Consider the following 58071-nt stretch of genomic DNA (forward strand, 5'->3'; position numbering starts at 1 on the left):
TGTCCTCGATATGGCTGGTTTGGCCACCACCGTCCATGAAGGGGATTGTCTTCCACAGTTCAAAGGCTTGACGCAGATATTGCTCATGGAGACCTTCCTTCACGCGAATCAGCGCCCGACGCTTTTTCGAGTTCCTGGGCATGGAGTCGAAGTTGGCGATCAGGTAAAGCTTCTCGACGAAGATGAAGGATGTTGATACTGACACCCAGCAGTGACGAGTGGTTGCGGGTAAGTTGATGGGATCTGACTGTACTGCCAGAAACTTGACATTAGTGCGGTCAGTAAGGCAAAATTGCCTCCTCACGCAATGATATGCTCGGCATCCATTGCAACATGGCTCCAAGATGACCACATCGAAGTCAGGATTGACTAACTGCTGGTTGGTGAGATCGTACTCGTGATCATGATCCAGGTGGTTATTCGTGAAGGGCTTCTTTGGCAGATGGGCCACTGACGGGCCCATTCGCAGATGATCGTCCGGAGTTAGCACTGCATTTGCGATCTCGTTTGCAACTGTATGCAACGTTGGGGTGGGAGGTAGAATGCGCGCAAACATCAGGTCGTAGTCTATCAGCATCGCGTCTCGCGACGCTCCACAAGCGTCCCACAGAGAAGGCATCTTATTCAAAACACCATCCTCGAAGACGCCGCTGCTTGGACGCAGCGCTCGATTCCTGATGTAAACACATCTACTCTCCTTATATGTCATTGCCGCGGCATATCCCCTGGAGATTGAAGTCAGCAATTTGCTTGTCAAAACTAGGAGCTGTGACTCCGGGATCTTGATGTGTGCTACAAGAATCACTCGCCCATTGTGACCCGAGATTCTTGTCTCCAAAGAATTAAAGATGGCTTTGGAGGGGAGGTTATATGCTTACTAAATTGCCTTTTGCAACTCCAAAGGGAGTCTCCTGAAGAAACGATTGAACTCTTTCGCGGGACCCGCAATACGCTTCGACCATCGACGAATCTCGAGAGGAACTTCAACTCGAACTTTCTTCTGTCGTGTCTGCTTTACAGTGATATCAGGGACCCGGTGTCTATTCTCAACACCAGCGAGAAGAATGGGAACACGAGAAGCGAGGCTCGAGTGTTCATCGGCGGGGCTCTTAACAAGGTGAAAGGGACGAAAATCATCGATCTCTTCGGATTTGAAGCCTCGGTGGGAAATGAGAGAATCGTGAGTTCCCACAGAGATGCCAACTCCCGCCTCAACTTTTCGGTTGTGGGGGCGATTGGTGTTGAGATCCGTAGTTGTCTTCACCTCATCACCTTTCACTAATTCAAAGTCAGCACCAGCAACCCAACTATGGCGGCGATAAATCTCAGAGGACTTTACCTTCGTAATGAATGTCCGAAGTATCCTCAAGCTCAGTCGAAGCACCTTCTACTTTGATCCGGAACGGAACAGCAACGCTGGCATGGTCAGGGAATGTCACCTCGTCCGAACTGGGAGTTCTGAGGTCATCATCGCCGTCATCTTGGTAGTCGACGTGCTCCTCCTTGCATGAACCCTTCGGCGTGGAAGGGGCCATCGTGGAACGGGAAATAGAGTCGAAGATGTGATGGAGAGGGAGGACGGAAGATCACGCTCAGACGGAGAGGGCGCTTTAGAGGTGTTGGTGATGATAGAAAGCAGGTTGACTGGTAGTGAGGCAGTAAGGTGATGGAGAAGGGCTCCAAACAAGTGGCTAGAATGGGTGGTGGGTGGAAGCTTCTAGTGCGGAAAGCACTTTAGCGACTAAAGTCGGCAACTTCATCCCATCTTCAGTGTTTAAGCTTGTGCAGGGCTTTCCGCTGCTGCTTGATTTCCTGGAAAGTCAGGACGTAGAGTTTCAGGCAGCAGACTTCGGAATGTTGCGCTTGTCATAAGTTCGAAGCCTAAAGCCACAAGCATTCTTGAAACCTAAGCCCTCTCATGTTAAGCATTTTTTAGAATTTGATTATCGTCCCTCACCAAGAGGCTTCTGTTCCCGGAAAGAGTTTCGGTGAAATCAAAGCTGAATAGAAGCTCTTGTTGGCCGCCCTGATCATCCTTCCTTTGCTCGCTGATTCTTCCGAGCTCAAGTCTCGGTTCAATGTGTGCTCAATGGCACGTTCATGCAGCTTTCGGAAATCCTCGATTCATTTATCAATGCCTATCATCAGGTCATCGGGCCGGGGTCCATGAATTGATGTCTTGAATGTAGGGCATCCAGGGGCCACTAGTTGGGTCCCAATCCATCCATTGATAGTCGACATTGGCATCGACATCAGAATACAACTCAGGCTGTACTAATATGGGATCCATCGGAGTAGAAGGTATAGCAATAGTGGTCTTTTCTGGCGTCAGGCCCTGTAAGCTTTCGCTAGATTGACAAGGCGTGCCCTCAGAGCTGGTGAGAGACGGCGGAGTAGTCCCTGAGCTAGCTAGACCAGAACAGAAACGATTGAAGACCATCTCGGATGATTTCAACAACTGTCGAATATCCGCAGCAGCCTGCTGCGCCGGTAGATGGTTCTTGCCATATGTTTCGAAAGCTTCAATTGAGGTGGTTGCCGCTTTGCGGGCAGATGGTGTAGGTGGGCACACGGGATACGCACACGCAAACCCGATGATAGCTAAAGACGCGGTCTTCAGCCAGTAAAACGATGGATACCATCCATTCAGAAGATCGGTGTCGGAGAGGACTTGATGCATTATACTGACGATTGACATGGCATGCTTGAGGCATGTAATTGCATTGCAGCCGCACAAAGGTGTCCCTAGAGGTGGGTTTGAGGAGAAGGATATGAAAGAACGACAAAGATTGACACAGTAGTAATGGTACTGGAGCTCGAGAAGAATTCTTTGACGTTGAAACCACATAGGAATTGTAGTTTCAAGGTTAAGTCGTGTGCGATCTGTTGAAAGAGACTCTCCTGACTGTCGTGGCAGCCTAAGGGCATCGGGCACACTCTGTTTCCAATCATCGAGTGCCTTCATCTGTTCAATCAACACATTCGCACAACTTTCCCGGGCAGGGCTATCGGCATAGAAGTCGGATGCATCTAATGGCCTGATTGCCGAGTCACATACGGAAAAGAAATTCGAGTATATCTTTCTCACCGTTTCCGTGAGATTCAAAGTGCTAGCCTGGAAAGCTAGCCATGATGTTCCGCATTCGAATCGAGCAAAACTCGACAATTGCGTCGATGTAAGACTAGGGGTGTCGGATGGTAGGTTGCATGTTATCAATGACGGACAGACGAGCCACTGGCGACCGAGATCAATGCCAAGCTGTACATCAATCGTGTAGAGAAACCACCATACCCTGCGAGCTATCTCCTTCTGCGCATCGGTCTCATCTGCGTCTCTTTCGTCGTTGAGTCCAAGTATGGTAGCCATTCTGAGAGCTTGCGCAACAAGAATCTGGGCTTGGTTGGAAAGCCCAGCATTGATAAGGTATAGGATGCTCAAGGCGTAGCACTGTACGGCAGTGAGACTCGGGATCTCTAGTTGGCGATTGAGCATCGCATGACACCGCTGATAAAAGAAGAGACCGTCAAAGGAACCTTGACTCTCAGCACCACGCTGATTATATGTTGCACTGTACCTTTAGACCTTTAGCATCCAGTGGATCATGCTCGAAAAGGGTCTACAATATACTTACTGGATGCAGAGAGCAATAACAATATCAATCAATGGAGAAGGCCGGCGGGACGTCGCTGCGGGCTCGGGCCAGAGTGCTTGGTAAACCTTTCCAAACTCATTCTCATCAATGATTGGGTAGATTGGGTGGTACCACATCCAATATAGGTCGATGAGGAAGTCTTGTTGCGATCTGGTGAGAGTGTCGGGAGCAATGACGTCGCTTTCTGGTCTGACAGCAGAAGGTGCGATGTTCATCGAGAATTCAACGTAAGGTGCATGTCCAACGGCTTGTAGAAAAGAATACATGCGATTAAGGTAGTAGTGCAGCGAAGACGGTCCATAGTAAAGCGAGTCCACCCACATGCCCTTCCATTCTGAAGGCTTTGGTTTGAGACCACACTCGAGCCGGTCGATAACCGCACTGGGATTCTCTTCTTTTCCCTCCAGAGCCTGCAATTTGGCTCGCAGTCGATCAATCTCCCTGTAAATCGTCAACCAAATGTTCGCCGAGAAATACATTGAAGGGGCAGGATATACTCTAACGCAGCCGGCAAGCTGCGGATGTCATGTTGGCCGTCAATGCATCGCCGGCCATGCTCCTTGCAATTGCGACATGGCCGCGAGACATCGCATTTGACGCGATTCAATCGACAAAATTGACATGCTCGCTGAACCTGACTTCGTTTTGCACGTGGTTTAGGCTCTGGTGAAGCCGGGTGTTCTTCCAGAGATTTAGGCGTGAGACTCTGGAAAGTGGTAAACATGACGACTCCAAGAGACGCCGAGATCTCACGTAATGCCCTCGCTACTAGCAGGTCGAAAGAAAAAAGAAATCATGTTTACAATTCGCATGTGAGTCTGAAGACCTACATCATTGTCGAAGGATCGCGAGTCACGCTACTACTTTGGCCTTACTAATTTTGAGGTTATCCGGAGTGCAGAAGGAGTTTTCGGAGTCTGCCCAAAGCGGCTAGCGTATCATCTTTAGTGAGATACTTACACGAACTCGCTGACTAACGAAAAAAGCCAGGTTCTCCCCCTTTTGCATCCCATAACGCGAACTGTACTTACTCGAGAAAGTCGTTGAATCTCTAGTATAAGCCGTTGAGTCATATTTCAATGGCAGGCCGTCTATCTGTCCTTCGCACTGAGCACTACCCAATTGTAAACCATCGGTACACCTCCTTCGAATAAAACGGATATTCAGCAGCAATCCGTGGGTGATCATCGAGCCAGTGGGCCGATGTGCCCGTCAAGAGGTTGCTTCCCACCAGCCCTGATAGCATGAAGGAATGTCTTGTACCTGCCATATTATGCTACTGCAATTATATAAGTTCTTGATAACGATCGTGGAGTCTGAGGTGCTGTGATCCACAGCAGCAGGTCGCTTGGCTTTCCGGATAACAGTCGACGGCAGTCCCATCTTATATTCAAGGATTGGACAAACCGTCTGTACTCACACAACCTCATGCTCTGATGATTTTCCATCCCCCTATGCACCGGCTGCGTTTGGATGATATACTCGTTTCCCAGCAGCTCATCTAGCTATTGACCTAGTTCCTATCTGCACAAGGTCTTCGGACTTTTGGCCAGCATGTATTCAAGCGAAACAACATGGGGTAATCATGGATTCAATGACTGTTTATTATGCAGTCTGTGCGAAAGCTTTATATCAACGGTCTATGTTCCAAAGTTTGCTGAAACCTATGCCTACTATGAAGGTGTAGGAAAGCCGCGAGAGTGCCTATGAGCGCCTCTCAGAAAGTGGATGTCTCGATCAATATAGAAACAAGTAGGCCCAGCCTCTTTGGGGTATCTTTTGTAGTCAGGATGTTGTAGCTCTTCTCTCCGCGTGGCCATCTATGATGACGCCTCTTCGGACCAATCAACTTGCCAATTTTCCACGATTGATTGAGAATCAAACTTGACCTTTTTATCCGCTTTGACAACAGAGCTTATCTTCTTTGAATGCTTGTGTGGCTTCTGATGCGAATGCTTATGCCCCTTTCGTGTCTTTGACGGTGGTGCATCTTGAGTTGGCACCGGTTCGACAGTGGACGCGTCCATACTCGTGGCAGAGACAACTGTTTCTGCACTCACCACGTCTACTGTTGGAAGAATACGAGCGTTCCCAGGAGCAGGAGCTTGCTGTCTTAGAGTCAACGGTGTAATCCCCTCAGTAGGCTGTGGGTAGGAGTTGCCGACAACAACGTTGGTAACGGGCAACATGGACATGCGATAAGAAATCGGTTGCGCCCTTGGCTGCTCTTCCTGGTAAATTGTAGAGAAGTCCTTAGTGAATTGGTATTCCCATTTACCTGGTAGACCTTGTTAGTTATCTATCGGCAACGTCTGATTGAGAAGACTACACACCATTCGCTCCTTGCCTAGCTTGCCAGAACCATGACCTTTCCGCATCTCCGGGAAGCCATTTGGACCACAGCCGCATCTGAGGCATCGGTGTGGGCTTCTGTGGTCCAGTCATAACTTTAGATTCCATTTCGACTTTTCCCGACCAACCGTCCGGCTGATCTCTATTCTTATCTTTTGGCCTATGGTGCTTTTGACCATGATGGCAATGTTTCGAAGTCGGATAGTGATGATCGCTGTGAGGCATGGGGGCAAGTATCACGAGTATGTGAACGGATCAATTCGAGATGCCAGATTGTGTGGGTTAAATGCGAAACAGCACGATGTCAAAGTGGAGGATTGTTTTGATCATCTCCGATGGGCGGCGACGTACCTTGTGCGCCTCTTTAAACTAACGCAGGACAGTTCGCGGAGTCACATCTCGGGAACCACAGGGACATCCTTGCCGCACTAGGCAGCCTCGCTGGTCGTTGAAACCACTCAATGTTCCCCCGCGCATTGTGGCAGCGTAGGCAAATGCAAGACAATTCGCCTCCGCAGTGCTAGCTGACGTAGAATGGTCGAGTTGAGTCTATCAGGCAGCAAAGCGCAGTGCCTGGCCATGCGGAGTGATGTGATGTGTAAGTCGAGCGCAACGTGGGCAGTGGACGAGATTTCAACCATCTGCAGGCTTTTAGAATGCTGCAGTAGTCCCCTGCAAGAAGAGATATTCGAATGGCTCTCCGTTCAGTGCCGAATGAGCAGCCGAATGGCAGCAAATGAGAAGCGGTGTTGTTCAAGTAAAAAGCGTCCTTTGCATCTGCAAGTTGTTTACGGTGAGCTGAGACAGGCTGTGTACATATGCGGACTACACCTCTTCAACCACTTACATAGGGGTCTAATGACGCATGTCGATCAGGCATGGAAGCCATTGAAACGCCAGATTATGCGGCAATAACTGTGCGGAAATCGTGCCATAAGTTCAAATTCAATGCCTTTCACTATACATCAATTAATTGCCTTGTTCGAGGTTACACTGGGCAGTGCGCAACTGGGCCGCAAAACGCAGTGCTGCCCAATCGTGAACCGTTCCGTCAACAACATTAGCATATGTTGGGGACAACAATTGCGGCTCTACAAATTAAACATTCAAGATGGTGTGGAGATGTCAGTCGGTTTCTCATTGATGAGGGTGACCATCTTGCATGTGGAGGATAGCACGTGCTTGCACTTACAAGGCTCTCATTGACGGAGCCTTTCTACATATTGCCTCTTGTCGCCGATATTTATTCGTCGCGGGCAACAAAGACTATGACTGATCACCTTGATGAGGCCCGGTGAGTCTCGTGTTCAGGTCTTATCAAGTTGACAGCCCACCCTAACAAGCCACAAATCGTCAATATCCCCAAACTATGATCCTTTCGACCACAGTCTACGAGTTCCATCGCGCCACCACTATCAACCCAATTTCAGCCTCGAATGTCTGGTCTGTCGGTAAATCTACCTCATAGATTCTCTTATGAAGCCTCAAAAAAGTGCTGCATTGATGAGAACGCGGCCTCGCGTCATAACACATGGTCAATGGTATAGTAAGGGGGTTCCCAAAATGGCAGTGACTAAATTAAGAGAGATAAATTGAGAAATTCAATGAGGTGTATTTGCATTCGATTGTTGTGTCTGATCGAGATTTCTCGTAATCATACCTGACTAGCTCGCAATGGGAAAGAATCAGCTGGGAGTTCCGCTGGGATGACCGATGCAAAAGAATTCGCATCCAATTCAGCAGAGCCCCAGCCTTCCTGTAATACATGTTTTGGAGGATTGGCTTGTACTATGCGATGCTTACTACTACTCGTTCTAAGGAGTCTACTCCACCGTTTCCGCCTATCAGTTCTCGCATTTCCTTTTATCAGGTATACGATAGCAATAGCACATATGCACAAGAGTGCAAGACCCCCAATAACGCCACCAACAATAATACCGATATTAGTCGTAGTGGAAGAGCTAGCTGAGCGTTCAGATGTAGTCGACGATGAAGGTGCAATACCTTCTTGGGTCGAGGATTGTGATGTGTCTGTTGACGTCACTCGTGTGCTCTGTTCTGGTGACGAAGATACGGAAAACGCAGTCGATTCTAATGTAGTTGGCGAGGGCAGACGAGAGGAGATGGTTTCCACTAGGTCGGTTGTTGGACTGACCATCAAATGATCCGTTCTAGGGGTCGGTCCACAAGCAATGTATGAATAGGTTTGATCGACTCCGAATGTCAAAAGAGCAGTCGAGCAGAAGTCTCCGTTCGTACTATTAGCCGAATGTTAAACGTCTCGTGGATGATACGAAGTAACAGCTGCAATTCATTTCATGCTTACCAAATGAATGTAATTATTCCAGGAGTTCCAACAATCCCACAACCATTAGAGCAGGTGTTGGAATCGACACAATTCCCTGCAAGGCCACAATCCGTCGCAGAAATGACAGTCGTGGGACAGAAACCCCAAAGGCCATGTTGTGTATCGATGCGGCAAACAAAACCTAAGTTCGCCGTGCGAGGCTTTGACGGATCTCCGTTAGCAAATCCACAGGTTGTCAACGAATGTTGTCTTCTTTGGGGATTTGGTGACACTAATTGTGGTGTTGCGGATATAATTGGCAAATGGACGAGGTTGTTTGCCGTTGACTGAGTGACTGTCTCGAAGATGAAGGCAGAGATGGCCTTATACCAATAGATGTAGGGAAACAAGGCTCTGACAATGTGCATCTTGAAAGCGATGGGAGAGCTCATGACAAGTCGAACAGCAATTGTTGTTGGAAATATGAAAGTATTTAGAGATAATTCTAGGTACTAAACAACTCAAAGATTTGGAAAGAAATGAAACCATCGCAGACGGAAGGAGAGCAGAAATGGAATTCATAGACGACGGCTCGGGAGGGTGAACCAACAGCACAGGGCCAAGCATGCTCGCAATGGGATGCTCTTCATTCACTCTGGCCAACCTATGGCTTCTGTGCCAACTCATAGTATACGGAGAGCCCTGCAAGTCGCAGCTTTTCTCTTATCAGTCTTTGTCTACTAAAGCCGGTAACGGGAATTGGTCGGCCTCTTCGGCGCGAAAGCATTGGCTGTCCAAGAACACCATTCTGTCGGGTTTGTCTACGACACAGCCTTAACCTTTTCCCAATCTCTTGCGCAGGTCTTCCCCCTCCAGTTTCCGAAGGCAGAATCTCAAGCGAGTTTTGTTGGTTTACTGAACAGTACCCCTGGCACTTATAAGACCAATAGAATATCGCCTTACCCCATGAAACCGTCACCCAGTTGTTGCTACCTTGCAGATAACCTTTAAGCCGGCAGCGTTCCCAAAACTTCTCCTGCATCATTGTTATCCTCAACATGGCAGAGCAGTTCACACTGTCCATGTAACAGAACCAGCGATGTTCATGTAAATATTTGGCTTTCATTCATGGCGCCGCGAAAGGTCGTCATTGCTGTGCAACTGGCCATCTTGTCGGTCGTGATCACCATTCTCATCTTCTATCATGATTTGATAGCGGAGCGATTTACCAACGTCACTAAACCGTTGCATCATATCGGTGAGCCACCTGATGCTCGGGTGTTCCATATTCTAATCAAGAACAGAGGTCCTGGGGAGTGAAGATGGCAGCCACCCAACATCCACAATTGAGGATCACTTCAAAGAAGGGACATCCGGAAAAAATAGCAACAAAACGGCTCCCGAGCCTACAATGCAGGTTCATCAAGGTTTGAACAGCACAGTACCTTTTGTGAAAGCCATCATGAATCCGGCAGATGATGAATTTCCACGACTCGAGTGTCCAATTACAGATTTGTCCCGGTATGCAGTCTTGAATGCCGAATCGACAACAGTCGAGTACTTCTTTGCCCTGGATCTTCGGCAATGTGTCGACTTACTACCGCGATTACTTGGAAGTATAGTTGATGCGATGAAATTCCTAGGCCCTCAGTCCTGCTCGTTATCAATAGTTGAAGGTAATTCTAATGACGGCACGCCCGAGGTTCTCGAAGCTATCCGCACCGAGATCGAGGCAATTGGGGCGACTTACTCGCTCCAAATTAGTGATATTGACCCATCCAAGAATGAGCGAATTCCAAAATTGGCCAAGCTGAGAAACCTAGCTCTTCAACCAATTCTTGACCAAGCCTCTCGGTATTCACTTCATACAACGGTGATTTTCCTCAACGATGTGGCCATCTGCTTGGAAGACATCTTGGAGCTAATTTATCAGCGACAACTTCTCGGTGCCGATATGACCTGCGCCATGGATTGGACTTATGTTGGACAAAATCCTACATTTTACGATATATGGATCGCGCGAACGCTAAACGGAGATTCCTTCTTCGAGATTCCCGCTGACGGGAACTGGGATTCGGCTTGGAATCTCTTTTGGAACAACCCCGAGACTAAGAGCAGATACAACCAACACCTCCCATTTCAGGTATTCTCATGTTGGAATGGAGCCGCGGTCTTTACGGCAGCCCCAATCTTTAAGAAAGCAGTTGCTTTTCGTGGTCCTGGGAAGGGCGAATGTTTTCAGGGAGAACCAGAACTCTTTTGCAAAGACATGTGGTACAATGGATATGGACGAATCGCAGTGGTACCCAGTGTCAATCTAGAATACTCGGATGAGCGTGCAAAGGATATCAAAGCATTGAAGGGGTACACATCGCACTGGCTTGGCTCGGAACAGACTGAGCAGTCCAATCCGATAATATGGCAGCCAAACCCACCCCCACAAGTGAAGTGCATGACATCTTACGATTCGCAGGAGTGGAGGCCATGGAATGAGACTTTAGCTAGAGAATAAGCACAAACTGAGTCCCTCCCACTCGCCTTCCGTGAAGTCCATCAGAACACATCAAATCGTGGCTTTCTACCTGTAACAGCTCGCTGTCTCGGGATGTCTAATACATTCGAGACAGTCGCCAGGACAGCTAGTGCTGAATTTGTCTGTAGCTTAGAAAAGGCCGCTGGTGTCTGTCTTTTCTGCTTCCCGCAACAAAAACTTCGCCGTGTATCATGTCAAAGCGACGAGTGAGATTGATCTCCGTATCCTGTCGGACAGGGGTAAACACCAATAAAGCATGTTTGCTAACCCCTACGACAATCACTTTTCACCATGATAATGTAAACTACAGACATTATTGCACTTTCTTCAGGCCGTGACTATTTCTTAGAGCTGAATGGGGGGTCTGTCTGGCTGGGCTCTTTTCATACCACAGCGCTCGCTGCAAGGGGCCTACGTCTACCATGCCGTACACCATGCGGCACAGGCGCAATCCTCCTCAACAAATGCAAAAGTCCCTGGATATACACGTGTAGAATGTCTATGCGTAAGGCTGTGCAAGATGGCTGTCTGAAGAGACATGCAGTCCAATGAAGTGAAGACCTCTCCTCAGCTTCAATTTCTCTTTCCCTCCGAAACCACCTTCTTTCGTTTCTTGTAAACCCTTTGATAGACGTTAGATCATTTGAGAAAATGAGCTCGACAAGGAACAAGAAGATACTCTTCATCACCAATGCGGAATTGGGGGAGGCCCAGGTACACTTGGCGACATGTCACACAGTCGTACAAGAGGACTCAAGTGTCGAAATTCACTTTGCAAGCTACAGAGGGATCGAAGAGGCCGTGGAACGTGCGAGCCAGTACTCTCAGAAGTGCACACTCCAATCGAAGCCTTTTAATTTCCACCAAATCCGCCCTCCGGCGTCCCCACTGTAACGGCGGAGGGGCGTGACGGAGCAGAGTGCCGGCAGTGGGGCCGGCCACCAGCTGTCGGAGAATTGACGGACCGTTCGAGAAATTTGGGTGGTACCAACCTTCCCACTACGCGACGAGGGCCTTGCGAAGAAGCTCAACAGTCGACCTACACTCCAGCTTCCTCCGCAGCCAGACTCCACCATGACGTCCACAATTGGCATCCCGATCAAGCTGCTGAACGAGGCTCAGGTGAGCATTGGATCTATCGGAACTTTGGGGCGCTCTATCGTGTACTAACATTGTTTGTAGGGCCACATTGTGACCCTGGAGATCACCTCTGGCCAGACCTACCGCGGCAAGCTCATCGAAGGTGCGTGAGACAGTTTATTCCTATATTTCTGCTTGGGCTAATTGATTGAATAGCCGAAGACAACATGAACGTGCAGCTCAAGGACATTACGGTGACGGCGCGCGATGGAAGAGTCAGCCATCTGGAGCAGGTCTACATTCGAGGCAGTCACGTTCGGTTCTTCATTGTCCCAGACATGTTGAGGTAGGTGTTTACGGTGTCGCAAATCGAAGGGCGACTGCTTGGGTACGCGGGCGACTTTGCTGACGAGATGAATAGGAATGCGCCCATGTTCCGAAGCCGCAACGTCCGTGGTCGTGGTGTGGGTTTGGCAAGAGGCAGGGCGACCGTTAGCAGGGCAAGGGCTGGTGGACGGGGAGGCAGATAGGAGATATGATTTCTGTTCTAAGCGTGACAGACGACAGGCGACATGGCAATTGTGTTTGGCGTTCGGATCAAAAGCCACGGGAAATGATGGCGGATATAGCATGATATTGGCAGGCGGCACATCGATATAGATGCTACCCGATTTTGAGGCCAGGCAGACATGCCGCTTGAGCAAGAATCGAGCGCGGCTCTAAAATAGAGTACGTATGGTCATACTCGGAAGAACCAATAGCAAACGATTGCTAACCATTTGCGCACCTTGAAGTGATAAATATTTACAATGGGAGAGCAGTGGTTTCCCTGGTATACGTTACAGGAAATGTACAAATATTATCCTCCGAGTGGATCTGTGATTACTTGAGCTTCGATAGCGCTTCCTCGGCTTTTTGAACAAGCTCTCTTGCCTTTCTCAGTTCCGTCACGCCTTCAGGTCCCTTAAGAGCACCCTTTGTAGATCTGTCAAGAACCTCGGCAACGCTAACTTCGACGGCTCTCACGGCCTTGCGGCCTTCTTCTTGTACTTCTCCCTGCCAATACTCCCGCGCTGTTTCCCATTTTGTCTGCAGCCGTCGAAGACTCCAGACAATACCCAGCGCAGCTACCGCACCGGCTTCAAAGGGACTGAAAGCAGACAAGTAGGCAAGGGCTGCTAGAGCCGTAGACAATGCAGAAGTGCTGAGCGATTGGATCATGAGCTTTTGAGCCAAAGCCTGGAGGGCTGGAATTGTTTTGTCCAGGAGGTAAGCCCGCGTAAAGCCGATATGTGTCGGCCACTTTGATTCAGCTTCCACTACGGCGGATTTTGGCGGTTCGAGACTGAGAGACTCTTCGGCTGTTGAAGCATCAGGCGCTTGCAGAATAGGTGCAGAATAAGATGGTTTGCCTGAATCTGCGAACAAGCCAGCTTCTTCAAGACGGCCGGCGAGATATATGATGTTGCGTTCCGCAAGAGGGAGAAAGCGCTGGCTGAGCATCTCTGAAGAAAGCAGCGCAACGTCATCAACACGCCAAAATAGCTTCCACCAGTTTAGTTTCCGCCAACGGCGGCTTGTGAATGCCAGATCCAGCTGATCTTGAAGCTCAGCATGTGCAGATTCGGCCCAATCTGCTAGGCCCTGATTCAAGGCTGTAAGGTCAGATGCAGAAGTTGCAGATAGAACAGAGGATAACCGATGCGCCTCTGATTCTTGGATTGATGCAAGAGCATTCTGCAAGATTGACGCAACGAGGGCCTTAACCGGCCCCTTAGTGGCACCATCACTGGTTGGAGACGTGCCGGTTTTAAGCCACTCCAGAAGCGTCGGCACGTTACTCTGGAACCACAATTGCTCATAAGTGAAAGCATTGCTCAGGCTTTCGCGGAAAGCAGCAAGCCCTTTGCTAGCAGTCTTAATGTCGACCTGTGTAAAAGGGTAGCCAGCTGCGTCTTCAGAGGGAAAGCCTGGCAGGTTGACAGCCGCAGCTATCGTGTCTCGGTACTGTAATAGTGGCATTGTTACAATGGAGGCCGCTCCCATTATGCCTTCAGTAACAATTAAAGCTTTGTGGATCGGAGTCGTGATCGGGGCGTATCTTCCCGTACTCGAGGTGGGAATGTCTACCGTAGGCACGAGAACGGCTTCCTCGAAGGCCTGAAATGCTGCATCGTTGTCTGCGTCTGCAAGCGGATTGGACTCAGTGACCAAAATCTCAAGGTTGTGTCCATTGAGAGTTGGCGACGAGATGCGGATTTCGCGCAGGAGGCTGCTGTCTTTCGCGAATGCCACTGATCCGTCTCCATCACGGATTTGCTCTGGGCCAACCCTAATAATCAGAGGCTGACCGGCGTCATGATTGCCCAATTGCTGCTCCCAGTCCTGCTCGGGCTTCAACGGGTCTGCTAACAGCAGCCTGAGCACTTCCTTTGCTATACGGCCCGAATCTGCGCCGTTCGTCAAGCCTAATATCGCGATGCGTATTGACTCGTTTCCTGCCTCCTGCTTCAAGCCGCTGAGGGCCAATTGAATTCTTGACAGATTCACATAATTTGCGGCATGCTTTTGCAGGTCTTTCAGGGCGTCTTCAAGATCTCGGCGGGGATTTGTATGTGCCAGAGCCGAAGTAGATTCGAGTCTTCGCGACACGAGATTTCTGCGCCTGGTCTTTGGTGTCGCGCTAGTCGGTCGCGAACATAGCGAACAGAAGAGGCATAGTTGTGGTTGAGGATTCGATATGAGACTCGCAAATGCCTTGGTGCGGCCGGCAGCTGGCCGCAAAGTGAGTCGTGGTGACATGGCTGCCGTTGAGTCTATGAGGAGGACCTGAGCAGGATATCACAGGAAGCTTTGAGTGTCGCTAAGAGAGCTGTAATTCAGAGCTTGGTTTTGCCGGCAAAGAGCCGGCAGCTTTAGTGGGTGAGCCCTGGGACGTCACTACCTAACTACATCGCTCAGTCTGCCCCACGCTATTCCGGATACATCCGCTCCCGGAACCAACCCACCATACCTACGTCTACTGAACACTCGTATACCCTTTCTCGTGAATCCGATACTTGAGACTTTGAAGACTCTGGCCTGCAAGCTCTAGATCCTCCGAAATGTCGCAGTCGACTGCACACCGCCGGCTCCTCCAGGAGTATCGGGCGTTGACGAACAATCCGCCTGAGGGCATCACCGCCGGTCCCGTCTCCGAAGATGATCTGCTACACTGGGAGGCGCTGATCCAGGGCCCCGAGGGCACCCCGTTCGAGGGCGGCGTTTTCCCTGCCGAGTTACGCTTCCCCAAAGACTACCCGCTCGCTCCACCAACAATGAAGTTTCTGGGGGAGATTTGGCATCCCAATGGTATGTTCACACATCCAGGCATCCAAAAGCAACAGCTCGACTGACGTTCACATGCAGTGTACCCCAGTGGCCTGGTCTGCATCTCTATTCTACATCCACCCGGCGACGACCCGAACCACTACGAGCACGCATCCGAGCGTTGGTCGCCGATTCAGTCAGTGGAGAAGATCTTGATCTCGGTGATGAGTATGCTTGCGGAGCCGAACGACGAAAGTCCTGCGAATGTCGAAGCGGCGAAGATGTGGCGCGAGCGGAGGGGCGAGTACGAGCAGAAGGTCCGAGATGGCGTCAGGCATATGTTGGGACTCTAGAATCCCGAAATATGAAGTCCATTCTGGCGAGCAACATATGATGCTCCAACTGCAGGTTCAATAGGTACATCAGAGCAGACGAGATTCGTGATCGCTCACATATGCATAGCGTGGAGTTTTAGGTAATACACTTTAGCAACGCTTCTCTATGGGTTGGGTATTCATTGTGTCTACATGCTTCTTCTACGCTCATTCTTCGTGACTTCATAGACCGAATGGCCAGGCTACAGACCGTTCTCAGCTTTAAACTTATCCCAGCTCTCATTCAATGTCGCAAATACAGTCCCTGCAATCATTCGGATCTCTGTGTTTGCGTCTTGTGGAAGCTGAGTGAAACAGTTAGCAAAAGAGTCTGCGTCTTCTCGGTTTAAGTGACAAGCTTACCTTATCTGGGTGTGTCTTGCTGATGGCCTTCATGTAGACGATCTTCACTTTGTTGGCCATCACAAGTTCATGTAACCCGACTTTCTTCCATCCGCTGTTCTCCCACAAGACCTGGTCCAGGCTGCCCAACAGGGCTCGAAGATTATCCCTCTTGCCATCGCGCCATGCAGCAATGCGGGCATCAACCTTGTCGACCAGCGCAAACTTCTCATCGTCTGCCTTTGCAGCCGCTTGATTCGCAGCACGGAGCCTCTCGACAGCTTCAGAGTCCTTCTGAAGAAGCGACGGAGCTGTACGTCTTGTAGCGGGCCGAGCAGTCGGTGTAGTTGTCCTTGATCTGGCAGCCGGCGTCGGCGGTTTAGAGGCAGGCTTTGGAGCAAGTGCCTTTTGACATCGCTGACGGCCTGCGAGAGCTGTAGGACCGCCAACACCACTCTCAATGCAAATTGTCCAGACGGCGCCAGCATCTGCCCACTTCTCCATCTGCTCCAATGCCTCGGCTTTTCGGGTCAACGCTTTCCCAAAGAGATCCTTCATATCTCGCTTCTCGCCGCTCTCATCTTGCAGCTGAACGTGTTCGCCCTCGCCCTTGCCAGGCCCAATAAGCGTGATCGCCGCGTCTGCATCCTCGACAGCTTGGCGCGGCTCACCAGTCTTGAGAGCTGTCAAGGCTCTATTGCAGAGCAGAAGAATCGCCAAGGGATGCTCGCGAGGTATAGCCGCGAGGGATGAAGAATAGGAGCTGTGCGCTGCTGCATAATCTCCACGTTTGAAATGTGCTGTACCATCCAACCGGTGGCGAGTCGAAGTCTGCAGAGCCGCGGGCTGGATTGATGGTATTTGACGAACTGGGCGGGGTGTTGGAGTCTTTCTGGGAGGCGGTGGGTGCGAGGCTACCTTGTTTGAAGCCGGCGATGGTTGGAACTGTCTTTGTGGATTAGTAGACTTAGAGGGAGCTTGAGAGTTGAACAGAAGATCAGGTTCTTCTGAGGGCTGAGGCCTTGAATCGACCGGTGGCTGTGCAGCAGGTTTCTTCCTTCGAGCCGGACTGACATAGGCCTGGGGCTCTTCAGCCGAGAGTTTACTCAGTCGAACTCTAGGGTCTAATAGTGAGGGTTGTGGCTGTTGTTGCTGCCATCTAGGGGCGGAACTGCTCCGAGTAGATGATCCTGTTGACAGGGCTGGAGACTGGTCACGCGTAGCCGCCCTTTGCTCACTACGAGACTGCGGAGCGAGATGACTTCTGACGGGGCGAGAGTTTGCCTCAAGCGCCATGGCCTCATCTGTTACATCAATGTGGCGTTTTTCTCCTTCGCCTGGTGTTCTCTCTTGCTGTATCGACCTCATCCATTTCGGCTGGCTAGGATCACCTTCTGGCTGTTGAAACTCAGCGACCGCCTTTTGCATCCTTTTCTGCCCAGTTTTCCACAGTGAATTCGCGGTCTTGAGAAAACTTGTCCCCACAGCCGCCGCTGTCTTTGCAAAGTCAGGCTCTCCGCTAGCAGGTGAACCGTTATCCCGCCTGTTCGGAGGCCCTTCACTCATCCAGGCCGGGCTGGCGTTCCTATCTCTTTCAGATGGAACCTCGGTCCGGGTTGAAGCTTCTCTGCTCGCGCCCCTGCCCCCCTTTGCCTTCTCTTTCGACTGCCGGTGTGCATCATCAAGTAACCAGTTCACTGCAGCCTGTACATTCAAGCCGGCGCCGCTTTCTGTTAGACCCCGTCTGGCGTTCTCTGGCGTGAATCCATAATCCACAAGCTGTGCTACCGCTTTGTCAAAGGGGTCCTGACTCCCAGCTGGGACAGCATCCTCGTCGGCTGAATCCGAATCTGATCCTTCGATGGGCTTTCCTGGCTCTGGTTCTTGCGGCCGCCGCTGTGGCGGTTGCTGCTTCCGCTTGATCTGGTCGACTGGCTTTCCTAGGTCGCCCAGGAGGTCATCGTCCTCCTCGTCACCCTCTGAGGTTTGTGGAGCTGGGCGACTGCTAGTAGGCTTCATCTGGTTGAGACCAAATGGGTCATCGTCGTCGTCACCAAGGCCTCCGCCGTTAGGAGCAGAAGGTTTTGTCCAGGCGCTTGGATCATTGAGATTCAGCGCTGGCGTAGACTTCCCAGAGGCAAGCTGCGGCGGGGGGTAGTGACTCGCGTTGTCTACCTTGGTGTCGGCATTGAACGCAGCGAATAGGTCGTCATCGGATCCCGGCTTAGCATTCTGTGCATTAGGCGTGGAAACCGGAGGAGGGATAGCGGGGGACGCTGTCCTCGAACCCGTCCCTGATCGCTGGCCCAGAGTGTCCCAGAACTGCCCATCGCCAAAATTTGCTTGCGCCTGTTTGCGCTTTTCTTCTTCTTTCCTCCTCTTTTCGGCCTCGAGCTGTTCTTGACGTTCTCGCAAGCTCAGGTTTGCAGTGTTCTTGTGAGAGCCAATGTTCATAAGGTTGCTGAAGGCATCTTGGGACGGTTTGGCTGGCGGCGGCTTGGAGCCAATGTTGCCTGAGGCTTGAGAGGACAAGGGCGTGTTACGCCCCGAGGTGAGGGGTGACGGTGTCGGCCGGAGCGAAGGGTAGGAGAAGGCACTCGAAGAGTTCATCGGCGGCGGTTTCGATGTTTTGCTGGTAGACGACCAGTCCAACCCGGAAAGGTCGTCCATCGTTGCAGATGACGAGAAGCAGAAATCTTTATCTTTTTGAAAGAAAATACAGTGCCATCAATTCTCGAATCCAGAGTTCATCCACTACCACATATCCAGGGTTGCTCAGTATTGCATAACAGATTAATACTCCTTTCCTAGTCGATAGCTTCCCCAAGCACGTTGTCGTAACATGTGGCTTAAGATTCTGTGGCTGAAGTGGCATATGTGGCGTCGCCTCTCCACGTGCTTAGCTGCTAAACACAGACCCGGCTACTGATCTCTTTCAGGAAGAAGTGTCTCGGTGAACGAGCCTGTCACTGTTCAATGATCCATTATTTGAACCATTATTTGAAATTACAGGCCTCAAGTGAAGACGCTCAGGATCATGTCTAACTGTATAGATTTCTTCCCCCGATCTTGTAAAAACAAAACTCTGTAAACAAGTTCATATTCAATAACCCGCGTGGTTCACTTGACAGATAACTATGCAGGATGTTTTGTACAGTAGTCTAAGTGGTTCCCGTGGTGCAGAGAATAGTTCATGACCTGTCCGACAAAATCTGTATGTAATGCTGGAAATTAACGCTGAAATAGACTTATTTCGAAAAGTTCATCTAGCTTCAAGGCCTGATCATAAATACCTGTACAAATGGCCTATTAGTGTGTAAGGACTTGACATGTTGGTTTACCATAAGTTCCCTCTAACACTCATCATTCCTGTGGTCGGATTCTGAAGGAAGCTTGTTCGATGATCAAACAGGAGAAGCTCATCTCCCCTTGCCTATCCCATAGGGGCGGTCTCCTCCACATTGAATACGTAATGACAAACGGTTGTTCCCGAACCAGCCACTACTTCTGTCATTTCGGGCAGTTTACACAGCTCTCAGCTCGATTGTCTCTTCAACGTCATCACACTCAAAAAGTGCAGGTGGTGACGAAGGTCTCCTCCATGCAGCAGATAAGTCGTTCAGCAAACGGCGATGATCTTTTCGTTGAACAGGAATTTCACATCCCGTCCAGCCGCCGAATTGTTTGCTTTTGGGGCCCCATCACACAGGAGTCAGGAGTCAGGAGTCTGTCCCTGACTCGACGCAGCTGAGAAGGAATGTTATTGACACCTGCTCAACATTTCGCTGCCCAGCAACATCGATAATTGACAAACTAAATGAGTAGTGCTCATATAGACAGTAGCCGACAACAATTTCAACCGGTAAGCTTCATACAATCTCGCTCGTTATGCTGCTCTCGAGAATAGCATCACTTGTTGCCCAGAATAGGGAGGCGAGTGCTCTGACGAGGTGAGACTGTGGCACAAGCCACGCTGTACCGTCAAGCACACTTTTAGAAGCGTGGGATTTAACCCTTCGGTTCGGGCGCTCCAGCCATTCATTCCTAAGGGTGTTGGAGGGGCACAAGAATAGCTGGGGGTTAGGCGCAGGCCATGCATGTTGGTCGAGGGTAAAGGGGGCGATTGTGTAAGGTGATTGGCCAGATGAAGTGCCTGAAACACGTTTCAAGACCTTCCATTGGGGATCGAGCCCCTGCGCTATCCCTGGCGTGCCTTGCAGCTTAACAGCCGCCCCTGGCTTTAATTGGGCTTGCAGCTTTTGTGGTCTTTCCCCTTTGTCAAAATCTTTGGCAGCAAACGCAGATTCACGGCCAGACAGCTTGTCAGCTGGCGTCTTTTCGCAGCCAATCGACCAAGATAGCACGACCGGTTTGTATGACAGGCATAAGAGACACGTTCTGCTTGCCGCGCATGTCTGTCTGCACTCATCGGGCCAGAACGAACGTGCAAGCCACGATGTGTGACGCTAATGGTGCCACGAAGGACAACTGGCCGGCCACAGAGGGTGAGGGTGATGAGGAAGGGAGCACCATTTCTTCTCGTCGTGATCAGGAGACCCCCCATCCTGGGCACTTCACTGGCGGCGTGTCAAGGAGTTCCGCATCCTTCAGCGCGGCGGGTGAATTGGAGCTCTCGCCGTGTCTGTGGCGTTCTCTGCGCGACTGGAATGCGAGCGTCGTGCCGAGTAACGGCATGTGCCCTTAATAGCCTCTCTTGCCTATTGTCCATTGCGTTGCCGAAGGACTGCACTGACGGGCCCCCAAGCGGCGGTGCAGGCTTTTGGAATTCATAAACTGGTATGGGATATCCTCTTTGTGCTTCCAAATAGCGTCTGCCGTTCTGCAGATCTCCCCTGTAGATTCTGCTTATCCCTATTCGCCCTCCGGCAATTGCTCCAATGAGGGCGGCAACGTGCGTGCCCAAGCCTCTGTGCCCCCAGCTCCTTCTCCATAACACACCGCTGCGACGGCTGAGGATGACGAGTGTGTCTGCCAGGGCCCGAGAGAGGTGCAGATTTTCGGATGGAAAAAGGCGACAAGTCGTCTGCGATCGTTGCCGGTAGGCGTGTCCCGACGAGGTAGATGAGGGCCGAGGAGTTGCTGTACCTGTACTCTATCTGTACCTGCAGGACATGATCGCCCACTAAGATGCGCACAGCCAACAGATCCCCGGTCTGGCAACCCAGTTTCTGTGCCACCTCCCACCTTTTCCAAACGGCTCTAGTGAGCCTTGGACTGCACCCTTAATCTACCTCGTGTACACCAGCTTTCCCCGTTGGCTGTGGCTGACAAGGTGCTCCCTTGCCCCTGTATGAGTTGCACAGAAGTCCAGGTGAGTACAGCATGGGGATCTGGCCTGGTAAAGTGATCGCTTGGCAGCGTGCCTCCGCTCCGCTCGGGTCCCCGGCCACCCCCCTCCCCCAAGTGTGAGTGAGTCTGCAATGGAATGAATATCTTCAGCCCATGTCTCTCCTTCGCTATCCTTTGACGTGTTTCGTTCGTTCTCCCTCCCTTGGCGAGATTCACTCAACGCGCCTCCGCGGTGTTCGCTTCGTCACTTCCCACATTCATTTTCTCTGTTCGTCGTCGTGGTCTCCTGGATCTGGCCTGACTTGACCTTTGGTGAACTCTTGCGACTTTCGTTACCTCCAGGTTCCAGTCTCCCAGTTTCCCTTCGACATTCACACTCCTTTTCGTGAACGCAACCATTTTTTTGACACATTGATCATTCATTCTCATCTGTGTTGATCGCATTCGTTTCTGGAGAACTTCAGAGATCTCGGCTTGTCCAGGTCTTAACTGCCGGTCTTGGCTTATCAACCTGAGCTGGACATTGGTTTTCGACTCTTTTATTCAACAGGGGCCAGAACTCCTTGAGAAGAAAGACAGAAGTGTTGTTGGCCCGGTGCTTTGGAAGCGCCCATTTGCGACGACGGTCTGGACTCGCCGCGAGATTCACTTAACATTCGATTATCGAACCGACTCTGGAACCATATCGATCGTGGTAGACTGCCCCCGGTCTAGCCTCTTGTCGTCTAGAAGTCGTATAGAGTGGCACGCATCTACCGCACGTGGTTCGCAAGCTTAACGCCAATCTTGACGACGCTCGATAAGCAAACGACACATTTGCCAAGGGGGGACGGAATCTGACCGATTTTGCGGTATCAACTTCTCGCGGGGTGGAGACCGACAAGAAGACTTGTTCGAGGCAAATTAACCTCAGAATTGTCTAGACACCACAACCACGAAATATCGCATTTTGAAGCAGGTGACTTAGATCATCTGCCACCACTCTAAAGTCTGGGGCTTGAAATTCTTTGACGCCAGAGCCGTTGAGACAGGTCCCCTACGATTTACGGCTGACGTTGTGGCTGAGATTCGGAGGAGAAGCAGCCCATTTGGACATACTGGGAGGCTTCACTTGGCTCATTCCTCAAGTAAACAACCTGTCAACCCGACGCCAAATCGTCATTCCACATACCAGAGCAGCTACCCTTGTGGGTCTCCTGGTTATCGCAATCGACAGGAGCATCACCATCCAAATTACCTCTGGGTTGGCTTCGCTTCTAGTCTGCTTCTACCTGCCCACCCAGCAACCAAACTTCCCCTACCCAAAACAATACCCATTTGTATTTGATTGATTCTCATCCGCGATCCTCTTGTAAAGTTCAAGGACCCGGCGAGATATCCTACAAACCATCGTTTTGGTGGGCCTCTCACCCTGCCCTCAAATCGACCTTTCTCCAAGGCATCTTTGTACCTGAGCTTGGATTACCCAAATAGGGAATCTCACTTCTCAAACTCTACCTCTTGTATACCTCACCTCCGAAACATCCTCCCTCCCAAAGTTTGTCCGTGTGGCTGGTTCTGAGGGCACTTCCGTCCAAACTTCGTGAGTTGTATCACATCAACGTTCACCGTTGTCTAACCCCGGTTTACTACACACCACCACCTACGTACTCCTCCTCCTACACCTCACCCCCACCACCCTCCGCCTCATCAAAGCACCTGCTATTCCTCCAGGAGAAAGTGGTTGATAGTTTGTCATCAACTCGATCCTAGTACCTCTTGTGCTTGAGCTTCCTGCAACCTCTCTCGAACGCATCTCATCACCCCTCCGCTGCTTTCAATATGAACTCCAAGCAGACGCTTACCATTCTCATTACCGCCCTCCTGGGCGTGGAGGTCAGTGCCTTCTGGCGCATGGAGTGCCGTGGCCGTTCTGGTCTAGCCAGAATTGACCCACTCGTGGATAAGTCTCTCCCAGCGCAGCATCTTCACGCCATTCACGGTTCCAGCGGTTTCAATGAGGCCGTCACCTATGAAGAATTAGTCGGCGCCGACTGCACCTCTTGTGGCGTTACGCAGGACAAGTCTGCCTACTGGGTCCCGCCCCTATTCTTCCACGACAATGCCACTGGCGAATACAGCATTGTGAACCAAGTCGGTGGTATCTTGGCGTATGTGTGCCTTTCTGTGGATGCTCTGGTGAAGAAGCTAACAACATGCCAGATACTACTTTCTCAACAAGGACCCCGCTGGCGATAGCATCACAGGCTTCCCTAAGGACTTTCGCATGATCGCTGGAACCAGCTCTCGTCGAAACTATACCGCTGGTGATGGCAACTATGCAACTCCTGACCCGGAGAAATCACTTTGGGCATCTCTGGGCCAGACTGACCAAGGAACCTTGTCGCAGCGGGCTCTCGGCTTCAACTGCTTGGATTACTCGAAAACCCCTGAGGGTTCATTGTACCGCCACTTCTTGCCTGACAAGGGTTACCTAGACGCGAACTGCCCGGATGGTATTCGAACCGAGCTCATGTTCCCATCCTGCTGGAATGGCAAGGACACTGACTCTTCGGATCACAAGTCACATGTGGCCTACCCGGACTTGGTTATTCAGGGCAACTGCCCTAGCGGCTTCCCGACTCGCCTACCTGGCTTGTTCTACGAAGTGATCTGGGATACCTATGCCTTCAAGGACCAGGCGGGCTATTTCACTTTCGCCAATGGTGACCCGCTTGGCTTCGGGTACCACGGTGATTTCATCATGGGTTGGGATGAGGCTTTTCTTCAAGAGGCTGTCGATACTTGCACCAACGAGTCCGGTAGAATCGAAGATTGCCCCATTTTCACTATCCAGGATGAGAACACTCAGCGCCAGTGCTCCATCGCGGTGCCAGGTAACTTGAAGTTGGAAGTGTCTTTCACTTCCCTCACCAGCCTGCCTGGTAACGTTCCCGACAACTGGGGCCCGGCTCCTGCAACGGTTATGAACCCGACCACACCAGCGACAGTTGTTGTGCCGACGCTCACATACGCTGCTGGCGAGACTGCTGCCGTCAACGGTAGCTACATCCCGGGACAGATCTTCTTTGCATCAACCCAGACCTCGGGACCCGCGGCCGTGGGAGTGTCTTCACCGACAGATGATGTGGTACATGTGGAGGCTGTGCCAGCTGCCGATGCAACACCTACTCCGGCTCCCACTACCCCGGCGCCTTCGCCTCCTGAGACCACACCGGCGCCTGCTCCTGCTGACACGGACACCCGGATCCCCATCAGCACGGGCTATGTGACTGATGGCAACATGGTAACTGAGATTCTCTACTACCAGGATGAGGTCTATGTCACCGAGTACGAGGATATCACCACGACCGTGACCGTGTCCGCTGCTGTTAAGAAACGGCGCGATAGCCGTGGTCATCTTCATCGTCACAGGCATCTTCACGGACGGCCCTGGTGAGCGGTGCACATTCTCAGCATTTCAATTCTGGCATTCAGCAGCACAACTGTTTTCTGCAAATATGGTGAATTTCGCGCGATGATGATTTGACGATACCGCATCCTTCGACGATGAAACTTCTTGGTCTGGGCCCTGTTCGCGTTGCATGCATTGAAGGTGTCGCACATGGGGATGGTTTTCAAACGAAAACGGCTTCAACTGAGGGGGTTTGCATTGAGTGTAAGCCCGCTCCTGGTACCTTGAACAAAGTGAACAAGGTGTTGATGGCGTTTCTGCGACACGGAGAGGCATTTGAGGTCGCGATCCGACCTGGTGTGTATAGGTCGCTCGCATGATATGGCACGAAGTTGATATTTGCTTCTTTGCTATCGTTCATACAATCAGATAAGGGAATGAATGCATTTACATTTGACTGCCAATAACTATCTTCTCTCGTCTCCCTTGTTGTGTCGTGATACCCTCAAAATGTCCTGCCTAGATGCGGTTGTTGGCGTCTTCAGGGATGGCTTCAAAAAAGCCAGATGCGCCGATACGCCACATTAAGGGTCCTCGTTTAACTGAATCATATAAGTCTCTCTTTTCAATTAAACTCGCTGCCATGGGCGCAGTGTCTCGGGGCTGGCGCAGGCCTCACGTTGGCATGTGGTTGTCTATAGCTACACATTCCAGTCATTCCAGTAGTCAAGGCACTAAACATAGACCACAAGAAATACTAGAGTCCGGCCATATTTTGTACGGTTCAGTTTTTGAACTGTTCTAATTTGTGCCTAACCTAATTCTTAATCCTAGGTTGTGTTGGACTGGAAGTCTGTCCTGGTCCCATGTGAAGGAGAAAGAAGTCATCGAGATGGCGGAAGACTCCAAGGATCCGTTCAGCTCAGATACCCAGAGAGATCTGGTAGGCTCGAGCAAACTCACGTTGGGAGCCTTGATCGCAATCGTTCTGGGCGGTACGGCTGTGTTATTTGCCTGTCTGGCTTTCTTATGGATATCCCTGGCTCGCCGCCGCAGGGCCATGCGCCGCGATGCAGCTCTGGATATCAACTGCGGCGACACCGTCATCGACGATGGCGATACCATGACGACCGGTGGATATCCAAGGAAGCTGCGCAAGAGCCGTAGCCGGCCTTCAGAGGTCACCGTGGTGCAAGAGTTTATGGTGCCTGCTCGCAAGACCTCGCTAGCATCAATCTTCACTCGGCGCACATCTCAGAAGACCTTCAGCAGGCCGCCGTCCGAGCATGGCAGTCATCAAAGAAAGACCTCAAACCAATGGATTGACGAAGATGCGATCCATGGGCCCAGGGTCGTCAGACAATCATGGCGACTATCGCTCTCTCAGTCGTGGCCTCTGAGGAACTTATCACCAACGCTTCCAAGACTACAACAGTTCACCAACCACGACGAGGAGCTTCAGGAGCACGAATATCACCAGCACCAAGCTCCCCCTCCTCCACCACCGCCGCCACCACCAATGCCAATGCCATTGCAGTTGGCTCCTCAGCGACAACCTCAACCTCAAATGCAACACCGGCCGGAGCCGCAACAGCAACAGTACCTTGTTATGTCACAGATACCCTATCTTCCACCCCCTCGCCAGTTGCCTGAGCCTCCTGTCCAAGCACATCTAGCCAACCAGTCTCAGCCCGTTGTTTATATTTCGCCCACCTCATCTCCAACAAGGTCGTCTCCGACAAGATCCCCATCATATGGCGATCCTCAGAGGCAATCACCAATTAATATTTCTCCCACCCGCCGGCCTAAGAGAACTAGAGACTCGTCGACTGATTCGACATTGTCCGAAATCCTGAAGTTGACAGAGAGAAGGCTTCAGGATGGGACCACTAGTGGCCGGGTTTCCCGCAGAAGCAGGAACAGCATCTCGCCACACAAGTCCATTGGGCCAAGCAGAGCAGTATCGATGAAGAAGAGCGCATCAGAAGGCGCCCGCTGGAACAACCTCAGCCGCAACGGCACTATCGTCCGGATGGACAGCGATAGTCCATCCAAGTCAACTCCTTCGACCGTGGATGAGAGTCCCATAGACCCATTCCAGAGCCACATCGTCATGAGTCGCACTGGCACCGTATTGAGTCGTCACAACACTATCAATCGCTCTCCTGACCGATCTGGAGCAGGGGATATGCTGCAAGTTGGGAATCTGGTAGCCGATCTACGGCGCATGAACAGCCAGATCAGCTCATATAGCACGGCAACGAGTGCCTACAGTACTAATTCCAACGAAAGTCCGGCGCTGCCCTCACTTGAGCGAGGCTTCGTTTCCCACAAGAAGAAGAAGTCCGGATCGAAACATTACCTCTCCCTCAACACTCCTCCCCGCAGTAGCGTGGTAAGCAGCAAGCATGAGGATGAAGGCGTTGCAATGGAAGAGCACATTGAGGATGCGATACCCGTCATTGATATAGAGGAAGACAGTGATAGCTTCATCAGAGAGGAGGAGGAAGAGGAGAGCAATGACACACGACCAAGGTTGACTATCAACACCGACGTATATCGTACACCCACCAAACAGATCATTACCCTTAAGGACATTGAGGATGGAAGTGTAGTAGTGGCATCGTCACTGCCCCGACGAATGGCCGAAGAAAAGCAAGATAGTGCTGGTCGCGGAAGCACCGGTCGCAGGAGCGAGGATAGCCTGGGCTTGTACGACAAGGACGGGTTTCTACTTAGCTCTCCAGAAAGGGGGTCGCCTGTGAAGAAGAAGCGGGGATCCAGAAGCAGCAGGAAGGGGAATGATGGACAAAGTCCAAAGCCGCAGCGCGGCAGTATAATTTCGATGGTGTCTGTATAATTAGGTCATTCATAATGGATATTTTTGATACTCCGTAACGGAAACAAGAAAAATATAGTTAGCCCGAAACTGTGCTGTTCCAGAAGGATGACAACTTTTTTTGTGATTTAAGCTTAGAGTAGAAGCGATGTGCCGCCCTTCACTGTTAGTGTCTAATTTACCTAGCTTGTCAGTCACGTCGTCTGTATTAGCACACTCCGCTAATGCACACGTCGCCCCGTTCCGTTACAGAGCCTCACCTTATGTTGATCCTCAACCATACAAACACTTATGTGGCAAGAAAGGTTAACCCCACAGACAACGGCGTTCCAGGAAATTCTCAGAAAGGCACAGATCCATCCATCAAACGCCAGCCTACGGGCTCCCGCAAGCAAATATGCCCCCTCTTCCACATCCGCCGCTTCCCCGCATCATCACATATTACCAGACTCATCATGACAAAGATGGCAAGCCAATATCAGTTCTGCCCCTGCTTACACAGCCTCACGTGGGCATCACGCATGTCATCTTGGCTGCTCTGCACCTGAATGAGGATCCAGCAGCGATGACATTGAATGACCACCACCCTAAAGACCCCCGCTTCACTACTCTCTGGGCCGAGATGAGAGTGCTTCAAGCAAGTGGTGTTAAAGTCCTTCTCATGCTAGGTGGTGCAGCCAGAGGCTCCTATGAGAGACTAGATTCAGACGACGCCAAATTCGAGAGGTACTATCTCCCTATGCGGGACCTAATACGAGAACGAGCTCTGGACGGAATCGATTTGGACGTGGAAGAAGAGATGAGCTTAGGAGGGATAATTCGGCTTATCGACCGGATTCGCGCGGACTTCGGTCCCGATTTTCTCATCACCATGGCCCCTGTGGCTGCTGCGCTGCTGGATTCTCGGAAAAACATGTCTGGGTTCGATTACGAGGCATTGGAAGTCATGCGGGGCAAAGACATTGCTTGGTACAACGCGCAATTCTATTGCGGCTGGGGGGACTGCTCTAACCCTGTCATGTACGAGATGATCATATACAAGGGCTGGAAGCCGGAGAAAGTCGTGGTGGGTCTGCTTACGAGCCCCGAGAATGGCAACGGATGGACACCATGGGAAGCGCTGGCGAACGTAATTCCTCTGCTGCTCGGGCGGCACGCTCGTTTCGGCGGAGTTATGGGCTGGGAATACTTCAACAGCCTCCCTGGTGGGAGAGAACGGCCGTGGGAGTGGGCGCAGTGGATGACAACAGTATTGAAGGGCCGGCGGACTGAGTCTCAGGAGATGGTTGCGCCGAGCGGAAACGTCGTGGCGGTGCCAGCGGCGGAGAAAATCCCCGAGACACGGGACGCCGACGAGGGTGACGGAGAAGCAGAGGTACCGCAAAGCTTCGAATACTATTCCGACGGAGCTGCTGAGGATTGATGGATGCAATATGTCGAGATGTCCGCCACTTGTCATCTAAAAATACTCAAGGGGAACCGGTGATTTCAAGCATGCAATTAGACCACGCTCCTCAACACCACCGCCGTGTCACGATACGCATATGGGCTATTTTCGTCACCAAATCAGACCGAAAACAACTCGATAGTGTTCAAAACTCGAGGCACAGAGCTTGCACGTGATGTGTGGTAGGGTGTTACATGAAGACCAGAGCACATGGCTTATGCTGCGAAACAAGTGAATGACGAAAGGAGGTCGGGTAATTGATATTCTCACAGATATTGGAGGCTATCATGGGAAACCCGTGATCGTAGCCTTCAATAGAAAAAGAATCAAAAGGCTAGACAAATTCAATATAACAGTCATGGCTGAAAATTGGCAAGATTTTGAAGCAAAAAGTATAATATGATATATTTGTCCGTATCTTTTCGTACAATCCCAGCGTAAAAGAACCCAACCGCCCAGAGGGGTTCTTTTTTCTCCTGAAATTCTGACTCGTAGACTTTCTATTATATCAGTAAACTTTCCATCGACTTGAAATAGCAATTGTGATATGATATATCATGCCCAGAAGCTTTATGTCAGATATTCACAATGCGCCTTAGGCTGGTGGTCGACATTACCGTAATCATGAGCAGACTATTCAAAGCTATCAAAGGGGATTTCAACCTCAGGGGTGCCGTATCGCTTTCTGCAGGCCGTCCGCTATTTGTTGGCTGTCTTGAGCCGTCGCGGTGTTCTACACAATCTGTTTTCGCGTCTATTTTCAGAGGTCATCCTACACAGGTCGTGACACAGTGCTGGCTTGCAATTATCTAAGTAAGACTGACAGTTATTGCCGCCTGGTAAAGGACTTGTTGGCTTACATGAGCAAACACGGAACACCCTTTCTCCTGTCATCCGTCAGCTTGCCTAATCCGAATGGTCTCAGCATCCTCATTGTGGGATCTCACAGGCTAATCTACGAATACGATCAGTCATTGAGTTCACCTCGAATATAAAGATACACAACAACGTCTATGATAATGTGGTGGTTATAATAAAGCTACTATCATTAGTATCTCTACCTGATTCCGTTGACAAGAATCATGTTCCGCCAGTCATTCGCACGAGCCAAGTCGTCGTCACATTTCTCATATGTAACATTGCTTTGGCCATCAAAAGCCAAGGCGATGCCTTCCAAGTGAGGGAAATCGACATAAGGGAGTGAATAAGCGTGGATGCAAGGGCAGCCTGCATCGAAAATGGAATCTTAGGTAGGAGTCCGAGGCTAAAGCCAAACAAGCAGTCGGAGTAGCCGTCACCCATGAGTCTGTACCGTGCTCTGCAGATACCATGTATCGTAGTTTAAGAGACTTGGTCTACTTAAGGCGTTGCCGCTTATCCAGCATAGGCGTAGCTCTGGTGTTGGTCCAAGCTGGCACCGCCGTCGGCGCGAGACGGTTACGCCGACAGGTAAGAATTGAAATTAGAGTCTGACGTCGCCATCGAAAACACGGCTGGTCAGACTGCCTAATATTAGGAGTAAGAGTCTCAAGTATATAAATGTTGTGAGCTTCCTAGACATTGTCAGGACGTCTACTCGACTTGATGTCCAAGTTTCACGCACGAGGTTGTTAAAACAACTCGACAATATGATGTGCGACAAAAGTGCTCGCCGAGACCTCCCTGCTCGGCGACAAACCACCCATCCTTCTCGAAGGTTTCGAAACAGGGCCCCTGACAAGGGAATCTTTGTCAAGCATCCATGGGCTGACTACTTACATTAGTTGTCTGCGAGTTGCCCTTGTCGATTGTGAAAAGTTGTGATATGCGCACATATCCAGGCTTCGAGATAAAACTCATTGACTCACGGTCGGCGAGTGGCTCCAAGGCAGGCTATGCCAAGGCATGATGCCGCCTGCGGATGGATACGAAGCAACTTACTCGAGATCAGTGATCATATTTCCTGTTTGAATCAACCGTCTGCGGAGGTAGTGTATGCCTCAAGTCAGAAGAAAAGGGGGTATGGGCTTGGCAAGGTCTCCCCTATCTTGCAGACCAATCCACAGAGACCAGCAGGGAAGCAGATACAGGCAGGACTTAAACCGCAATGTGATCCGACCTGCTCGCAATGCAGGCCTCTTTGGAAAGTTTGTCAACAGGGACAAACGTCTATTTGACATTGACTTGGATGTTATCGACTGCCTCAAGGATGAATAACGCAACCGCTCGGGCCAAGGACAACACCGCATCCTGCAGGAATCTCTTTCCCAATCCGGTGTGGACAGAGAGGCCGAATTCATGATGAGAAGACTATCACGACACGGAAAGAGATCACATAAATGTGTCTGCCCCTGAACATCGAGTGCATCGAAACGAACGTTGCATAACGCCAGTCCGGACCTATATCCAGATGAGGACATAAGACGAGTTGGAGCATGATGCTCGGTGCCTTTCTGCGTAAACTGCGGGAACATCTGCCGCATACCGGTTCGCGACAGCCAGTCATGTCGATTTGGAAGAGGAGGAGAAGGGCATTAGGCTTTCCGCCGGTAAGCACCTTCTTCCCTCCCGCAGAACCGCGTTAGACCGGGGAAATCCCAACCGACACGCTCCATAGCGTCTAGGCTTGACGAACGTCGACGGCAATTGCATGTAGTTCTCGTATTGAATTGAAGGATTGGCCTGGAACTGCAACCCGGCCGCTGAACCGTCTCCGCCTCAACAGCTCACACCGAGACGAAACGGATTCGGTGGGAGATTGACTGAGGCCGGTAGCACTGCAAAGTCGCACAAGGACGCTCTTGTCTCTTTGTGGACTGCCTTGCACCGTCTAAGTGTCGGAATAACTTCATATGAAGGGGGGTCCTTGGGGGCTAGCTTGGCAGGTTGGCGTCAAGGCGCAATCTTAGCTAGGTGTTAGTCAGATCGCGAGGAAGAGCGGAACCACTCTCGACACACAGCCCAGAAGCATTGGCAACCCGCAGAGACTCAAGAAGGAAATGCTGTAAAGGCCAAGAGACAAGAAGAAACTCGTTACAGGAAAGGGGTTTCTTGACGTTTGAGGTGGACGTCGAGGGAATTATGTGGCGGCATCCTTTCTAATGGAACTGACAGTCCGACAGGTAGGACGACGTTCTCATTCGTGGTGTCTTACCAGCTGCTCTACCTGGTAATCATCCTCCTGGATTGCATTCTGCAAACGCATGCAGAACGGAACCAAGTTCTTCATAGAGCGGCATGATAAGGGGCATTTCCATTTCGCACACCGCCGATGATTGAGGTTTAGTGCTGCCTTGGAAGCCGTGAGGTTATGCTGGAAGACCCCCGTGTCATCGGTCCAACGCCCGGGGTGGCAGTGCCAGGGGCCCGCCTGTGGCTTGCCCAATCTATTTTGGTGAGATTACCGCCTTACGGACTCGCTAAAGAATGTGGCATCGGCAGCCTGGATTAGGTATCCGTATGGGCGGTTGTCACTCAATACGCCGTTTACAAACTGACTTGCCCGTGGAAGACCCCGCCAACCAACCCTCTTTTCCTTCCAGGTGACGCCGCGCGCGTATGCGGTCAAGCTTCTTACTCATCCTATTTTACGCACCCAGATGCAGATGCCGAGAAACTTCGAGATGAGCGGGCTTCAGCGGAAGGGCGCAGCCGAACAAGACATGCAATGTTGTTGGTAACTCGTCAACTGTCAAGCCCGTGACTCATGGCCGAAAGTTCGGTGAGCACCCTGCCGATGGTCTTTCGGCCACGTACGCAAGATACACGCGGAGGAAGAAGGAACCAGACTTCGGTTTACGACTGAACTAGGGAGTTCTGGCAACATCATTGCAGAGCCTCTTTGGTGTTGCCTTGTTGCCTTGCTGTCGGGCCTTCTGGGATCGTGGAACGATGCGGCAGGTAAAAAAGAGAAAAATCATCGTTTCACATGTCACTTCAGAGCCTCAAAGGTCGAACAGGACCAGGGCTCGAGGCTAAACGGCGCCGAACCAATTCAAGCACGCACCAACTGATGCACAGTTTGTGCGGGATCCTACACGCCTCGCCAAGTCCGCAGATGATAAGACGACATTTGGCTTAATTGGGCTACCATGCGCCATGAGTACTTGTCTAAGTAGAGCATGACGTTGAGGGGTGGGCAGCCAAGATCTTCGAGAAACATGCCCACGCATACGCTGAGTAACGAGAGTGATTCTGTGGACAAAAGTGTGGCATCCCAAAGGGTTAGCAATTGCCAATCTCGTAGATGTGGAATTAGATCGAAAAGAAGACATTTCGGTGACTTCCGGCCGGGAGAGGGACGGCGGATGGAGGATTGTCCCTCTTACGCGCCCGGCGGGAATTACAGTCTTGACATAGGAGTGTGTCCAACGGCGGAGCGGAATGATCGGAACGGTTTACTTTCTAGCCGGGCACATGTTCAAGTGTGACTGTTCTCACTTGCAGGAGACCGTCACCGAAGGGGAAGGTTTGGTGCTGCATCGTCGACTAGGCTTAGATAATACAGGGTTCCAAGTGTCTGTCGAGGGTGAGATTCAAGAAAAGAAAACTTGCGTGGCGACTTGTCAGAGTAAGACAAGGGACCTGAAAAGAGACGATACTATTCCAGAATTGGGAGGCTTCGCCCTGGTACCACCAGGCTGGCGCTTACAGGCTCAGCCCTACCTGGAGGAAGATCATTCGTGGAACCGTCCTTTCAGCCCCCAAAATAGCTTGCGCTGCAACTTTGACCATTTACCATGCAGCTCGGTCAAATTGCCGGAACCTTGGACTGGGAGCCAGTATGCCGCCCTCGTACTCTCTTGGTCGATTTTGGCAACCAGGCAATCACTAATGCCTGCCGGGGTTCGATGCAAGACAGCTGCAAGGCGATGCATGCCCAGGGGCTTGTTATCTCTTTTGGGACCACTTTAGTCCTATCTGTGGCCGGAACCTGGTACATCCATGTGGGATCTAGCAGGCGATATCGAGGCTTAAACAGTAACCACCAAAATCCTTATGTCATCCACGCTGGGGGCTATGGGGGTCCGCCCTCGCCGACGGCTTGCTCGTAGTAGGCTAGGTTGACGGAACGGAGCGAGCGAGACTTGTGACGGGAGTTGGGATGACTTCACCACCTTGGACCCTTTTTGAGTATATAAACCCTTGAAGGCTCCCAGGTTGAAATCATCTATCCCAGCATCAGCATCAATATCTACTCAAACAATCCCAAGCTTCAAACACCACTCCAAGACTCTCTTCCTGCTTCTTGCTTCTATATCAAAACAATGGCTGCCTTCACTTCCACCTCTTTCACTAGCCAGTTCCCCGTCCACTACGGACGCAGTGGCTACAACAATAAGCCTGATGAGGATGATGATACCAAGGATCAGGGCCGCAGCGGCTACAACAAGTAAGACCCTTACCCTAAAATCCTCCTCAACTGATTGCTAACCCGAAATTCCCAGGGGCGACAAGGGTGACGACGAGGAAGAGGACAAGAAGGCTCTGACCTTCGGCCATTAAAGGCCAACCTCAACAAGCCAACACCTCCTGGTTCTGATTCTGAAATCTTTTCCCTATAGACAGTTGGTGTTCGCTATTGTCTCACTATTGTAACGATGTTGGGATTAGATGAGCTTTCTGAAACGATCGATATAGAGATGGACGAGCGATCATTGTATGACTGATGTTCCAGTTCTTTGACTCGCCGGTTTGACAGAACGGCGGCTATGTATTACCATTCCAATTTGCTTTGCACCTTCTGAATTAGACAGCTCTTCAGCATTGTTGGAAATCGGGATGGGATAGCATTTAGACGGATCTCTTTTGTCATAGATGAACCAGACTGCTCGGGCGACCGTTATCTTGAATAGAACATACACGAATGTATAGTTAATAATTCATTCATTTCCCAACACAGAACCTAAGCAGTATTAGCATATCTCTTACGTGGAGCACTGGAGAATCTTCAACTTACTTCTCAAAGATGACGCCAAGGACTTCTTCTACATCCCCAGCGTCTCCCCGGCCTGTGATTCTCGCCAAACATTCGGCAGCATAGCGGAGATGTTCAGCAGCCAATACAACATCAGGCTCACCACCCTCTCCCTCGGTCCCCACTTCCGCTAAGAAGTCTTCTAGATGCTGTCGACAGAGTGCCAAGAGCTGTCGCTGCCTCTCTGTACCACCAAGTAAGACTTCCATTCCTTCTGGCAACGACGTCATCGCAGCGAATGAACGTGTAAGGTTCTGAATCAGCCGTTGAATCCCACCGGCATCCGTCAGCCCTAGAGATGAAGTCTCAGCCTCCCTGCACGAAATTGTCAGCGGCTCAGCCTCTGCATATGCCTGGACTGGGCTCAATGTTGTTGCCACGAAATCTGCGACCAAACTGTGCAATTCTGCCTCTGTGACGGAATCACGTTTGTTGATCACAAGAAGATGCTGCTGAGCATTGGCTGCTAATTCAAGTGTTTCCGCGTCATATGCAATCATATGGCCACCACCAGGGTTTGCTTCAACAGATGCGAGGACTATGACGACGTCTGAATCCAGAGCTTTCGACTTGGCTCTGCGAATGCCTTCTTGTTCGACAGGCCCCAAAGCCTCGGTATGAATTGAAGAATGAGATCTGAAGCCAGCTGTATCTGCAAATGTGCAAAGATAGCCGCGAATGTCGAGATTCACTTCCACAATATCTCTTGTGGTACCAGCCTCGCTGGATACAATAGATGCCTCACGCCCGACAATGAGATTCATCAATGAGCTTTTCCCTACGTTCGGGGGGCCAAGTAGTGCAATACGTATGCCGTTTCGCAATAGCTCGCTTCGCTGGTTTACCATCTCATGAATATCCACCGAGTGAAGCATTTCTCGGACCACCTTAGTGACATTGCGTAACAACTCTGTGGGTGACTCGTCAAAGTGCTGATCCTCGGAGAAGTCTATCAAAGCTTCGATTTCTCCTCGTGCAAGGAGGAGTTGCTCTCGCCAAGCTTCATACGTTCTTCCCAGAACACCAGAATTCCCACGTACCGCAGCACGTCGCTGTTGCTCAGTTTCTGCACTAAGGCTATCACTCAAAGACTCAACCTGCCCTAAATCAAGTCGGTCATTGAGAAATGCCCTTTTAGTGAACTCCCCTGGTTCGGCATAACGAATAGCTCCACTCGAAGCAGAGTTGGGGATGGCTGATAGAACCGCTTTCACCGTCGCCGGGCCACCATGAACGTGAAGCTCAAGGATATCTTCACCAGTCACGGTCTTGGGCCCAGGAAAATACAAGACTAAAGCTTGAGAATCCAGAATATTACTGGCATCTGGTCGTTCCGGATCGAACAGTGTCCTGACTGCCGCATAGCGAGGTTTCGGAATGGGTCTTGCTGGACATAAACCCTTGTACACCTTACTGGGTCAGTGCAAGCTCGCTGGCAAGCGCTAGAGCTACTGGTTCACTTACATCGAGTGACCTTCGTCCAGATACTCGAATCACGGCAATGCCAGCTCTACCCTGGGCAGATGATAAGGCATATATCGTGTCATCTTTTGTTGGTAGGCTTGAGAGACATCTGCTTCGTAGCTGCACGCCTATGGAGAACCAGCTAGGCTTGTAAACGACTGAGGAAACATGGTGAGAGCTAGCATGCGCAAGGTACACGCTAGACGTGGTGGCCGAGAACGAATGAGGCCTCAAGAGACTGTATCCAGCTATCACATTCCAAGCACGCCGGAACATTGACCAGATTTTCGAAATCGTCACTTGTCTCCTTTGGTTACCTCAGCTATAAATAGCGACCGTGAGCTGAGGAAGTTCAGTCGTAGAAGAGATCCTTAATTAAAGACTGGCTAAGGCACTTACAGCCTAGAGCTGACCTAAGCCGGGAACTAGAAGTCGCACCGGAAATACAAATGTGCGGAGCAGGGGTAACGGGCCAATGAGCGAACATGCTTTATGTGGTCGGTCTGGCAGTACCCGAAATTTTTTGGTCCAGGCAAAGCAGCAAGCCCCTCCAAAGAAATATTTCGAGAATCTCCAACCGTCTCTGATCCTTACCAGGGAAACCGCAGCAGAATCGACGAGTAGCCATTCTTGCGGCACTTTGAATATGGCGTCCGAAGAGATCGTCTGGCAGGTATGGCATTACATCTTATTCGACATTCTTGCAATTTGCTAAGTTTCCTAGGTCATCAACCAACAATTCTGCTCGTATAAACTCAAGTAAGAATTCCTTTGCCCAGGTCAAGCCGCGAAAGCAAAAACTAACGATCGCAGGACCACAAAGCAGTCCAACTTCTGCCGAAACGAGTACAATGTCACTGGTCTCTGTAATGTACGCTACCCTCGCAATATTGATTCTTCCAAACGTTTTCTAATAGGAAACAGCGACAATCGTGTCCTTTGGCGAACTTCAAGTATGCGACGGTGAGAGCAGATCCGGCAACGGGAAGGCTCTACCTGTATATGAAGACCATCGAACGATTCCACCAACCGTCGAAGTTATGGGAACGATATCGCCTGAATTCGAACTACGCGAAAGCTCTGCAACAAATATCAGAGAGACTAGAGTATTGGCCCAAATTTTTACAGCACAAGTGCAAGCAGCGGTTGACAAGGTAAAAGCCCCCACAGAGGAGGTGAAGTGTTCTACTGGGCTAACAACCGTCAAAGACTCACGCAAGTTGCCATCCGAATGCGAAGACTAGCAGCAGAGGAAGACAGGCTGGGTGAGAAGCTCGTCCCCAAGCTGGCACCCAAGATCCGAAGACGAGAGGAGGCACGAGAGCGCAAAGCAGAGGCAGCAGCGAAACTGGAAAGAACAATTGAACGCGAGCTCATCGAGCGACTCAGGCAAGGCGCCTATGGTGATCAGCCGCTAAACGTCTCTGAAACCATCTGGCAGAAGGTCCTCACTGCCATGGAAAAGGAAGGCCAAGGCATCCGAGATAAGGACCACGACAAGGGCATCGAGGAGGATGACGAAGAGGAGCTTGAGGAAGAGTATGAGGAAGAAGACGAGGACGAGCTTGACGGCAACGTGGAGTATGTCAGCGACGTTGAAGAGAGTGATGAGGAGCTTGGAGACATTGAGGACTGGCTCGGAAGTGATGAGGATGATGACGAGGACGAGGACGACGAAGAGGAAGACAGCGATGATGCCGCTCTCAAGAAGAAGGGCAAGGCTGCTGTGGGTGACAAGCGGAAGAGGGGCCGTGTTGTCCGCATGAAAGCCAGGAAGAGGAGAGAGCGTGAGGTGGAGGAAGAGTCTGAGAGACACAAATTGCTTGCGTTCTAGTTTCATGGCGTTGGTTTCGGAAAAGGACTTGCATGGCAAACGGTTGTTACATAGATAGATACCTCATTGTTCCGTCAATCGAGTTCAGATCATTCTTAAATATCGTGAATCAATGGCTTAATAATGGTCTACACAGAAGTCTGCTGCGATGTGCGTGGGTTTCCCTTAACAATGTCTGTTGGCTTGCGCAGATGTAGCGTTGCATTAGAAGCCAGTCTTTTGAAACACGGCATTTGAAGCAAAGCCCAAGCCCCAAACCACACTTACCGGCTCCCCATAAATCACCCCGCCGCCCCCAATTCGACCTCTTCTCCCAACACCACAATCTTTCAACGATTCTTGCATAATAGCAGAAAGTGACGAAATCTGTGCTTCCAGCTGTACAAAAGCTAGAGGACTGCTATTGTAATCGCTTAATTGGGAGGGATACACCCCGGAATCTACAAAGCTCCCCGCCGCAGTTCGTGTGGTGACCGTCACACGAGGGGATTCGACGGTAGCCACAATCATGACATCGTGGTATTCAAACATCCTCACCACTACGACCAGTCGCATTTCCAACCTGCGAAGCACGCTGCTCGCAAGCGAAGCTGACGGGGACACCGAAGATGACACACATGTGTGCCGCGTTCTGCGCGCATACTACACCGAGAAGGGCCGTTCCTTCCCCGGATGGCTGCCCCCCGACCCGAAGGCACCACCGCCCGCGGCGCCTGTCTATGCTCAGTCGCAGGTTGGCTCGAGATACGGTGGTATGACTTCTCAGCAAGGAGGAGGCGGCAGCCTGTCGTCGCTGTGGGACAACAACGCCATGAATCAGCGCCAGGATGCGCAGTCTCTACGGCAGGGACGAGGTATGCCTGCCCCGATGAGAGGAGAGCCGCAACAAGTCTCGAGCCGGAATCCGTTTGCAAATAGGGGGAACGATGCACGGGAGGATGTTCAAGCTCGCCCGCTACCGAGCCAGCGGGCAGGAAGCTACCAACAATCATACGGGAGGGAGAGCAACACCACACCCCCCGGAAGTTCGACGGGATCGGCACAGGATCGGCTCAAGCAGAGGTTATGGGGTGGTGCTCGCACTGCGAGTCCGGCGCAGTCAGGGCCATTCCAGCCGCCTGCGCAGCAGAGTAGTGGAAGTCCATACGGTGGAGGAAGAGCTGGAAACAACTATGGTGGTGGTAGTGCAGGAGGCGGGGGCGGCGATAGCTACGAAGATCGTTTTGCTCCCGGCGGAATGTACGATGGCGGCAGCGGCTCTAGCAGAGGCGGTGGAAACGACAGGCCGTTCATGGCCGCAAACTCTCCCTGGGCCAGCAACGAATCTGAGTATGCTGGTGGCGGCGGGGGCGGAGGAGGCGGCAGAGCCGGAGGGCTTCCTAGCGGTCCTAGGAGGATGGGAGGTCTTCCTAGTGGACCCAGGATGAGATGATTCAATTGAGACTCGCTCTTGTCTCCTCACCTGGGCTTCTGTGGGCAATGCGGTCTGAGGCCGCTCCTTTCTGTTCACCAATCTTGGACGATATCGAAATCTTGGAATAATAAGTGACGTCCTTCGACATTACCATCCTATCAAGTTATATTCGGGGAAGGGCTTGTTTATCCGGCATGGCAAGGCGTTAGGAGTGTTCTAGCTCATTCAAATACTCACGAAATTGCCTGAATCCCACCAACGATTCTCTAACTGGCCTGGGAACGTCTAGAGTTGCCCGCTCATGGATCTCTTGTACTTCTCTGTGAATGATTTGCTGCTGCCTATACTAAAACTACGTTTCTCATATAAGCCGATACACATATACGCATCAATACCTTCACATAAACAAATCCAGAGTCCTCGATACAAGGATGCTACAGGAGTACATTTCTTTTAAGGCATGGGGGCATCGTGATGTTGCGTAGGCCTCCGCGTGTTGGTGTTCAGTGAGGGTGGCGGATGACGCAGCGTTCTCGAATACATGCGTAGACATGCGCGACGGATTGCATATGATCGCAGCTAGCGAGCAAGTAGAGGTACTAAGCTTAACTGCAGTGGGGCAACGCTACGGAGCGTACTGGCGACTCTACATGACCCCTCTATGCAGGCAAGCAGCAGCTCGGTCTAGGCGCGGGGCACGCCTAAGACACCCTCACTCAGCCACTGACGGCTCATATGATTCCATCTGCCCGTTGTCCCCAAACCTAATTTCCACCTCCAGCGTGCTTCAACATTCTCTATGAGTGTCTTCTCGTAGCGAGCACTCGTCACCCTGGATCAACAGTTATCCGCCGCCGTCGGTATTTTCATTCTTTAAAGAGGAGAGTCATCCGGTGCGGGCTCCCCGCGATCCATGATGACGTCCGATGGAGTCCCGGTCAAGCAAAACGCCCCGCCACCACGGCCGGTATCTCCCTCTGCGAGCTTCTACGCAATGAGCGACGACGAGGAGGGCGATTATAACACTATAACACACAGCGAAACAGGACGAGGTGTCAAGCTCCTTTATTCAAAGAGCAAGGTGAGGAACCCACAAACGGAAGAGATACGTCGAGAAACGAACTAATACGGTCATCGCTACAGGTATACATCCATCCCACGCCTTCCGCAAAGGATAACATACCCGGATACATCGCTTTGTGGCAACAGAAAGGCCCCCATGGCGAGCGGCCGACTTCTTCAGACTCCAAGGAGTCCCCGGCCTCGTCAGATCTCCTCTTGGGCTGGGTTCCAGAGTCCCAACTGGGAGATTCTGCTAGCTTATACGTGAAGGTTGACCTATGTGAAGGGGATTCTCCTCCCAAGCAGTCATATCTGGTTCCACCTCCACCGACTGTCACAACTCATAAGGGATCTGTCGGTCACTATGCTTTCGCCATTCCCGTCAGTGCCATATACTCCCTCTTAGTCCGGCCGCCGAGCCTGGGCTGGTGGTTCGGATCACTCATCATCAACTCTCGGGCTGGCGACAGTTTCCCGGCGTTGTTCTTCCACGACAGCGAGTGCCAGTCAACTATCCTCCAGAAGAAGAAACGAGCCAGGGACAGCTTCGACCCGTTTGGTGAGGGGGGCGAGATGTTTTGGGGTGGTGATGAGGTTCTTAGATGGCTCAAGCGATACATCAAGATCGAGCGCAGCGGTGCGGAGCCTAACATCTATTTGGTCGAGCCGACTACAGAAGACAGCGAGGCATTTAGTGACAGGCCGACTACCAGCACTGCATCGTCTATTGGCCGACAGGATGGTGGTGCAGCCCGGAGAGGGGGAAGGGGCGGCTCTAGAGCTGGTCCCAGTGGCTCAAGAGACGCAGGGATGGACCCGTTCATGAAATTTGTCAAGGAAACTGGGTGGAATATCATGGAGAAATTCAGCAAGGTCACAACCTTCACAAGACAGGCTGCTCAAGATGTTATAGACAACCCGAGAATGCCTCCGCAAATGAGAAGGTTGCTTCGGAATCCAGAGGTTCAGACCTTGCAGGAAGAGTTCGACAGCGCTCGGCTTTATCTCGCGAGATGGGCTATGGGGATTGCGGAACAAAGCGAGAGGGATCGAAGCCAACGAATATGGACCGCGAGAGACGTCATGGAGCTCGAGGATACGGACGTAGGGGAGTTCGAGCTACTAGAGGGAAGCAGCAGCATGTCGTTGGAGGATTTGAGGAAACCAGTTACTCTTAAGGAGTGGAACGGATTCTTTGATCCTCGCACTGGACGACTGAACATTACTGTTGATGAAGTAAAGGAGCGAATCTTCCACGGTGGGCTTGACCCTGATGATGGAGTGCGAAAAGAAGCATGGCTATTCCTGCTCGGCATCTACGACTGGTATAGTACTGCACCTGAGAGGAAGGCTCAGCTGGCGTCTTTGAGAGACGAATATGTCAAGTTGAAGGCAGCCTGGTGGGAACGGTTAATTGATCTTGGTGGCCAAGGTGAGGAGGGAGAGTGGTGGAGAGAACAACGCGGCCGCATTGGTTTGTATTCCCTTGTCTACATAAAAAACTTTGACGAGCTCACAATATGAAACAGAAAAAGACGTTCACCGGACAGACCGAAATGTGCCGATCTTTGCAGGAGAAAACATCCCCCATCCTGATCCAGATTCACCTTTCGCGGAGACCGGCACGAATGTCCACATGGAGCAGATGAAGGACCTTCTTTTAACATACAACGAGTACAACAAGGAGCTTGGATACGTCCAGGGAATGTCGGACCTACTCGCCCCTATATATGCTGTCATCCAAGATGATGCTATCGCCTTTTGGGCTTTTCAACACTTTATGGATCGCATGGAAAGGAATTTTCTACGAGATCAATCGGGAATGAGGAAACAGCTCACAACTCTGGACCACCTCGTGCAATTCATGGACCCTAAGCTTTACGCGCATCTGCAATCTGCGGACAGCACGAATTTCTTTTTCTTCTTCCGGATGTTGTTGGTATGGTACAAGCGAGAGTTCCCATGGATGGATGTATTACATTTATGGGAAGTGCTTTGGACAGATTACTTGACCAGCAGCTTCCATCTTTTCATTGCTCTGGCTATTTTGGAAAAGCACAGAGATGTCATCATGAACCACCTGCAACACTTCGACGAGGTCCTGAAATACGGTAAGCTTTCAATCTTGAAAGTAAAATGGCGATGGTTACTGACATATAATATATAGTCAATGAGCTTTCTGGAAGCATTGATCTTGATTCGACCTTGATCCGGGCTGAGTCTCTATTCCGTCGGTTTAGGAGACTGATCGAGACCATTGATAAGAAACCCAACTTTCCCGCACCTCGTGCCCGCCCGAGCTTAGGCTCTCCTTCAACCTCGTCCGAGGCGGCGAATGCTCCGCAACCACCAGCCAATGGCTCGCCCCGACGCGATACAGGAAAGGCTCCAGAACAGAAGAAGGAGGTGGAGAAGGTGATCACACCCGAGCTGCGAAGCCTATTGAGTCGAGAGGTTGAAGTGCTACCGAGGAAAGAGGTCGCCGGTAAGGGCGAGGGCCTCTTCTCGGACAACAGAAAATGATGGGTTATGTGGATAAATTCGGATTAGGTCGCCTTGTATTACATAGCTTGTTTATATCCAGCGCAAGAACATATTAGCTCACTGCAACGAACCGGAGCGTATTCCTGTCATAATCAAGTCTGATTGCTTTTCCATGTCATCAATTCCCTGACGACTTTTGTCGTCGAGTAGGTGTTTATATACATCTATAGTATTGCTGTAAAATCACAGCTCATCTTTCAGGTGCTCAGAACCACCACTGAGATTATCCATTGCCATAATCTTGACCACGAGACTCGTCCAGCCTGTAAAGTGCTGCGTCCTTTGACCTTGACCAGTCTCTGGGTTATATTGTTCCCAGGCGAAGCCGGTTTCCTCCCAGCTCTTGAAAACGGTGTCTACCAAATTCTTGCGCAGCCGTGTGTACAGGTCCTTTGCCTGCTTTTGGTGCGGTCCGTTTTGCTTGGCAAGATTCTGTAGAGAGAGATGTCAGCAGAGAGAGATTAATTAGAATACCCCGTTTACTTACGTATAGCTGCGTGACCGCGAGATAGTTGATGTTCATCCATACTGGACTACGCCAGTAATTCTCATCCGTGCCGTACAAGTCGTCTTTCCGGCTTAAACTTCGGATACCGTGAGGACTCCATAGCTCCTCCTCGTCGCCAATGAGGCTCAATATCTTGCCCAGCTTCGGGCTATCGGGCTTCAACAAGCCAGTCAGAAAAGGGAACAAGGAGATATATCCTTTGTGGCACACTAGTGAGTGCTCCTCGAAATCATCGATGGTCGCGTCACAATAGCAGCCATCTTTCTCTGACCAGTGCAGGTCGTCAAGGTTGTGCTCAATCGCGTTGAGAACCTTTTTGAACTCTTCGACTTCGTCGGGTCGATCAAGAGCGCCGGCGATGTTGATGAGGGACTTCGTCATCAATCCAACCCATGACATGAGATCAACGTGAAGCTCACCCGGATGGGGTGGCTGTGCTCGTGGATAATCATCAAGCCCACTAGTCAGAACGTGTCGCTCGGTTCTGCCACGCCATCTATAGGCTTCCTTCTTTGAAAAAGCCTCTCGATCATAGGACTTGATATCACCATACTGGGTCTTCTTGAACCAGTCAAACTGGCGGCGAAGAAATGGGTACAACCGACGAAGATAATCAAGGCCAACTGTAGGATTGTCGAGATGAGCCGTAGATAGAGAGACGCCTTGTGAGAGCTTCTCTTTCTCTGATGGCATACTACCGTTCATCCTCTGAAGTCGTGAAACAAATTCGTCAATGACTAAGAACAGTGTTGGTGGGTTGGCATAATGTGGATATTGGACTTGGAACTCTTCCGGAACCTTGCTTCGAGCCTCTGGTCCCAGGATTTGCTCCCTAGCGATCCAGCCGTCTTCATCCATTAGGTTGAACCAGCTCTTCACGATCTCAAGAGTAAGATCTATGTCCCAGTCCGCAATCGGCATGAGGTGGAATCCTTCATCCCACAGAAACCCTCGAGGGAAGAAGGGCCTTGATGGGATGCTGGAGAAGAGCTCATAAGGACCCTCAAGCTTCTCCTGCTTTCGGGCCCGTGCCTCAGCCGCCTCCTCCCAGAAACCCTCGTTTTCCTCTTCATATTCAGGGGCATAGGACCGATCCACAACAGAGTGGCCATAGAAATAGCCGATACCGCCAATTAAGTTTGAGAACATGCTCCTACCAAATTTCTTGTACTTCTCGGCAGTGAAAGGAGCCTTGGGAGCAAAGACGTTTGAGAAGCGCTCTCCAAATGATTCGGTAGTCGACTGAATCTCTCGGGTCAAGTCCTCGCTCGTGACTTCCTTACCAGCCGAATGACTAGAGTAAAGAATATCGAACTCGAAAGGACCCTCGAACATCTTCTGAATCATGTGCACATTTCCCATACCAGGCTTGTTCGTGAGCTGATATACCTGCCACGGTGGTGGCGGCTGATTGGGGTCATAGTTCTCCATAATATAGTCGACGCCTTCCTTGAGCTGTCGGAATAGAATGGGCTTCGCCTGCCAGACAAAATCCTCGGGAACAGTCACAGACTGGATCACAGTCTTCCCCAAGTCGCGCTGCTCCGATAACTCATGGTCACTCATGGGATGATCGCCTGTGCCCTTGGTTACCACGAGCTTGTACTTTCCCAAGGACTGAGATTGTCCCTCCAAAGCGAGATCCCCATCATATCCTAGCGGGTCCTCAGATTCATAAGCAGCTAGGCTACTACCAAGCCCCTCGTCCTGTGAGACGTAGAATATGACGGTTGTCTTCAGATCGGAAGGCCCATCGGCTCTTGGTTCTCCCTTGATTCTGGCAGCCCAGCTGCCTCCATGCGCGCCGCCAGGGATCTTGACAAAAGACGTCGTGATGTCGATATTGTTGCCAGCATCGTGGATCGTCTGTACGCCGCCCTTCCGTGTATCATATTCATCCCAGCCATATCCCGCCATGCCCTCATGCTGCTCGCAGGTGTATCGAATGCCTGTCGGACACTGGTGGTCAGCCCTGGCACAAGTGGCGTACAGTTGTAGCAGAAGGGAAGCAACATACTGTTCTGGACTTCCTGGTAGTTGTCGACCTTTGCCCACATCAGCCCGGTCATTAGACTCTTGGGTATCCTGGGCCGGATTCCGAAGTAGAGGTTCGGTCGGTAAGGGCCCCATAGCAAGCTCTGGTTGTTTGATCGCCCAATCTCACTATTCAGAATGGATTCCTCGTCTGCAGCTCCAGCTGCAAGTCCCTGGGCGCAGAAGACGCTGAAGACAAGAAAAGTGACCAGCGCGGTCAATTGGCGAAGGACCGCCATGTTGGGAATCAATGCGCAAAACCCTGCGTTGAGGATTGACAGTGCAATCCGCGGGGCGTTCAAACCTTGGTTCGGAGAGGGATGCGGATTCTGAACACGTTTGGCGGTTTGAAGCTCTGGCCAGCTCGGTTCAGGTCTGCGGTCCGTGGCATGAAGCTGCCACGCAACCTTAGGTAGGGCATGTGGGGTAATTACGCCGAATACAGGGGCTCAGCTAGGCGTCCCCCACCACCATTATAGTGGAGCATTCGTTGGTGTATGGCGTCTTCAAACCGACGTGGTCACCTGAAGTTGCAGTATGGGATTCAGTGCCTAGGTACCAAGGTAGGTATCTAAGACATCTATGTGTGAACTTTTGCGGCAACTGCCAGTTCTGATCTCAGGGTAATGTCCATGTAAGCCAGCTCTTTAAACGAATTGTTTACATCATTGTATCGTCTTTTCAAAGAATTAGGCCAATATCCTAGTCTCGAGGGTGCATCCACTACAGAGGGCAAGTTCTTGAATAACAGCAACTTTCTAGGGTATCTATAGAGCAACCATACTGTGCCCAGAAGTATGAGTGAGACGAGGGCGTTGACAAAAAGATGTTGTACAGCAACATACTGCCCGGTTGGTGCACCGTCAAGGACTCCGTTGTGTCTCTCATCGACCTGGACTTAGAGGTCGGTTGAATCCTCCCACACGGTTCATGTACTGACGATATTCCGTCGTCTTCTCCTTGCGAACCGCTCCGATATTGTTACCGGCAATCTTCTTACCCTTCGTCGTACCGAAACCGCCAAAGCCCATCATGGCCTGCATGGCCGCCATTCCGTCGTCCTCGACTTCAAGTTCCTCTTCGTCTTCATCCATAGCCTCACCTTGTTCACGGTCATCCGTGCCATCACGGTCTCTCCGGTCCTCCTCCTCACGGCTCTGTTCTCGCTCGCCATCTTGGCCTGCGCCAACCTTGACAGACATGGTCCCGTGCGCATGCGCTCCACCCGGTCTTTCTCCACCCTTAGATCTCGTTGGAAGATATTCACGGCGCGGGCTTTCGCTGCGGCCTGGGGACGCCGATCGTCGCCGTTCGGCATGTCGGTCTTGAGGAGCTGTGTCAACACCATCTCCAAGTGTCATATGCGTAAAGCCAACATTCATCGCCACGTCCTTTCCATGAAATGCAAGTTGCCGGGTCCATGACATACCTTTTCCATGATTTGGCGGTTCTTCATCTCGATACCTAGCCGGTCGTCCATTGTCTCTCGGCTCGCCTCTGTCGCGCCTATCTCTGCCCTTGCCTCTGTCATCGCGGTCTCTCGGGCGAGCGTACTCCCGATCGTCGTCACGCACCCGCTCGCGCTCCCGCGACCTAGATCGATGTTGATTGTCTCTCCTGTCTCGAGACCTGGATCTGTAGCGACGCCTGTGATCTCGATCATCGCCGTCGCGCCGTCGGTCGCGGTCATCTCTTTCTCTCCGATCGCTTCGGTCACGGGGCCGGCCTTGGTCGCGCCGGGGAGCACGCTCCTCATCGCCCCACTGACGACGACCGTCAAAGCGGCGGTTGCGGCTTGGATCGGACATCATGCGTTGCCGTCACGTTTATGGCAAAGTGTGTCGAGGACAGTTGTAAATGGCGTGCGGCAAAACAAAAGCCTGGCCTATGCGGCTGAAATAAGGCTTTAGGCCTCACGTGCTGACAGCACTGTGGCGCGCTAATTACTAGCGGGCGATCCACTGCGCTGGGCCCTGCAGCCCTACCGCGATAGAAGCCTAGTTCAGGCTGAGGGTGACTCAATACCGAGAGGTCAGCCGGACGTCTCAACGTTGAAGCCTGCTACCGCAATGACCTTCATTTTGCATTCTTACGTATCTATAGACGCTTCATGTAGGCATGTAACTGAAAGCTATGCTAAGTAACCACTCCTTTTAGCGAGGACAATACTTCGCTACTCTAATGCATTTTATTATCTATACAAGTCATTTAAACGATAATACTCTCCATCCCTACAGTAGCTCATCTTCCTCACAGCCTGGGTCAAGCCCAAGACTGCAATGAAAATGGAGCGTAGAAGTTCGCGTCGCTTGGAGACAGTGTAAGACCAAGAACACAGTGGATGCTGGTCATGGAGCAAGCTCCAGCGGACCGGCCTCCCAAGTATAAAAATTTAGGATAACCTAAAGATGCCCCCCGGTGGAGGGTTATCAGCGGCTAAACTGAAAAGAACAGATACTACACTTGATCTAAGCCATTAGGCAAAGAGAGCTGGAGAAGAAAAGAAAGAAGAGATTGAAGATGTGGGAGAGACGCCAACTTATATACTTAGACGAGAGTTGGCCCGTGCGAATGTGCAAACTTTTGGGATAATTCTCGCGCCTGGCGCCTAGGGATAATTAAACTCGTTCAGTACACGTGGTGCAGTGTTGGAGACTTATTATGACTCTATGAATCGAGGCTATGTTTGTAAGTGAGTCACGTTAGACAGGAATAGAGAGGCAAGACGCCTCCCTAGAGGATCCACGCTGATGTCGAGCCCCTCTACAAACTGTAGAACTTACAAGAGCCATAGCTATAGCCGTTTGGACCCACGCTGAAGTTCAATATGTTGAAATCAGATATTTGATATTTCCTGTGGTCTTGTTATTATATCTCATCCTCTTCATCATCGAAATCGTCTTCGCGACCCATTTCATATAGGATCCGCCCACCCTCTCCAGCTCCGATGTCAGTCTGTGCATCGAAATACGGCAGAACAATGCCCTCCCTATCCTTCCGCTGCTTCTCCGTGAGACCCAAGTTAAATGTAGTCTGCATGTCGTCCTCCTCCTCATTTGCTCCAGCAAATACTTCTCCATTCGCGTCAGCTGGCGGCGCGAATAGACTGTGGTCTGTGAGGAGCGATATCCTCGATACCCCTGTCTGTTGACCTCCAGGCATCAGAACAAACTTCTCCGCCACAGCGCGCCCACTCCTTCTCCTCATTTCCATCTCAAGGACAACACCGTCGCCTGCCCCATTGTCGGTTGCTTTCACACCAATGATGGCGCCCTCTCGTCCTTCTCGCAGTCCCCACTCCGGTTCCTGCAAACTCCTGTTCTGCGCCCGTCTCCTTTCCACCGCTTGGTAAAGACTCGATACCCGCAGCACAGCTGTGGCAAGATGGCTCAAAACTCCCAACGGATGAGGTTCATACTCACTGAAGCCTTTCGGGAGAACTAGCGGGACATCTGCATGGTAGACAGCTACCACTGAGACAGCTGGTGTGATAATACTTGACAGAAAAGCAGACAGAAAGCGAGGCTCTGTGGCGGCCAAGGAATTTAGCGTATCAATAATAATCAGGGCTTCTGAAATCAAGTTAGTGAGCTGATGGTGGTACTCAGAACGTATGGATCTTCATACTCTGGGCTGGAGTGTCCTGACTAGTAGATCCCGCTGGATTTGGGCACTGCTTGACAATCTCGGACCTTAATGCGCTCAAAGGCTTTCCTCTTGCTCTTATAAAGGCGTCTGCATTTTCTGGTTTCTTCACAGTGGCGTATGACACGAATATGACTTTACTGCGAGAGATCTAGAAACTTTTCATCAGCCATTTCATGTCGATGTATCGCCCCCTCTGATTTCACTTCAAACAATGCTGGGACGGAGGTCGTAGAATGACTGCAACGCACCTTTGCTCGACTTGTAAACTCCCTGATTAGAGGACTAGCACTCTGCTCGAGATTATCGAGGACCAGAGTCAGTGGACTGGCGCTGTCTCTCAGGTTGAGCAATTTCTGCAACAGGAGCAGACTATGCGATCGATTATGCGCCTGCACTGACGGTGCCATCGTGTGGCGAGCTCAATCCTCAGCCGTGCGAATGCGTCGCAATGTATGAAAATACGACTTTATGGAGTCAGAGATTGTATAAGATATGTGTACCCGAGGGCTTAACTAAACGAGTGTTGTATGATTCGTTAAAGTCTCGAGTTGTGATCTTTAAATTCCAGACGCTGCTAAAGTACGAGAGTTAGGTCGCGGGCTCTCCCCACAATTACCCGTTACATTGACCTTGCGCTATAGCTCGCCAGCTTACCTGATTCACTACACCTATAGATAATTCGCTAACTTGCCCAAGTTCTTCTTCAGAGGCCCAAACTTCCGCAACAGTGAGACTATCCGTAATTTCACAGAGAGTCATCCAATGATGATATGGAGATTCGGTTGAGGTTTTAGTATTAATTCCGGAATTTAGACAATGAAAGTCCATATTCAGGCTACCAAGGTATCTACACCTCCGCCAGGGTAATAAACATTACTCTAGCGACTTGAATATACCAGAAAACCAGGGTTGAGAATACCTGATTGAGGCTTCGAAGATTCTGTTTATTTCTATAGCCCCGCTGGTCTTGACAAAAGTAGCAACTCCCTTGTCTGAAAAGTCAGCGATTCCCACTCAGAATTAACAAATATTACCCCGGCAGAGGTATAATTACCTAGCAATCGCATAGTCTATGGGTATATGAATTTGGATGGGCAATGGTCCATGTGAGAAAGCAATTGCCTGTCAATGATCCCAGTGCAGCAGCACATGTCGGGACGTTTGCTCAAAACAGATTTGTTCATATCTCAGATCATCACCCTAGCACTGTCCCTTCCCTTTCCTGGATCGTTACGATGGAGCCACCAGGGTTCATGGGATTTGATATCATAGGTCATGGCAGACAACGCCATTCCTGGCTCACTATCTTTTTGTCCTATCGCAATACTGCAAACCGAGTTTTGCGAATCACGCGTTCTCGGTCGAGTCAACGCCCATCGTCTCGACGGGCTTAGCCGCCTCGGAGATGTTACCGTCTGCACCTTTGGCAATGACTTCGCTGTTGACATCGGTGACTTCTCCGGAAAGCTCATCGGGGGCCTCAGACTGATAATTGGTAGTCGGCATCTCTGACTGTTGCGGTGGTAGGACCTTTGCCAGCTTGTACTCCACCGGCAGTTCCACGCCCCAGTCACTTTCGAATTTCTTGATCTTGAATTCATCGAATTCGCCGGTCTCACGTCTCTCGTGAGCAATCCAAGCCTCCTGCAACCACTGGGGATCGAGCTGTCCATTGGCAATAGCATCCTGGAAACGAGCCACGTCGTGGCGGAAGTTGTCGTCGTTTCGCAAGGACTGAATATTGGGACAAGCGTCCTCAGTCCCGGCGTTGAGGATGTGTTGCTCATCGGGAAATTTTGCCAAGATCTCCTTCTTTTCCTGTGCGGTGAGGACTGTCCAGGCGTCTGGATGTGATAGTAGAGCCTGAGTTATTGCATAAGTAATGATTCCCACCTGAGGGACATGTGAGATGAAGCTACTTACTCGAAGATCGACCTTAGTAAGAGCTGAGGCTGGATCTTCCAGCAAGAAATCGGGATCCCACTTTTTGCTTCTCATCTTCGGTTTCTTGGCCGTGGATGTGGTGGTCTTGTTGAAGGCTGCCCGATGGGGCCGTTTTCCATCCATGTTGACTTCGATGCTGGGCTCTGGGTCCTCAGAATTGTCTTTTGGCAGTTCTGTGCTCACACCGATCTTCTCCAACTGCTCTGCAATTCCTGAGTTTTCATGGGTAACCGGGCTGATCAGGGTGTCTATATCCTCTTTGGGGTCGACGATGCTTTCCGGGGGAGATGAAAGGGCCGATGATGCAACACTTGCCCCTGAGTCATCTTGAGGCGCCATCATCTGTCTGGTCACGTGAAGTCTTTCGTCTGATGTTGATGTTGTTGTGCGATGAAATGAGGTCGGTGGTTGTGGTGGTGTTCAGAACAACGGCGGATGGTGGGTACTCAACAACAGCACCTTTACAAAGGAAGGTGCTCTTTTGCAACAGAAACTGCAGGAACGCTAGAGATTACATACTTAGTAATCTAATGTATTCCTACATGGCTTCATATCAGTCCATCTTGTTTATAATTGGGGTTCGAAAAGAGGTCAGAAAGTAGTAGTTAAATCGAAGTTAACTCGATACCCGTAGTCGTAGTAGGCGGTTGATGTTAGAAGCGCGAGGCTGTGAGACCGGCCCACAGCGCCATTAGAGCAATGACGACAGCCGGAAGAGCCATTGGCCAGCCTTACAGGCCGTGCATGTGCCAATCTTGAATTCCTGCCCGGCCAGCTCAGTAGCTTCTAATCCAGCATACCTTCATCAATTCGAAACATAAGAAACCTTGCACCAGTGCCAGAACATCAGACCAGTCAATAATCATATTTTTGCATACCTATTCCTTCTAAACGGTATCAGCCTCTTCTCGACCTAGGCAGAGCTCAAAGGACGGCAAGTTGCAGAGGCCACGTAGATGCAGATGCCCAGGCTGCATTGAGGAAACACAGCAGCTATCAACGGCCTCTTTCTTCCCTCACCCAACCATTTACAATCACTTCCACACAAAATCAGAATGATTCGCTCAACGCAAATAGCAAGGCTTGATGGTATACTTACCACTATTCATCCCTTAGGATGATATCCAAACGCCCGCTAACAATCTCACCCCTTTCCTAGGCCTTATGCTCTGTGCTTCCGTCGACGACGAGCAGACCGAGTCGTCGCTATCAGAGATCAAGTCGCAAATCAAGCTGATTCTGCGCCGACTGAACCGCAACTCAGAGCCGCAGGCGTCGATCGAGAGCGGCGGCTACACGATCCACTACCTCATCTCCTCGGACATCGTCTACGTGTGCATTACCGACAAGTCGTACCCGCGCAAGCTGGCCTTCACCTACCTGCAAGACCTAGCCACCGAGTTCAGCACCACCTATCCTATGGGCCAGCTGCTGAGCACGACGCTGCGCCCCTACGCCTTCATGGAATTCGACACCTTCATCAGCCGCACCAAGGCGACCTACAGCGACACCCGCGCGACGCAGAACCTCGACAAGCTCAATGACGAGCTGCGCGACGTCACAAAGGTCATGACCAAGAACATTGAGGACCTTCTATACCGAGGAGACAGCCTGGACCGCATGGGCGAGATCAGCAGTCGGCTGAGGGACGACAGCAAGAAGTACAGGCGCGCGGCGGTCAAGATCAACTGGGATCTGATGCTCAAGCAGTACGGCCCCTTTGCCGCGCTGGGGCTCATCATTCTCATCTTCCTGTGGTGGCGGTTTTTCTGAACGCGCCTCGTGCTGGACGCTTGATTACCCACGATGGAAGCAACTGGTTCTGGCATTTTGGAGCAGGAGTCATGGCATGGACGGCAACTTGGAGGCCGGAAAACTTGTGTATGGGGTTCTATGTAATATTAAGGGGATTTATGTGCCTATAATCGTAGAGCAGCGTCGGCGTGCCCATCCATCCATTCAGTCGTGAGCGGAAACTCCTGCCCGTAACATAAACAAACAAGAATAAAGCTTTGAATCCAAGACGATGCGAAAACTCTATGGGAGTATCATGAGTGTGGTCCAATTCATCATTCAGAGGCCCCCTTTTCGAATCCAAAATAACGCCATGCCCCCCTTGACTCTTGGTCGTAGAAGTAATCAAAAAGCCAATAACGCCGTCACATAAGTAGACAATTTCCCGTAGAAGGGGCAATGGAGGGCACCTGCACTGAGGTGTGATGCCACTCGAGATGTTCCTGAAACGCCTTTAGGTCGGAGAGGCCCCTTTCATCCTGAGCATACTTCACTTGGTCCAGCTCATCGTCTCCTTGCTGATAGTACGTGTACTCGTCACAGAACGGGCACCATATCCTTGCCCTCCAGTCTCCGCTTTGGGGGCCGAGGTGGTTGGCAATTGCCAACGGTGCAAAGACGATAGTCTTATCCTCCCCGCTCGAAATACTCTTCGTGGTTGCTTGCCAGTTTGGCTGGTCAGTGATTCCCGGCAAGAGCGGCGTTCTTGAGGACGGCATGCTCTGAACGTCTTCCCACACGATGAACCCATCGCAGAAGTCGCAAGAAAAGGCGATGTCTCGATCTCCAAATCTCTCGAATCTCCCAACCGCATTACAAGCCGGTACAAGCTCTTCCAAGCTCAGTCTTCGCTCGAGCGCATCCGGCTGCTGGCTGTACTCCGTTCGCTCCATTGTCTGGGCATCCTCCTGTCGCTGTTGCGCCTCCTGGCCTTCCCACCGCGGCAGCTCCTCTCGATGCTGCTCATAGCGTTGACGTTGTTGCCCCTGCCGCTGGGCTTCTAATATGCGCTGCTGTCGGTAGACCTCGAAGGCGCCGAGACACCTCACACTGTCCTCCTTCTCAGATTGAAAGATGCGCCTGGCCGCGCGACACTGTGCCCGATGCAGCTCCCTCTTCAGTTCGCCCGTCTCGCGTGCCCATATCGGGTTGATCGGTCCTCCCGTGCGTAGCCAGTCCTTGAAGTTCTGGGCGTGGAAGTCGAACTTGGTCTTGAGAACGCGCAGTTCCTCGAGAGATTCCGCTACATAATAGTCAGCACGACTGGGGCTTTATTTGCCATTGGCCTCGCTAGAGAACATGGGCGTCGTCCATCGGTCAGGAAATGCGCAGAACGGGGCAGCTTGCGCAGCGGGGTGCTCTCGTGAGATGCGCCAGCTGGGAGGCTTCCCATCCTCCCCGAATGGCGCCGCAGCACCCTACGCCGCGCTGTGCCTCAATTGCAACAAGGCATTCGGGAGATTCCACTTACTTCTTCGGTCGTTCTCGTAGTAGAACTGGCCATTGACTAGCGGACCGAGCTCCTGGAAGTCGCGCTTGGCGTCGTCGAGAGCATCCTCGAGCGCGCGGATCTGCTCGAACTCGTCGGGCCCCCACTGGCGCTTATCGGCGAACATGAGCATGCGCAGCGAGTCGTTGAGCGAGTTGGCGATGCTGCCCAGGAGCGAGCCCACCGTGTCCGGACTGCTGCTCATTGTTTGGGTCCGGGGTCCGGGTCCGGGGGTTGAAGGGTGCAGCGCCCCGGGTCACGGGTCGTCGGGTGTGATCATTCACAAGAGGGTTCGTTTGGCTATTCGCGAGGATTGCGTAGTTGAGAAGAGGAGCAGAAGGAGGAGGATGAGCACCTAGGAAGAAGGATTGCCGGAGCTTCAGGCGGCCCGTCTCACTGGCGTAGATGCTGGGGTATGATAATAGAGCCTAGTGCCTGGAACGGGGGATTGAAGTCGTCGATCAGTGTTACAGACTACCGAGATGCGCAAGATGTTGATCTATGAATCCTGCTGGAAATTGGCTGAGGGAGGCGTGTCCGATATGAGTACAACCTTTAGGTTTCGGTATGGGCGAGAGGGTTCAGTATGACCGGAGAGCAATAGGTCAAGTCTCGGTATCTTAGGCAGTCCGGTCTAAGCCATTGAAGATGACGCTCTCGCGGAGGGAACCAATGACCCGCACTGCGGCGTCAAGCCGTTCAGGAACCCCTCGACTGTTACTGCCACCATTGGCAGCTTTACGGCACTGGGGAATGCGAAAGGCCACGCGTTGATTTGCCAGCATCCCGCTGTAAGTCTAGCGGCTAAGGCCTAAGTTCGGAGGTTTCAAGCCACGTTCGCACTGACCTCCACTGATTAGACCCCGCCAAGTCAGCCTTAACGGGAATTTCCTCTCGTGCCAACCTAATGTCCCAAGGGTCCTGGCCTGTGCCGCCTTTGCATTGGGGACCCGACGGGCTACAAGAGAGGCATGTCCGACAGGATTGGTCAATATCAAGATGTTAGATGATAAATTGGAGGACTTGTTTTCATATTTACTTCAGTCTGTCAAAATGGTGTCACTTTTTGGAGTATTATCGGAAGTGTATGATGGAGACATCGTGATATCCGAGCTCGACTTGCCGCTCTATCTCACGATAATGCTACTATTGTGTGTGAATTCGAGATGCAATGCCTATCAAACACACCTGTTCTCAAACTTGCCTCCCAAGTATGCCAGAATCATGCGAGCCATCTAATGCAACCAAAATACACATCTAAAGATTTTGACAACTCACACTTATTTCCTCTTGGTAGCACTTCCTGTGTCAGCCCCAGTGGCCTTTTGCGCCTTGGCAGCAACCTTCTTCACTTTCCCGGTTGAAGCACTGTCGGGGACAGCTGGGGGCAGTGCCTTGCCCTCATCCTTCTTCTCCTCTTCCACAACATCATCATCGCCACCCTGACCAAACTCGTTGACGCGGGTGTAGTCAATCTTGTACGCCCACCGCTGGTACAGATAGATGAAGAAGATGACATCGTCTCTGAGCGTTGCCATCCTGTGGAGGAAGGGCATCTTGATGGTGAAGGCGAAGAGGTCGTCAATGAAGGTATTCAGGAATTTGTACATCATGGCCTTTGCGGGCATGTGCGCCACGCTCTTGAGGCGGTAGTTGATGTACAGCGATGGCACCATCATCAGGAAGCCATAAGCGTAGACAGAGCCGACAAGAGTGGTGATGATGTATGAGTACCAAGACTTGTGGGTGTCGTAGATGAGCGAATAAATAGCATAGCCAATGAGTAGGGGGATTCCGGCCCAGTACATGTACTTAAAGGCAATCTCGTCATACTCCTTGGTCTTCTCCTCCGTGTCGCTCAACTTATGCTTGTCTTCAAAGGCTATCCGATAAGGTATCAAGGAACCCGGCGGGGCATTTCTCACTCGGACATCGACAACAGTCGTGATCTTCCAGAATTCAATGAGGATACCCACGCCTTGAGAGCCCAGAATCATCCAACTGGTGTTCTGCGAGTTGTCGACAAGGTATAAGAAGATGACAGTCTGCATGAACACATTCGCTAGAATGGAGCGTACTGAAATGCCGACATTGTCCTTCTTCTTGCGATAGTGGGCAATATCCGATCCAAAGGCAAGCATCTCCAGAATGATGTGGGCGATACTGACAACAATTGTAACACCAAGAAGAATCGGATTAGTATCCAAGAAAATTTCCTTGATCATTTCAATCTCGCTGCCATCACCGCCGCCAGGGGCTGGGTTACCATACGCGGCCTGGCGAGCAGTCTCCCGGGAGCTCATCTCAATGGATGTCATAATGTTGAACTTCCAATTGGCAAGGTTATTGAGATCGATGTGGACCGGCAATGTCTTGACCGTGTCATTGAGGACCGTCATCTGGCTCTTGAGCTGCCAAAAGGAGTTGACAAACAGAATTGGATAATACCATGTGTTCTGTCCAGAGCCATCACGAGCGCCGCTAGCCTCCAGGTGCAGGAACTGGCGAACAGCGGGATGAGTCTGCCCAAAGACCATGGCACCTGTGTTCGGAATGAAGGACAAAGATGCGTTCGGATGGTAGTAGCTGCCAACGATGGGCCCAGAAGGCTCCTCCACTTCTTCTTCGACCTCTTCGACATCTTGGGCTTCAAGCAGATTCCTCGTCTTGGCAACCTTCTTCCTGGCAATGTACTGAGTAAAGGGATAGACAAAATGATAGGCCTTGCCGACATCATAACCGGGTTGAGCGGGATCCAAGATACTTCCAGACAGTCCAATGAAGAAGTGTCCCCAGAGAGTGCCATTGTTCTGCACCTCGGGTGGGACATCGATGGTGGTATCAATCGTGCGCTTCTCACTCCAGTTTCCAATCTTGAAGTCCTTCTCTTGCAGCACAATTAGATCCTGAGGGGTGTCCTTGATACCCTTTGGAATATGGGTCGGCGAGAGCGTCACGACAATGTCGATCTTGCTATCTTCGGGCCAGATGGGCACTATACGCTGCGGGATAGTGTTGTATGTTGCGCCATCGTCCAATATCTTGGGTCGAGCAACATAGGGAGGAATATCCCCAGTGTTTGCTGGAACCGCAACCTCGTTACCGCTAGCATCCTTGACAGTGGCCGTCTTCGAACCGCCCATGAATTGGCCCATGAGCATATTCATGCCAAAGTACATAGCAGCACCAATCAGAAGCCGGTTTGTCAACGACATCTGCATGATAGTTGTTGGTCAGCTTGTATTGCGCAACAGCAGATAATAGATTAGGGGTACTTACGCCTCCCTCCTCTTCCCGCAGCGCGGGCGCACCCTGCGCCGCAACATTGCCTTCAGGCATTCTCGCGAATTGGAACTGGAGCAATTGAAGAGTCGGCCGATCAGAGAGAGCACTGCGCCGTCCGGGTGTTCCAAGCCTCTTTTCCCGACCGTGATTGTCTTGCACGGTGCTTGAGGAGAGG

At 51.2% G+C, this 58071-nt stretch overlaps 13 protein-coding genes across 13 annotated transcripts; 7 read left to right on the forward strand and 6 right to left on the reverse strand.

Moving 5' to 3' along the window:
• Positions 1–11899: 11899 nt before the first annotated feature.
• UCRPA7_7810 (putative small nuclear ribonucleoprotein sm d3 protein) lies at positions 11900–12435 on the forward strand (the record flags this gene model as incomplete). The annotated part of the gene is made up of 4 exons (XM_007920332.1): positions 11900–11947; positions 12008–12068; positions 12122–12251; positions 12327–12435. 4 exons carry the CDS (start codon positions 11900–11902, stop codon positions 12433–12435), a joined length of 348 nt encoding a protein of 115 aa, XP_007918523.1.
• A 2574-nt stretch (positions 12436–15009) lies between these two features.
• On the forward strand, positions 15010–15567 carry UCRPA7_7811 (putative ubiquitin-conjugating enzyme protein; the record flags this gene model as incomplete). Its single annotated transcript, XM_007920333.1, has 2 exons — positions 15010–15256; positions 15314–15567. 2 exons carry the CDS (start codon positions 15010–15012, stop codon positions 15565–15567), a joined length of 501 nt encoding a protein of 166 aa, XP_007918524.1.
• Positions 15568–15791: 224 nt separating this feature from the next.
• On the reverse strand, positions 15792–16739 carry UCRPA7_7812 (putative uba ts-n domain-containing protein; the record flags this gene model as incomplete). The annotated part of the gene is made up of 3 exons (XM_007920334.1): positions 15792–15893; positions 15952–16605; positions 16737–16739. 3 exons carry the CDS (start codon positions 16737–16739, stop codon positions 15792–15794), a joined length of 759 nt encoding a protein of 252 aa, XP_007918525.1.
• Positions 16740–23061: 6322 nt separating this feature from the next.
• UCRPA7_7813 (putative wsc domain-containing protein) lies at positions 23062–24679 on the forward strand (the record flags this gene model as incomplete). Its single annotated transcript, XM_007920335.1, has 2 exons — positions 23062–23390; positions 23443–24679. The coding sequence occupies 2 exons, from the start codon at positions 23062–23064 to the stop codon at positions 24677–24679; spliced, it is 1566 nt and encodes a 521-aa protein (XP_007918526.1).
• Positions 24680–27870: 3191 nt separating this feature from the next.
• On the forward strand, positions 27871–28896 carry UCRPA7_7814 (putative glycoside hydrolase family 18 protein; the record flags this gene model as incomplete). Its single annotated transcript, XM_007920336.1, has 1 exon — positions 27871–28896. One exon carries the CDS (start codon positions 27871–27873, stop codon positions 28894–28896), a length of 1026 nt encoding a protein of 341 aa, XP_007918527.1.
• Positions 28897–36986: 8090 nt separating this feature from the next.
• UCRPA7_7815 (putative ribosomal large subunit biogenesis protein) lies at positions 36987–38174 on the forward strand (the record flags this gene model as incomplete). The annotated part of the gene is made up of 5 exons (XM_007920337.1): positions 36987–37013; positions 37065–37099; positions 37154–37211; positions 37265–37494; positions 37550–38174. The coding sequence occupies 5 exons, from the start codon at positions 36987–36989 to the stop codon at positions 38172–38174; spliced, it is 975 nt and encodes a 324-aa protein (XP_007918528.1).
• Positions 38175–40582: 2408 nt separating this feature from the next.
• UCRPA7_7816 (putative gtpase-activating protein gyp7 protein) lies at positions 40583–43173 on the forward strand (the record flags this gene model as incomplete). Its single annotated transcript, XM_007920338.1, has 4 exons — positions 40583–40669; positions 40732–42082; positions 42180–42761; positions 42818–43173. The coding sequence occupies 4 exons, from the start codon at positions 40583–40585 to the stop codon at positions 43171–43173; spliced, it is 2376 nt and encodes a 791-aa protein (XP_007918529.1).
• A 204-nt stretch (positions 43174–43377) lies between these two features.
• UCRPA7_7817 (putative glycoside hydrolase family 63 protein) lies at positions 43378–45975 on the reverse strand (the record flags this gene model as incomplete). Its single annotated transcript, XM_007920339.1, has 3 exons — positions 43378–43626; positions 43682–45651; positions 45720–45975. 3 exons carry the CDS (start codon positions 45973–45975, stop codon positions 43378–43380), a joined length of 2475 nt encoding a protein of 824 aa, XP_007918530.1.
• Positions 45976–46620: 645 nt separating this feature from the next.
• On the reverse strand, positions 46621–47492 carry UCRPA7_7818 (hypothetical protein; the record flags this gene model as incomplete). The annotated part of the gene is made up of 2 exons (XM_007920340.1): positions 46621–46977; positions 47166–47492. 2 exons carry the CDS (start codon positions 47490–47492, stop codon positions 46621–46623), a joined length of 684 nt encoding a protein of 227 aa, XP_007918531.1.
• Positions 47493–50731: 3239 nt separating this feature from the next.
• UCRPA7_7819 (putative proline-rich early nodulin protein) lies at positions 50732–51667 on the reverse strand (the record flags this gene model as incomplete). The annotated part of the gene is made up of 2 exons (XM_007920341.1): positions 50732–51247; positions 51308–51667. 2 exons carry the CDS (start codon positions 51665–51667, stop codon positions 50732–50734), a joined length of 876 nt encoding a protein of 291 aa, XP_007918532.1.
• Positions 51668–52383: 716 nt separating this feature from the next.
• Positions 52384–53101, forward strand: UCRPA7_7820 (putative protein transport protein sec22 protein; the record flags this gene model as incomplete). The annotated part of the gene is made up of 2 exons (XM_007920342.1): positions 52384–52417; positions 52488–53101. 2 exons carry the CDS (start codon positions 52384–52386, stop codon positions 53099–53101), a joined length of 648 nt encoding a protein of 215 aa, XP_007918533.1.
• Positions 53102–53487: 386 nt separating this feature from the next.
• UCRPA7_7821 (hypothetical protein) lies at positions 53488–54816 on the reverse strand (the record flags this gene model as incomplete). The annotated part of the gene is made up of 2 exons (XM_007920343.1): positions 53488–54365; positions 54594–54816. 2 exons carry the CDS (start codon positions 54814–54816, stop codon positions 53488–53490), a joined length of 1101 nt encoding a protein of 366 aa, XP_007918534.1.
• Positions 54817–55891: 1075 nt separating this feature from the next.
• UCRPA7_7822 (putative cleft lip and palate transmembrane protein 1 protein) lies at positions 55892–57832 on the reverse strand (the record flags this gene model as incomplete). Its single annotated transcript, XM_007920344.1, has 1 exon — positions 55892–57832. One exon carries the CDS (start codon positions 57830–57832, stop codon positions 55892–55894), a length of 1941 nt encoding a protein of 646 aa, XP_007918535.1.
• Positions 57833–58071: the final 239 nt, after the last annotated feature.

Source organism: Phaeoacremonium minimum, assembly GCF_000392275.1.
Source record: "Phaeoacremonium minimum UCRPA7 unplaced genomic scaffold PA7_03_scaffold_558, whole genome shotgun sequence".
NCBI classification, from domain to species: Eukaryota; Fungi; Ascomycota; class Sordariomycetes; order Togniniales; family Togniniaceae; genus Phaeoacremonium; species Phaeoacremonium minimum.